At 37.9% G+C, this 53,931-nt stretch overlaps 2 protein-coding genes across 3 annotated transcripts; one reads left to right on the top strand and one right to left on the bottom strand.

Moving 5' to 3' along the window:
* Positions 1-10,729: 10,729 nt before the first annotated feature.
* Positions 10,730-28,182, bottom strand: LOC117304088 (U4/U6.U5 tri-snRNP-associated protein 2-like). Its single transcript, XM_033788589.1, has 12 exons — positions 28,100-28,182; positions 25,694-25,757; positions 25,046-25,140; positions 24,677-24,813; positions 21,896-22,048; positions 19,769-19,994; positions 18,004-18,195; positions 17,077-17,219; positions 16,408-16,550; positions 15,171-15,318; positions 13,190-13,276; positions 10,730-11,155 (listed from the first exon to the last, which is right to left on the bottom strand). The coding sequence occupies exons 1-12, from the start codon at positions 28,176-28,178 to the stop codon at positions 11,081-11,083; spliced, it is 1,542 nt and encodes a 513-aa protein (XP_033644480.1). The 5' UTR covers positions 28,179-28,182; the 3' UTR covers positions 10,730-11,080.
* A 132-nt stretch (positions 28,183-28,314) lies between these two features.
* Positions 28,315-40,331, top strand: LOC117304137 (zinc finger CCHC domain-containing protein 7-like). Of its 2 annotated transcripts, none has more exons than XM_033788638.1 (10): positions 28,315-28,358; positions 30,568-31,612; positions 32,522-32,611; positions 33,476-33,652; positions 34,547-34,582; positions 35,105-35,215; positions 36,755-37,160; positions 37,445-37,509; positions 38,516-39,026; positions 40,014-40,331. In XM_033788638.1, the coding sequence occupies exons 2-10, from the start codon at positions 30,617-30,619 to the stop codon at positions 40,220-40,222; spliced, it is 2,601 nt and encodes an 866-aa protein (XP_033644529.1). In that variant the 5' UTR covers positions 28,315-28,358; positions 30,568-30,616; the 3' UTR covers positions 40,223-40,331. The 2 variants fall into 2 exon arrangements, with proteins under 2 accessions (XP_033644529.1, XP_033644528.1); XM_033788637.1 differs by having other exon boundaries at positions 38,516-39,062.
* The last annotated feature ends 13,600 nt before the right edge of the window (positions 40,332-53,931 follow it).

Genomic DNA, 53,931 nt, shown 5'->3' with positions numbered 1-53,931 from the left:
ACGAACTGTGAATCTGGCAGCCCGATTTTGGACCTGTTCAAGTTTCTTAATGTCTGTGTCGAAGTGGGGATCCCAGATAGTAGAGCCATACTCGAGTAGTGGCCTGACTAGCGTTTTGTATGCTATGGATTTCACATTGCTATTACAGTAGTAGATGTTCCTCTTTAGGAGCCCTCATCCTGTTGGCCTTGGAACTTATTTGACTAATATGTGTTGACCATTTCAGGCCGTGGCTGAAATCAATTCCTAGGTATGGGTGATGTTTAACTTCTGCAAGGTTTGAGTTGCCAATAATTTATGTTAGCTAGACACAATTGGTTTTTTCTTATGTGTAACCCTTAGCAAGTGGCACTTGGAGGTGTTGAAACAGAGCTGCCAATCAGTTTCCCATCTGTTGAGGGTGTTGATGTCATTTTGGAGTGTAATCGAGTCCATAGGTGAGGTAATGTTGCTTGTTGTTGGTTAAAATTAAATAAACTTTAAAGGGTCTATGTACTTTTTGTTCGCTTTCTACTACCAATCTTCAAACGGAGTAAAGTTTAATGAATGTGAATTTGTGGACATTGTGTTTTGTGTTACAAACGGTACCCAAATCCTTTTAAAGGGTTGAATATAATGTAATCCTACTTCTAGAACTATTGTATGAGATTCGTTCCACTGTCGTCTCGACGTGGTACTTTTGGTACTTGGTGGTTATCCTCCTGGAACTTCCGCTGGGGAACTTGACACAGGAACTTGACAATTCCCTGTCTGGAATCCATACACCCAGAAAGACATAACCAAAATTGAAGCCACTCAACGACGTGCTGCCAGGTTCGTTCTGCAGCTGTACCACCGCACTGAAAGCGTGTCGGCTATGTTGAACACCTTGGAATGGGACACCTTAGAAAGGCGACGCCAGGCAGCCAGAGATTAAAAAATAAGAAAAAATGAAATCCAAATTCATTTCATTTGTTTTGCCAATGTTTACTGTGTTCGGAAAGATATTGTATAATACCATGGGTCAAAGTTACACATGTTTTAGTATCTTATCTGACAAGAAAAAAATAATTTTCCTTGTGAGTTCTCAAAAAAAACCCATTATTAATTGTGTTTCGAAACCCAAACATAATTTAAAATTTGTTCTTGCTGACCCCTCGAGAGCTCTTCTTCTGTGTTGTATAATAAGTTTAAGTTTTGTTATTGTTGTAACCCTTCCCGTAGGGAATGAGGTTTGTTCCGTTTAAGGAACAAAATTTGATACAATACAATACAATTATTATTATTATTAATGCATCCAATATTTGCAAAATATTGCGTGTAGTTATTTAAATGCCTCGTAGTTTTAATAACAACTGTACGAAATTAAATTGCAATGGAATAAGGTTGAATCTGTGTTTCATGTTTTCTCTTTCATTATTGTTGTGCAAAGCCTTTAACGTAAAATCAAACTTCAAAACTGTGCACCCTCAATATTGAAAAACATCACAAGGGGTAGTAAGTCCAGGATTTTTATCCATTACGGGCCCGAAATTAAACAAAATCACATTAACAACAAAACAAAAGAGGTCGTGATTCCAGTGTTTTCATCAAAAAAAGACCTAAGTGTAAAATTTAAGGAACAAACATTTTTCATCATCAGAAGTCAAGCATTTTAGTCGTTTTTTAAAATGATTTCAGTGATGAAAATGCTGGACTTACCCCTTGCCTTTCTTAAATTTTAGGCAAATTTTTGATGAGAATGCAGCTGGACGTCTTTGTTTTTCAGTTTATAAAAAGAAAGATAATTTGAATACACATAACTGTCCAGAAGAAAAAACTTCCCGAGGTCAAATAAATAAAACAAAAATTACGTCTTTAATGGTGTGGTTAATTGGGTTCATTTAATTAATTGTACTAAATCTCATAGCATGATAGGTGGCGCCGTAGCTACACTAACTACGTATGGGACTGGGAGCCACGAGACCCTGGTTCAACTCTACTGGGTGTATGTCCTTTTCTTTTTTGCTTGAGTGGACGCAGTGAATTATTATAAGTAGTATAAAAATCACCCCAGACACAACAACAGGCACCTAGGTACACTGGATAGTTCCAATGCGTGTTCTACCGAGAGCTGGTACACCCGGTTCGAATCCTGTACCCGTACATTATATAGACTTGATTTTACTGCTTGTCGCGGGAATGAATTTGGGGTAGGTCATACCCAAACTTGGTTGGATTATTTGGCCAGGTGGTAGAGTAAAAGACAGTCTCCAAGTTACAGGTTGCTGGAACAATAGGATGGGTCTCAAATATTCATTTTAATCTGGATTTTAAACATTTTCTCTCCGAATTACCTCAAAATTTAACCAAAGGAAGTTCGTCATGTGTAAAAGACAGTCTCCAAGTTACAGGTTGCTTGAACAATAGGATGGGTCTCAAATATTCATTTTAACCTTGATTTTAAACCGTCGTACTATCCGAAATGAGGCATTATCTCAAAAAGTACGCATCGCAGACGACTAAAACCAAGATTTTCCTGCTCATCGCCCCCAATTACACCTAGGTATGAATATTCAGGCGATTTGGAAGACAACAATTTCGGCCGATTTTTGAAAAAACGACAAGGGGGTAAGCTTGACGTTTTTTCAGCCTCGGAAACATTTTCTCCCCGAATTGCCTCAAAATTTAACCAAAGGAAGTTCGTCATGTGTAAAAGACAGTCTCCAAGTTACAGGTTGCTGGAACAATAGGATAGGTCTCAAATATTCATTTTAATCTGGATTTGAAACCGTCGTACTATCTGAAATGAGGCATTATCTCAAAAAGTAGCCATCGAAGACGACTAAAACCAAGATTTTCCTGCTCCTCGCCCCCAATTACACCTAGGTATGAAATTTCAGGCGTTTTTTTCAGCCTCGGTAACATTTTCTCTCCGAATTGCCTCAAAATGTAACCTAAGGAAGTTCGTCATGTGTAAAAGACAGTCTCCAAACTACAGGTTGCTTGAACAATAGGATGGGTCTCAAATATTCATTTTAACCTTGATTTTAAACCGTCGTACTATCCGAAATGAGGCATTATCTCAAAAAGTAGCCATCGTAGACTACTAAAGCCAAGATTTTCCTGCTCCTCGCCCTCTAATACACCTAGGTATGAAAATTCAGGCAATTTGGAAGACAAAAGTTTCGGCCAATTTTAAAAAACGACAAGGGGGGTAAGCTTGACGTTTTTTCAGCCTCGGAAAGATTTTCTCTCCGAATTGCCTCAAAATTTAACCAAAGGAAGTTCGTCATGTGTAAAAGACAGTCTCAAAGTTACAGGTTGCTGGAACAATAGGATGCGTCTCAATATTCATTTTAACCTTGATTTTAAACCGTCGTACTATCCGAAGTGAGGCATTATCTCAAAAAGTAGCCAACGTAGACGACAAAAAACCAAGATTTTCCTGCTCCTCGCCCCCAATTACACCTAGGTATGAAATTTCAGGCGATTTGGAAAGACAAAAATTTCGGCCGATTTTTGAAAAAACGACAAGGGTAGGTAAGATTGACGTTTTTTCACCATCAAAACTTGTTTTCCCCCGCTTTGCCTCACAATTTAACCAAAGGAAGTTCGTCATGTGTAAAAGACAGTCTCCAAGTTTAAGATTGCTGGACAACTGGGATGGGTCTCAAATTCATTTTAACCTCTCTTTTTGGAGGCACTGCTATATCAACAAGTAAGCGACATTGCGACAAGAACACGAAAAGTCGGGTACCCTATAGTTGGTCTTATAACCCATGCTTCGTACCCAGTAATTTACCGCGAACACATGTATTCAAAATGATCTCCAACCATGCAGTTGACTCTGGCTGTCTCCGTGGACGATATTTAGAGCCTTTTTGATGTAGTTTTAATCTTCAGGGAACTGTTCAGGCAAGACTAATGTGTACTCGTTTATTCTGATTCAATATAAAGTCGTTCAAACCCATGGTAAAAGCAATGTTTGTGATTTGTTTGTTTCTATTAGCTATAGGTCTACACTACGTTAGCTGGTATGCTGGTCTACTGTGCACAACACAATGGGTATGGTGTGTTATTGCTCAATATAATTCTCTGTTATAGTTAGTAGGCCTGTAGGTTGCTGTTTTCCCGTTGATTTTTCGGAGATTAAAACAAAACGGCCAGAAATTGGTGGTGAGGTCGTAAAATTGTTCCAATCTAATTATTCACTGCATACAATTGTTACAGCCTATCTATGGCAATGCTTTGATGTTGTACCCTGGATTTAAAACTTTGCTTGGTGGAAATACGATATGGACAGGTTTGCGGTAACACCATGCAATGACTATCATCTCTAAATATGGGGTGGTTCTGAAAATAACCGTTGGTTTCAATTGACGTTTCGGTCAGTATAATCTGATCGCCTTTGGAGAAAAACAAAATTCTTTTACGATGCACAAACACTTGACGTTTAAATTTGAATTTTAATGATTTTAATTATTTAAATAAATAAAAATAAACAAAAAATTGCTACTTAAAATAAATTTGAATGTGTATGTCAATTATTGTCTGAATTCTTTTTTTATTGATTTAAAGAGCAGTCATAATGTGAAATGTAGAAACTCAAACATTAAACAAATATTGAATTAAAACATAAAGAATACTCCGTCCCGTGTCTTATTTAGAGTTCAATTTCCTTAGATTATCAAATATTTATTACATATAATAATAAATGGTTTTGTTGGTCTCATTGTTACGCCCCCTGTTTGAATATGCCCCCCCCCCCCATTCGCCCGATTTGCCCGGCTTCTGGAGACTTTTTCAATCGCTGATATTTTCTCAGTTAGATAGACCCGTTTTAGTCCCGTGCATTTTATTTATCTCAAACACCGTCGAATTTGTGCATGCATCAACTCTGTTGTACCCAGTCCCAATCTTTACATTACCTGGGGTACTATGGCATCGGGAAATCCTTGTAAAACACGCGAGTGGAAGGCACTCGCTATATACGTTTTGATTTAAAGTTGTCCACTCTAGGGTTTATAATTAAACTCGAACCCATTGTTCATAAGAAGAGCGGTGGCCCAGTGGTAGAGCTCCGGATTCTGAGCGCAAAGGTACTGAGTTCGAGCCACGGCGTGTGTCTTTTTCTACGCGTAAGAACATTGGTTTAAGCGGAACCCTATGGCATAGGGAAATCCTTGCTTTATACCTAATAAATAACATGCGAGTGGAAGGCACCCGCTATTACGTTTTGATTTTAAGTTGAATTCATTCTAAGGTTTATATTTAAACTCGAACCTTTTGTTATGAAGAAGGACAGTGGCACAGTGGTAGGGCTCTCGACTCTGAAGCCAAAGGGGCTTGGTTCGAACCCCGGTGTGTGTTTTTTTTCTGCGTTGAAGAACATTGGTTTACGCGGTACCCTACGGCATAGGGAAATCCTTGCTTAACCCCTAATCAATAATTAATGCGAGTGGAAGGCATAAGTTACAATATGTTTTGATATAAAGTTGTTCACTCTAGGGTATAAAATTAAACTCGAACGTAAATGAAGTAAGAGTAGTAGTGGCCCAATGGAAGGGCTCCGGGCTCTACACCAAATGGTACAGGGTTCGAACCCCGGTCTGTATTCTTTTTCTACGCTTGAGAACATTGGTTTGCGCAGTTCCCTATGGTATAGGGAAATCCTTGCTTTACACTTGGTAAATAACATGCGAGTGGGAGGCAAATAATACGTTTTGATTTAAAATTGTTCATTCTAGGGTATAACATTAAACTCGAACGTAAATGAAGTAAGAGTAGCAGTGTCCTAATGGAAGGGCTCCGGGCTCTACACCCAATGGTACGGGGTTCGATTCCCGATCTGTGTTCTTTTAGTATGCTTGAGAACATTGGTTTGCGCGGTACCCTATGGCATAGGGAAATCCTTGCTTTACACTTAATAAATAATTTGCGAGTGGAAGACATAAGCTATAATACGTTTTGATTTAAAATTGTTCATTCTAGGGTATAACATTAAACTCGAACGCAAATGAAGAAAGAGAAGTAGTGGCCTAATGGAAGGGCTCCGGACTATACACCCGAGGGTACGGGGTTCGATTCCCGATCTGTGTTCTTTTAGTATGCTTGAGAACATTGGTTTGCGCGGTACCCTATGGCATAGGGATATCCTTGCTTTACACTTGTAAATAATTTGCGAGTGGAAGGCATAAGCTATAATACGTTTTGATTTAAAGTTGGTCATTCTAAGGTATAACATTAAACTCGAACGCAAATGAAGTAAGAGTAGTACTGGCCCAATGGAAGGGCTTCCGACTCTGCACCCAATGGTACGGGGTTCGATTCCCGGGTGTTCTTTTACTACGTTTTGATTTAAAGTTGTTCATTCTAAGGTATAACATTAAACTCGAACGCAAATGAAGTAAGAGGAGACGTGGCTCAATGGAAGGGCTCCGGACTCTACACCCAATGGTGCGGAGTTCGATTCCCGGGTGTTCTTTTACTACGTTTTAATTAAAAGTTTGTCATACGAAGGTTTAAAATAAAACTCGAACGCATATTAGTAAGAAGGAGCAGTGGCCCAGTGGAAGGGCTCTGGTCTCTTGACCGGAGGGTCCCGGGATCGAACCCAGCTTCAGAAAAGTTGGAGACGTTTTAAAAATGTTTTTTTAATTTTTTTTTTAAACTTATATAAAAAAGAGCATAGGTTCGTTTTAAGTTTTAAGTTTAAAGTTTCTTTCCTCAGCGAGTGCTAGCGGTGAGTGCCACTGCGCGGTGTGTGCCACTGTCTGGTGGGTCGAGGCTTCTCGGACGGCAACCGCGCTGCCACCACCGGGGTTCGAACCGGGGACCCTTTGCTTGGGAGGCCGATGCCTACCCACGACACCCACTTGGGTCCCCCCAGGATAGTTCGCATTTTAGACCTGATAAACCTTCGGTTCATACACAGAAAGCTATGGCATGGGATTTCAGTGCTTTATACTTAGTATATAATTGAATACTCATCATAGGATACTATGGTATGGGAATACCAATGCTTTATACTTAGTGTATAATTTGCGAGTTGAATACTTTTCATAGGATACTATGGTATGGGAATATCAATGCTTTATACTTGGTATATTATTATACTTTATACTTTATACTTGGTATATAATTTGCGAGGGGAACACTTTCCACATGATGCTATGGCATAGTAAAATCAGTGCACAAGTTGTGGGCTGGTTACATAGGCATGGGAAACTCATTGGTTCGGACTTAAAACATATCTGAGTTAAAATCTACACACTGTATAGTTTAAAATGGGAAAAGGGGTACGCATGGTACTATGGCATAGGGAAATCCTTGCTTTGGACTTGGTAAATAATTTGCGAGTGGAAGATATAGTACGCTTTTACTGACGGGTATTGGTAGTAGATAGGAGACTCTTGTGTTCGGACTTAAAAAGTATTCGACGAGTTGAAGGCACACGCTGTAGGCATAAAGATAGACAATTAGTTTAATTAATGGGGAAATGGTACGCATGGTACAATGGCATAGGGAAATCCTTGCTTTGGACTTGGTGAATAATTTGAGAGTGGAAGGCATACGCTTTACTGACGGGTAGACAGGGGACTCTTTGGTTGTGATTGAAAAATTGGTGAGTGGATGGAAGGCACACGCTGTAAGTATGGCGCCTTGGTTTACAAGGAAACAAAGGCATAATAGGGGACTTACAAACTAATTATTTGAGTCGAAGGCACACGATGCAGGTATAGAAAATTAGTTCGCAGGGGAAGTTGGTCTGGCATTTCGATGGGAATTGGGGATTGTCGGTCGCTGTGGAAAGGGTAGCGGGGTACACTGGGGTTGGGTGGCCGAGTCTTTAGTAGGCTAGCTGGGATCAACATGACGGCGGGAATATAACTTCTTTGAATTTCCACCAGTGTTCTTGGTGGGTACTCGCCGTGATGGTACAATTGGTTTTATTGAGTTTGATACAATAATTATTTGAGACATTGTTATATCGAAAATCAGGCAATAAAAACAATTACATCAAAAAGTTACTAAGGTAGACGACTAAACCCAAGTTTTCAGGTGATTTTGAAAAACACAATTTATTTCGGCAGATTTTTGAGAAAACGGCATGGGGTAAAACTTGACGTTTTTTTCACCCTCAAAAAAAATTTCTCTCATATTTTGCCTCAAAATTTAACCAAAGAAAGTTCTTTATGTGCAAAAGACGCTCTACGGATTACAGATTGCTGGAACAATTGGAAGGGCCTCAAATTAATATTAATTTTAATCTTGATTTGGGGGCATTGAAAACTAGACAATATCTCAAAAAGTTGCCTACGACTCAGACCAAGGTTTTTCTGTGCACCTCGTCCTTCATTACACATCTGGATAAAATTTCAGACGATTAAAAAAATAAAAATAAAAAACCTGCCAGTTTTATTCAGACCATGTTCAGACTTTAAAAATTTACATTATCATTTGGCAGTATAGGTGGCAAACCAGTTTTAGATTTACAACTTGCTATGAGAAAGGCAATCTGCAAAGGCTTAAACATGATGTATCAATTCTTTTGGATGGTAGGCCTACGACTCCGAATGTCAGAGCACCGGTCGTTTTGGTTGGTAAACAGTTTACGACAGCTCAGTGTTACATAACATTTAAACAAAAACTGACATAGAAACACGTAGGAGTGGCCGACACGAATTGAAGTAGATAATCTATAAGAACTACACAGAAAAGTCGATTGTTTCATCTGATCATGGAGGAATTCTTCATCCAGTATCTGATTGACGGCAAATTGGCAATGACAATGCAATGACCTATGCTCTAACGTTACAGCTACTTCCGGATTGCCGTTGTTTATGTTGAGCATGAAGGTGGAATAAAATTGCGACAAGAATTGCCCGTTTTATGACAAACTAGGTGGTTACACGCCTTCCACGAGGCCTTCATCCTATTCTACATTATTAACTTAAATAAGCTGCATGATAAAGCTTACCCAAAGAGACATTAAATCACATCAAATCATCCTAAGTATAACCATGGTGTTGACAACTTCACAAGCATGGCTGGTGGCCATTTTGAATATCGCGTCACGGCATCAAGCCGTCGAGTACCCAGACCTCTACTACTCTGTTGATGTTTATTTCGCGTAGCGTGGAAATCGGGTACCTGTCGGTTACTTTAGCTGGTTCCAATCACCGGTGCCTGTTCAAGATCAAAGGGGCAAACTGGCTCCCGCAAGATCTCGCGGAATGATTCGAAATGCGAGAATCGAAGGCTTGAATCATATTAAAAGTGATGAATAAACGCTTACACTGTAACTAATTGTGGTAATTGAACCTAGTAGCCTTACGTTTGTTTAACTTGAAATGATTTAGCGCAAAGTTGAAAGAACTAAAGGTAATATATGAGGTCTATTTTTTTTTCGTTTCTCAGCTTATTATTAATGTAGGAATAAATAACTTGTAGGTAGATTATTAAAAAGTTACCTTATTTCGTTGTTGAAAATATCTCACTCAAATTTGCGCCACCAAATAATCTAACTTTTAACTTCAACCACCCCCCCCCCCCAAAAAAAAAAGAAAAAAGAAATAATAATAATAATAATAATAACAAAATATGGCCATCTTATGCATGTTGTTGTGTTAGAAAATTGCAAGGATTTTACTAAAACGCAAGGCTTACCATTTGAATTTTTGTAACAAAAAATGCAAGGCTTTGAACATCCATTTTTTGTAGGGTAAACCGTTTTTGATTACTGAAAAAGTTTAAAGAGATGAGCCTTGTGCCTCAAAATAAATACATCAATAACAAAAAATATAAAAAAATACAAACAAAACAAGGGGTAGATGTCCTACAGTTTATCAAATTTTGGGCCATAAATTTAAGAAAACACAAAGAGTTGTTTTTATTCTCTAAAATAATGCGATAGGTACCTCTGACTCTGATGTGTTTTTAACTTGAGGAATAACTTTTATAAATAATATTTTCAACTTGAGAAATGGTTTTAGATATAGATTGGTCAACATCAAATCTCAATCTTAGAAAAAAAAATGAAAGGTACATGATGCCATCACTGAAGAAACCAGCTTCATTTTAATGCATACAAATCGAACTTCAAAAATGTGGTCAAATAATACAAATAAATAAAATCACAAGGCATAAGTCAAACATTTTTTATCAATGTTTTGTAATTTTGTTTATTGGAATAGTACAATATAACACATTTGGCTTGATCAGAAATGTATAAGGTTAAATCACAATAGTTAAAGGCAGTGGACACTATTGGTAATTACTCAAATAATTGTTAGCATAAAACCTTTCTTGGTGACGAGTAATGGGGAGAAGTTGATAGTATAAAACATTGTGAGAAACGACTCCCTCTGAAGTGCCATAGTTTTCGAGAAAGAAGTAATTTTCCACAAATTTGATTTCGAGACCTCAGATTTAGAACTTGAGGTCTCGAAATCAACCATCTGAACGCACACAACTTCGTGTGACAAGGGTTTTTTTTTTCTTCATTATTATCTCGCAACTTCGATGACCGTTTGAGTACTGTTTACCGAAAGTGTCCAATGGCTATAAAGGTCTATATGATGATAGTAGAAAACATCCCTTGAAATATTTCTGCCTGAATTTGATGAGAAATAAATATAGCTTATTTCCTATTATGAGTTTATCGCTCAGTGAGCGTTTTATTCATTTCTTTGTTTGAACCGATGTCATGCAAAATGTGTAATCAGTTATTCACTTTTTTCTTGTTTAATGGTTGATCGATCTCAAACTTCTACAGGTTTGTCAGTTTATGTACATGTATATGATGGTGTACATCAAGTGCTTACACTGCCAGCAACTGTTTGTAAGCGAAAAACCAATTCGTACTGTTCCTTTAATAATGATATAAATTGGAAAAGTACAGTGGCGAGTATTGCACCTCAAAATGCCATGGCTGGGTCCATCATAGTGTCATTCTGCATACAATTTTGCGCCTGCATGATCAGTTCCTTGAAGGGTGAACCTATAAATAACATTTACATTGTGTAGATGCAAGTATATTTTAACCCTGTATTTCGCTGTCTTCAGGTAATGTGTGTCATAACAATCGAGGGGGTAGATAGTTTCTGTAGGTCAGCTATCAATTTTCTGGTTGTCTTTGTGTCTTTGGTTTCTCATCTCCTTCTTCAGCTTTTCTATCTTTCCTCTCCCAAATCTAGAAAGAAAACAAAATAACACAAATGAAACACAAACACAGAGTAAAGGTCTGGGCCCAATTCCATAGAGCTGAAGCACAGAAATTTGCTAAGCATGAAATTTCTACCTTGGTAAAAACAGGATTACCAACCAAAATTGCACTTGTTGCATATTGCTTGTTACTGGTATTCAGCTGTTGTTTGCTTATCCTGAAAAGCATGTGAAAATTTGCCTGGTACTCGGTTTTTTATCGAGGCAGAAATTTCATGCTAAGCAAATTTTTGTGCTTAGCAGCTCTGTGAAATTGGGCCCTGGTCACACAGGCCTCGATAACGAGAACAAGAATGATAAAAAACGCACACCTTCGATATGTTGAATTGCTCCACGCAGAATACTCCCACTCTTGTTCAACCAATCGAGGACATGCATTTTTATCATTCTCGTTTTTCGTTCTCGTGGCCTGTGTGACCGGGCCTTAAGACAGTCACGTGTTAAAAACTCAAAGTTGAGTCGACCAAATTCTTTGCTATGTGGTTACTTTACACTCAAATGTTTGGCCTAAAGTTTGATGGGAATCATACCGGAATTACTTTATAGATCATCTGTGACAAATCTACATCCAGATTTTGAAATATCAGTTTCACTTAAACTTGACTAAGTTTTTACAAAAAGACGCACTTAAGCATAATTTTGCGAGTGCTTCTAACCATTACCGAAGCAGACCTTCGGATAAAAATTACACAATTGTTGTCTGGGTGGGTGGGGGGGGGTCAGTACCAGTGTGACCCTACCCTTTACTTAGATCTTTTTTTAATTTTGTTGATTTGTTATTTTTTTATTCCATACAGCAACAAAGATGATACAAAGCCAACAAGAAATTGAGGAACGGGTCCTTTGATGACCTTAAAAAAAATGGGTTTATCCATTTTAATTAGGTTTTCTTCCAGTTTATATTGTTTTATCTGATGTTTAGATTTCTGGTTGGTATTGTCTATTCCATGGTCTTTTTGTTGTCTCTTTTTGTATGTCTTCTGTCTTGGGTTTTCTTGTCCATTGCCCTTGCGGACTTTTTTGCTTGATTTTGTTGGACGCCTTCACTTTAGAGCCACTGGACAATATTGGTGATTGTCAAAGACAAGTATTCCCACTTGGTGTATCACAACATATGCACAAAATAACAAACCTGTGACAATTTGAAACCCCTTGGTCGTCAAAGTTGAGATATATTAATGAAAGAAAAAACACCCTTGTCACACGAAGTTGTCGAATAACTTCTTTCTCGAAAACTAAGCTACATGATTAGAGGGAGCCATCTCTCACAATGTTTTATACTATCAACAGCTCTTCATTGCTTGAATACCAGGTAAGTTTTTATGCTAATACTTATTTTGAATAATTACCAGTAGTCTCCACTGCCTTTAAAGGCAGTGGAGACTATTGGTAATTACTCAAAATAATTATCATCATAAAACCTTTCTTGGTTACGAGTAATGGGGAGAGGTTGATAGTATAAAACATTGTGAGAAACAGCTCCCTCTGAAGTGACGTAGTTTTCGAGAGAGAAGTAATTTTCCATGAATTTGATTTCGAGACCTCAAGTTTAGAACTTGAGGTCTCGAAATCAAGCATCAGAAAGCACACAACTACGTGTGACAAGGGTGTTTTTTCTTTCATTATTATCTCGCAACTTCTATGACCGATTGAGCTCAAATTTTCACACGTTTTATGCATATGTTGAGATACACCAAGTGAGAAGACTGGTCTTTGACATTTACCAATTTTCACATGTTTTATGCAAGTGAGAAGACTGGTCTTTGACATTTACCAATTTTCACATGTTTTATGCAAGTGAGAAGACTGGTCTTTGACATTTACCAATTTTCACATGTTTTATGCAAGTGAGAAGACTGGTCTTTGACATTTACCAATTTTCACATGTTTTATGCAAGTGAGAAGACTGGTCTTTGACATTTACCAATTTTCACATGTTTTATGCAAGTGAGAAGACTGGTCTTTGACATTTACCAATAGTGTCCACTGTCTTTAATCTTACCTGTATATAAGCTTCTGATAACGTGATCATCTGGGGTAGAATGTCAGCTACATGAAGATCTTGAATCTCGTGCCATTTACCAGTACTCTACAATTACAACAAGACACACCTGAATTAAGACCTCAATGTTTTTGGTATTTTTGGTAAAGTTTTTAAGAAAGATGCAATAAAAGTCACCTGTGAAAGTTTACTTAATAAAGAAACAATTAAACAAAATCTGATGCAAGAATTGAGGATTATAACCTCCTGCAGATCAAATACCGACGTAACTCAGAGTACTGCTCGACAACCACGCTCAAACCAAGACCAGTTCCATCATTTTTAAACCAATGGTTCCTTTGTACAACGAGGACATAGCTTCAGCTTAACGCAGGCGTCGACAACTCAAACGACGTTGGCACTCAACGAGCCTCCAGGTTGACCGTGATATCTTCAAAGGTCAGCGAGAACTGGTTAAAATTAAATTCAACAACCACAAGACCAACTACTACCCCGACAAAATACATGACTGTGGAGGCGACCAAAAATCCCTTTTCCAAGTCATCAACAATCTCATGCACAGGAAAACTACTCCTGTTTTCCCATCATTCCCAAATGCCACAGCAATGGTTGGCAGCTTCTCTGATTGTTTCAAAGAAAAACGTACACGTTGAACCCTATGCTGACCCCCATGTGGTAGATCCACCAAGTCCCCCTTACAGCATTTACCATCACCTCGGATCAAGAAATCACCAAGATAATCAAGAACTCCCCCAATGAAGACCTGTGCCCTCGATCCAATTCCATCTGCCACGGTACAGGAACATATCGACGTGTTGGTTGAGCCAATAGCGACAATAATCAACAGATTTCTTACCTCAGGTCACTTCCCAGATTGTTTGAAGAGGGCTTTGATTACTCCAGTTTTGAAGAAACAGTCTCTCGAAAAAAAAATTATTTTAATAATTATCGTCCAATTTCTAACTTATCATTTGTGTCGAAGGTTGCTAAAAAGGTAGTAGTCGCCAGATTAAATGCCCACCTCACGGAGTATGGCCTGCGTGACGACTTCCAATCCACTTACACTAGTTTCCTTATCGTAGAAACAGCTTTGTTGAAAGTCCACTATGACATCATGATTGCCATCAACAACAAACGGGAAGTTCTTCTGGTTTTACTCAACCTTTCAGCAGCCTTTGACACAATAGACCACAAAATTCTCCTGCATAGATTACATTTTCAATTTGGGGTTCAGGGAACTGCCATCAACAAAATCATACTCAGTATGTTCACATTTCGGGGAATCTATCCAAAAACTCTGATGTTATATACGGTGGGCCACAAGGATCTGTATTGGGGCCTCTACTTTTCACCTTATACATATCATCCCTTGGCCAAACAAGCTGAACAACTCATTCATGCATTCATCAAGACTTGACTTCTGCAACAGTCTACTTACAGGACTCCCTCAGCAATCACTAAAACGTCTTCAAAATGCTTCTGCCCACTTACTCACCAGGACAAAATCTTCCGAGCACATAGAACCTATTTTATATAATCTCCACTGGCTTCCTGTTAAACATAGAAAACAATTCCAAATTTTGCCTCTCACATTCAAGGCCCTCCATGGAAATGCACCTTGCTACATTACAGATCTTCTACAACAACGCATTATAAGACCAGGCCTGAGATCGTCATCAGCATCACACATACTCTATGTTCCCAAAACTCGTCTGGCAAGTAACGGCGACCGTGCCTTTTCCAGCTGCGCAACGCGTCTCTGGAATTCCTTGCCAGAAGAGCTGAGGGACACATCTGATCTATCAACATTCAAACACAACCTCAAGACTCGTCTGTTCAATTTGTCTGCTTGCTAGCATCCAGCGCTCATTTCCTTGATAGGTCAGAGCTTGAGTTCAGTGGCGGTGCTCTTAACCGATCGGCCATGACCCCTCCACTTAACTCGTTGGCCCCAGTTCATGTTTCTGTGGTGTATACATACTTTGTGTAATACATGAGCCCTGTATGTGCCTTTTCCTGGTCCTGGTTCCCCATCTTGTACGATGTTGGCGATCAGATCGTAGCTGGCTGAAGGATTTCTCTTCTGAACCTCAGGATCCTTGGATAGGTACTCGGTGAAATCCATGTTCCTAAATAAGAAAAGAAAAATGAATTCACTCTTCAGTGAAATCTGGCTGATGTACAATGCAGCATAAGAAAATGCAGTGAGCTTTGAACTAAATGGGGGGGGGCAGTTTATGATAGAGTCTTGGCATGTGTTTCGGCAACATCGACCACCGATCATTTCCAATGATGTAAAATAAACCATTTCTGAGAGCTTCACAAAATGGTAGTGTAACCAGAACCATTTCATGACAAAGGTACAACTTCTGAAAACTTATGTTCTCAAACCACAAAGACTTTCTTAAAAGGTACACAAAAAGAAACCTTAGTCTTTAAAGCCATTATACACTTTCGGAAGAGAAAAAATATAAGTTTACAGATTTACAAATAACCTACAGGGTTTACAGAAGGTAATGGTGAAAGACTTCTCTCAAAACATTATTTTATGAAATGCTTTACTTTTTGAGAAAACATTAAAACAATAATACATTCTTGTGGCTGTGACACTTGTGTCCTTGAGCAAGACACTTGACCATAAGCTTCTCTCCACCAAGGGGTAAATGGGTACCTACACGTATGAGGGCAGAGTTGGTTCTTGCGATTGACTAGCTTAGTGCGCTCCATATTTGGCGGCACAAGCTGTATACTCCCCAGGGAGCTGAGATGGTTTAAGGAATGATTTAAGGCCCAGTAGCCCGGGGTAATAATGTTGAAGTGCCATTAGCGCTCCTATTATTACCATGTAGATTTAACAGTCTCCTGACGATGACTAGAGCAAGCTAGTCGAAACGTTGAGACCAACTCAAGAACTGACTCCCCGGTAGTACAGTTAATTACGATCCTATAAGCTAAAGTAGTAGTCCCAGCCAATTTTCTATACCTTCCACCCGGGTAGTAGTTAAAAAAGCAGGACAGTTCTTTTCAGAACTGAGAAGTCTCCCAAACATCCGATAAATCTACTCTGCGGTAGTAGAATAAGGAAAGACAGTTCTCAATCAACCTGGCAAGTAAAGTAGATACACCCATGGTCTCACCGCAAACCAAATACATATTGATACCTCACATGCAATGCCTCAAATCATACACATGTAAATACCCTTCTAAGATTGACTCACTTAATAGGGAAGTTAACAATGGTCCGATTCTTCTCAATAAAGAAGAGGTTTTTGTTGAATCGTTTCATGCACAAAATGAGGTAAGGAGGTAGACGAGTCAGCTGAAATCTCTTGATGGTCGAGTCTTTGTAGGTCTTGTACTCCTGATACAAAAAAAACACCACAAAGCAAACAAACAGTTTATCATTAATTGAATAAAAGGCAAATCCAAACTGCTCCCGTTACAATACTTGATACTAAAAAAAAAACATTAAAAAAAACACATTTTTTTGTCATGAAATAAAAGGCTAATCTTAACTGTTCACTCAACATTACAATACTTGATATTAAATAGATTTGCATCTGCTCTGTAATGGCAAAGGTCGTAGGTGTGAATCCGACCAGAGTAATACGCCTGTGAAAGTACTTAATATACAGTGCTACCACACATCGGAAAAAGGGTAAAACCAAATATACATAAAATGTTTTAAAAAGTATAATAGCTATACTGGGTTCCTATATAGTGCTTTATCACACCCCTGGCATGCAAACAATTCTTGCACACTGTGTTTTGGACACCCTCGGGGGCTTCGCCTAGGGTGCAAGTTTTCCCCTCGGGTGTACAAAACACCATGGATCATGTGACAGCGTGCAACAATTGTATACTATACAGTCACCCAAAAGCCGTACCTTTTCAGAAACTCCATCAAACTTTGTCATGAGTGAAGATAATGGAATCTGTGGGATGATGTTCTGCTCAAGCTCATCCTTGAACAGTGGCGCTTGAGGAATGTCCAACGTTAGGTACAAAAAGGGGGTCTCTGTCACGGTCTCTGTAGAAAACAACACACAGTTCATGTACATGTATTAAAGGGAAGGTACACGTTTGGTAATTACTCAAAACAAATATTAATTAAAAAACTGACTTAGGAAACGAGCATTGGAGAGCTGTTGATAGTATAAAACATTGTGGGAAACGACTACCTCGGAAGTAATGTAGTTTTTGAGAAAGAGGTAATTTCTCCCTACTAAAACAATAAAAGACTTCTAGTTAGAAGTCTTTACTTCTTATCTGAAAGCACACACACTCTTCCAACATGGGTGTTTTTACTTTCATAATTTTCTCACAACTTCGATGACCAATGACCAATTGAGCCAAAATGTTCACAGGCTTGTTATTTTATAGTTATGATGGGATACACCAAGTGAGAAGACTGGTCTTTGACAATTACCAAACATGTACCTTCCCTTTAAAGGATTTGGGTACTTTTTGTTTCACAAAACACAATGTCCACAGATTTACATTCAACTTACACTGTTTGAAGATAATGATAGTAGAAACCTTAAAATATTAGTCGCTGAGGTGCTATAGCTTTTGAGAATTGAGTAAAACAATGTAATGAAAATACGTTTTTACATGCTAAAATAATTTTTTGTCTAATGATCACTGAGACGAAAATTATCTTCATGACATTGTTTTACTCATTTCTCAAAAACTCTTTGGAGTTTGCCAACCAACAGGGTCTGTACGCATGCATGAATGTAATTCACTATTTCTGGAACATGTTGAAAAGGGTCTATTGGCCCAGTATCAAAAGAGGACTTGATATTTCTAACCTTTATATTCTTCTGTTTTGAGCAGTTCTTCTTTGTCTTTCTCCGGTGTATCCATGGGGATGATTTTCTTTGTGAATACTTTCATTCTACCCTGGAATGTACCGTAGACGATGCTACTCTTGGCTTTCCTTGTTCCGCCGAGCGAAGCATGAAGGGCATTGAGGAACCAGGAGAGGATCTCAACTGGATCACCTGTCAAGGAAGAAAACAACAAGATTATAGAAAAGTTTTAAGAACACTCTTAATATTAAAGGCACAGGGGTGGAGTTCACAAAGAGTTAGGACTAGTCATATCACGAGTTAGGACTAACTACTCGTCCTAACTTAGGACTAGTCATGCAATTTGTGTATCTCCTAAGTAAGGACTAGTCCCAACTCTTTGTGAAATCGACCCCTGGACAAATTTTAAAAAAAATTATGCAAGGCACCTGAAGGCCACTTCAAAATGTGGACTACAATTATTTTTTATTCCACCTTACTTCTAGGGCTGAAAGAGGGTTACCCCCTTTACTGTCCATATGGATGTAGGCTTGGGTATCATCAATCCGAAGCCTGGCTGGTAGAGCAGAAAGCACTACTACCTCCCCAACTTTACGTAGCAAGTGTCACGACCGGGATTCGAACCCACACTCTGCTGATTGAACACCAGAGCTTGAATCCGGTGCTCTTAACCGCTCAGCCATGACACTATTGGTTATTACTCAAACTAAGTGTTAGCATAAAAATTTACTGGTAACAAGTCCTAACTGGAGATAGTTATAATATTGTTGTAGTCTTAATGTGTTTGCCAAGGAAAAAGACTCAAGTTTTGAGTTTTGGAAGAAAGTGGCTGAGGTTGTTTCCACAAAGCAATAAAATCCATCGTAAGACAAATTGTCAGTATTACCATAGTGTTTGAATTGTGACATATTTCTTATTAGCAGTTATAATAAATAATAAACAATAAAAGGTATTTATAATGGGCATTTCCAAAACTTGATCAAAGCGCATTTAACGAAGAAAAGGATAAATTAAAACTTGCAGGAAACAAATCATTAATCTACTATTTAGGATAAACTAAAACTTGCAGGAAACAAATCATTAATCTACTATTTAGGAAAGAAAAGGATAAATTAAAACTTGCAGGAAACAAATCATTAATCTACTATTTAGGAAAGAAAAGGATAAATTAAAACTTGCACGAAACAAATCATTAATCTACTATTTAGGAAAGAAAAGGATAAACTAAAACTTGCAGGAAACAAATCATTAATCTACTATTTAGGAAAGAGATACGTTTTAAGCTTTTTCTATAAAGTAACAACACAAGAAGATTTACGGACATTAATTGGGAGAGTGTTCCAAATTTCGGCAGCAGAGTGTGAGACGGCGTGTTTGCCATATGTTAATCAAGATTCATGAGTGTTAAGCTGAGTTTTATCAGAAGAAAACCGGAGTCCTGGACGGTGAGCTTGGCGAAGAAGAAACATATTAGACAGATAAGGTGGAGCAATGCCATTCAAACATATAAAAGAGTTTTGAATTGCATGCGCTTCTCCATGGGGAGCCAGTGTAGTTTAGTGAGTAAAGGAGATCAATGAGCTCTCCAACAATGAGAACAAGTTTTGCAGCTCTGTATTGAATACTTGTGAGGCGTTTGAGATTTGATTTGGTGATTCCAGACAACAGGGAGTTACAATAGTCCAGATCAAGTTCAGATCAATCTGGGTTCTTTTTGAAATTGGCCCCTGGTTGTAGCTTTAGAGGTATCACATCAGTTCCTTACCCTGTTTGGTGATCTGGAATCTCTTTTTACTGCACAAGACGATGGCCTGCAGCATCTCGTGTGGACTAACGTGGGCCTTGAAGTTCCGTGGATTCCACATCTTACGCATGAGCTCCCCGAAACGCTGCGACAGCAGGCACATGATGTCACCAGGTGGGAGCTTGATGTTAATGTAGTTCTTCTCTTCAAGAAAGTAGTTCCGGAGGGGGACAATGTGTGCGAGGGCCTATTGGTAAACAATTAAAAAACAATATGTCAGTAATTTTTCTTTGAATCCTTGTAAATTGTTTGCACACTAAAATGTTGAGATTTTAAGTTTGGTGTCATGGTATTGGATTTATAAAGCACACATTGATAATAATAATAGTGGCTTCTTATGTTCGCTCAAATTCGTCACTCAAATTGGTCACTGGGCCATTTGTTTCATTCCTTAAACCATCTAAGCTCCCTAAAAGTATACAGCCTGTGCTGGTAAGTATATAGCGCACTCAGTTAAATCAATCACAAGAACCATCTCTGCCCTCACAGGTACCCATTTACCCCTACGTGAAGAGAAGCAATTACATTTGAGTGTCCTGCTCAAGGACACAAGTGTCATGACAGGGAATCAAAACCCACACCCTGATGATATTACCTGATAAAGCAGACCCAAGTTTGTCCGGCGTATCTTATCTAACCTAACCTTCAAAGGTAAACAAAATCACTGCGTCTTCTCTTTCGAAGTGCCTTACCTGATATGGATTGAGTTTATTGTGATGATCACTGCATCAAGCCTCACATACTGTAAACTAATACCTTTCATTTTGTCCAGGGTAATTCTACTTGTCATGCACTTTTAGAGAGGCTGTATGTTCTCAATGTAAAAGCATTACTAAGAAATCGCCCTCTACCTAGCGTTTGCTGTCTCTTGCGAAAAGGCAAGATAACAAAGACTTTCAGTCCATTCATAAGGTATGTTTGGAAAATGTGGTACGCTTGGAAAATGTGGGTGTCTGCGCGCTCAAACTTTCAAAAGAAAATATTGAAAACATAAAATTAAAAAAAAATTATATAGTCAATGTTTTACTCATCATCGTGATAAAAAATGTCTATCCCTGATGTTTTATGGGGAGTGTTCTAAGGACACTGGACACTATTGATAGTTGTCAAAGACCAGTCTTCTCACTTGGTGTATCTTAACATTATGCATGAAATAACAAGCCTGTGAAAATATGACCTCCATAAGTCGTCGAAGTTGCGAAAGAATATTGGAAGAAAAAATTCCTTGTTGCACAAGCTGTGTGCTTTGAGATGCTTGATTTCGAGGTCTCAAATACAAATTCTGAGGTCTCAAAATCAAATTCAAATTTTTTAGTGATTACTTCAGAGGGAGCCGTTTCCCACAACTTTTTATGCTACCACAATGTATTATACTACCTGTACCAACTGCTCTCCATTGCTCGATACCAAGTAAGTTATTATGCTAACATTTATTTTGAGTAATTACCAAAAGTGTCTTGTGCCTCTGAACAAGTAAAGCAGTTTTCAAGAGAGAAGTTTTTTTCCAAGAACTTGATTTTTAGGAAATCAAGTATCTGAAAGCACACAGCTTCAAGTGACAAGGGTGTTTTTTTTCTTCCATTATTACATGTATTTCGCAACTTCAACGACGAACTGAGCTCAAATTTTCAGAGGTTTGTTGTTTTGTGCATATGTTGAGATATACTGAGTGAGAAGACTGGTCCTAGACAGTTTTAAGCTGGGGCGATATCGATTTATTTTAATCACGATATATCGCTGACAATATATCGCGATATGCAATATATAATCGCGATTCATTAAATTTGACATCATCAGTCTTCAAACTCCCAGTGAAAGTTGTAGAACAGACTGTTATAGCATAAGAGAGGTGTTCTCATGACCTATTATTCTGGTTTTACTCCAAACCTATGTATAGGGTGCAAGATGTCTCAGTTTGGAAATACAACGCGATATTGCGATACTCAATCGACATCGCGATATATTACGATATATCGATATTTTGATTAAAACCAAATCGATCTAATATCAAAATCGTTTCCAAATTAGCATCGCTGTATTCGATAATATCGTGGTACCGCCCAAGCTTACCATTAATCGCATACTTACATGGAGCAAAACATTGCAGTAGTCATTTGCTTTGATGTTGTTGAGACCTACAATGCCCGGAAGATACGTTGTCTTGTCATAAGCTCTAGACAACTTGGTGTTACTGTCAAGATTCTCAATGTCATCCTTCGTAAAGGTGGGTCTCAGGACATACTAAACAGAGGAGTAAAATGAAGTTGACGGTACATGTACATCAGCATTACTATTCTTTTAAAGGGTCTAGATGTAACTTTTGTAGGACAAAAATTACAATGTCCACAGATTTAGACTAAACTTACACAGTTTGAAGATAATGATAATAGAAAGCTTCCCTGAAAATATTACGTGTTGAGCTGCTGTAGTTTTGGGAAGTGAGTAAAACAATGTCATGAAAATCATTTCCGTCTCATGAGACGAAAATGATTTTAATCATTTACAATTAAACAAATTTTCATGATTTTTTTTTTACTCATTTCTCAAAAACTACAGCACCTCAATAAGTAGTATTTGAAGGGAAGCTTTCCACTATCATTACCTTCAAACCCTGTAAGTTTAATGTAAATCTATGGCATTTTTTAATTTAACTTACATGTACACCGCTTGAAGATAATGATCGTAGAAAGCTTACTTGAAAATATTAAGTAGGATTTGAAACTTTGCATGGTGGAAATACGATACAGAAAGGTTTGCGGTAACACCATGTAATGACTATCTCTAATGAGTTGGGGTGGTTCTGCAGCATGCAGCATCAGAGTCCAGCTTTCTCCAGAAGACGATCAGAGCATACTGAACGAAACGGCGAGTTGAAACCAACGGTTCTTTTCAGAACCACCCCAACTCATTAGAGATTGTCTTTACATGGTGTTACCGCAAACCTTTCTATATTGAAAATATTACTTGCTGAGGTGCTGTACTTTTTTGTTAGACATGAGTAAAACCATGCACAAGAATCTGTTTACATGCTAAAGTAATTGTTGTGACTTGTTTTACTCATAACTCAAAAGCTACAGCACCTCAACAAGTAATATTTTAAGTGATGCTTTCTGCCATCACTATATTTAAACTGCCAGAGTTTAAAGGAACACGTTGCCTTGGATCGGACGAGTTGGTCACTAAAAAGCGTTTGAAACCGTTTGTTATGAAATATATATGGTTAGAAAGATGTTTTAAAAGTAGAATATAATGATCCACACAAGTATCACTCGAAATTGCACAGTTTTCTTTTTACGTCACGAACTATCACGGTCGGCCATTTATGGGAGTCAAAATTTTGATTCCCATAAATGGCCGACCGTGTTATTGGATGAGGTAAAAAGAAAACCACGCAACTTCGAGGCATATTTGTGTAGATCATTGTATTCTACTTTTACATCATCTTTCTAACCATATGCATTTTATAACTGGTCACAAAACGCTTTTCAAAGACCAACTTGACCGATCCAAGGCAACGTGTTCCTTTAATTTTTATCTGTTGACATTGTATTTTGTGTCCTACAAAAGGTACCCAGACCCTTAAAAGGAGTTTATTAAAGGGAGTGGACACTATTGGTAATTACTCAAAATAATTATTAGCATAAAACCTTACTTGGTAACAAGTAATGGGGAGAGGTTGGCAATATAAAACATTGTGAGAAACAGGTCCCTCTGAAGTGGAGTAGTTTTCGAGAAAGACGTAATTTTTCACCAATTTGATTTTGAGACCTCAAGTTTAGAATTTGAGGTCTCGAAATCAAGCACACAACTTCGTGTGATAAGGGTGTTTTTTCTTTCATAGTTATCTCGCAACTCCGACGACTAATCGAGCTCAAATTTTCACAGGTTTGTTATTTTATGCATATGTTGAGACACACCAAGTGAGAAGACTGGTCTTTGAAAATTACCAATAGTATACAATGGCTTTAAAGGGAGTATATACTTTTAATAATTACTACAAAATGAATGATCCCAACATAATGTTTTTGTCAATACAAAAAACAAGGTGTCCAGGTGATCTATGAAAGTTAAATCAAGTAAATATTATAAGACTAAGCTAAAAAACAAACATTAAAAGGAGCTTGTATATGGTATAATTAAAACTTCCAGTTTGGACAGGGAGAAAGGTCAAACAAGGTTGGTACAAATTTAACCAAAGTAACTCTTGACAAAACTGACTGAACTTTCACCTCTATCAGTACAGTATAATCATTCATTCTGACTGGTTTTCTAGAAGTAAATCTGAAAATTTAATGGTGACAATTTTATGTATTTTTAAAGCTAATTTATTTGTTTGACTCTTATTTCAACTGGGTGGCCCATTCAGTGATAACCACTGGTGTCCCATGTGTCTCAACTTATAGGCCTACAAAGCTAGAATAAAAATGTAACAGCAAAAAGTACCAAGAACTTCTCACAATGTTGCTTTTGTTTAAATGTCTCGTAAAAAATATGACAACGTAATTAGGAAATATTAATCCAGTGGTTATTTAAAAGTGTGAAAAGATTGATGGTGACAGCAGGCAGGACTTGTTAAGAATTGAAAGAATGGCATTCCATTGTTAGAATTTAGTTCAAGTTTTCAATGAGATGTGTACAGTGGTTTAATCATCTTTTCGACCCAATTTCATTAAGCCTGTAAGCATAAAACTTGCTAATAGCACAAAAACCTCTTGCTTTACAGAAACTGGTTACCAGCATTATATATTATAAAGTTTACCTTTGCAACAGGTACCCCGCTAATTTGTTTGCTTAAGCAAAGAAACTTGCTGAGCAGTATTTTCTGCTTAGCAGCTTTGTGAAATTGCGCCCTGGTCTTGTTTAACTCACCGTAATATCTTCAAGTGATGAGTCAATAATTTCATAGTTATCTGGCAGGCAGTAGAACTTGAGGGTATGTAGGTTAAGGAAGACATGATGGTTGATCTGAACACTGTGGGTGTAGGCATGGGACTTCCTCCCTCGTCCTAACAAAAGGGGTGAGAAGACAGGAAAATGGTTGGAAAAACAAAACAAAATTATTATGGACAGTTAACAAAAGCTTTTACATCTCTCGAGTTAGGACGAGTAACCTGTCCTAACTTATGATGGGTTCAATGCGTCCTACGTCTTCAAATAGGAAACTAAACTCGTCCCAAGTCCTAAGATTAATCCTAAGTAAGGTTGGGAAGAGTTTGTGAAATAGACAGCAGGTCTTACCTTGAAAGTACTTGGCACATACAAGGCAAGCATACACATTCAGATGGGACAGGGAGACTGAGCACAATTTCTCAAAATCAAAATCTAAGACTCGCCTAAAAGACAAGAAATGAAAACAAACCACAAGGTAATAATACGCTATACAAACTAATCTGTGAAAAAAGCGAAAACCAAATACAGTTATTTCAATCATCAGTTTGATAGTACACAAATAACAAATCCTGATAAACATTTAATGAAAAGGAAAGGTACGAAGTATCCAAGACACGAAGTGTCCAAAGTCACTTTGTAACAACAAAGTAATAATACACTATATTAACTAATTTGGGAAAAAGTGAAAACCAAGTACAGTTATTTCAATCATCAGTTTCATAGTACACAAATACAAAATCCTGAAAAACATTTGATGAAAAGGAAAGGTACGAAGTGTCCAAAGTCACTTCGTACCTTGCAAATGTACGAAGTATCCAGGGTAGGAAGTGGCAAAGGTACGAAGTGTCCAAGGCACGAAGTGTCCAAAGTCACTTCGTACCTTGCAAAGGTACGAAGTGTCCAGGGTTCGAAGTGGCAAAGTTACGAAGTGTCCTGACTGACACCATCATACCACATGAAATACTGTACGTTGTAAGAGTACATTGTGTGTATTACCTATTGATTGTATCGAGGTAAGGGCAGCTTCTGCTCTTATCAACTTTGGGATCCTTCACTGGAGCTGTGTGATAAAAACATCAATATCAATTACCACACTATTTTAAAATTGATTTTAAAATGTTTTACTCACCCGACGTTACTAAATTGTTTTGACCTAAATGTTTTTGGTTCTGCATACCATTCTTACACAATTGCAGTGTTTGCTTACCATGCTGCTAACCTCTAGTCCGACTCAGAGGTAAATCTTTTAAACACTGATTTTTCAAACCTGTCAAACAAAATTTATCAGAAACAAAATTGCGATTCTGGTTGGAACTCTTGTTGGAGTATAACAAAAATAAGCACGGCTTTTCTGCATCATAAGTACTTACTGTATGACATGTCAGTGCAGGAATAGGATACTTTTGTTCACAATTACAAGCACTAGATTGGTATAGTTGCGATAATCGTAGTTGCGATAATCATGTACATGTACATGTACATGCCTGCATGCTCGGTGCGGTGCGGGGGATCGGTGCTTACACACACAGGCGGTGAGTTTGCAAGCTGGAATGGCCGATACAAGTACGCATACGACAGCCATGGCTCGTCCAGATGCGTGTTTGGTTGGGTCACGCTGATTGGTTGTTGCCAAGCAAGTGCGACGTTCAAAATCACTAGTTGGCCCCGCTATGGATTATGGATAATTCGGTCAGCCTTTTGGTAAGTTTTTGTCGTTTTTTCTGCCAAATATTTTCATGATGTTGTTTTAAGGGTTCCAGATGACGTTGTCATACAATAAAGATCAACTCCATGTGTTTAGAATGTCTGTCATGATTTTGGAAAGTGGAAAAAAAGGACGAATCTGATCACGAGTCTGGCAAAAACTGGTCAAAACTGCTAGTTACACCGATAATATCAGTCTTGTGTCGTAACCCTCCGGTCTCCGACCGTCGGGAGGATGGAGGGTTACGATTATCGCAACTAAGATTGGTAATGCCAACTAACCACTACATGTAGCTGAAAACAGAGCAGATGAGGCCGTTTGTTGAACCGGGAGTTGAACTAAATTTTGTGCTGTATTTGTGACTGACGAAAAGTTTCCGTATGGCACCACCACTTTTTCAATCGATATAAAATAATATTATAGTAGGCTAGACCCAGTAACTGGGGCGCTATACTCCTTTTTTTTAAATTTTGACATTATCGGTCGTACAACAGAGAATGTCAACATTTGAAAAAAGAGGTACAGCGCCCCAGTTACTGGGTCTAATACTAATAGTAGGCCTATCTCTACATTTTACCTCTCAATCTCATGTATGCATAAAGAGATATCCCTTTTGCTTTTTTTGTAATAAAAATGAGTGAAAAAGTGGCTGCGCACTACCATGATACAGAAAGTTATCTGTGACCGACTGATCAGGGGTTGAAATTGCCACTGCACTAGTCCGGTAGCCCGGGACTACCAGATTTACAGTCGGGCTACTCATTTTTGACGAGCGTGTGCATATTATTTTTTTTTCCAGGACAAACGTGGAGAATTTTCGCACACGTTCGTCCGTCATAGAATATAAAAAAAAACACTCGATCCATGCTTTGTGTACAAAACATATGGACACACGTCTACGGAAAGCACAGATCGAGTGTTTTTTTATTCTAGGACAAACGTGTGTAGATATTCTCCACATTTGTCCTGGGAAAAAAATAATATGCACACGCTCGTCACGTGTCGTGACTTCGGGGACAATCAGCATTTGTAGTGTAGTGGTAACACGGAGTATTTGGGGACTGATCTACGGTAAGAATTTATAACTTTTAACATTTTTTTAGATTGCGGAGTGGGTTGTCTGGTCGCCCCCTCGACATTGAGATATCAAAGGACACACAGAGCATAATTTTGGCACGATTAAAATAAAAATAAAGAGAGATTTCTGATTCCAAAATTCATTGAACAGAGATTGAACCATGGGTCATTAAACGCGTGAGAGATATAAACCTATGAGTGACTATGAGGTTACGGGAGATGATAGCCGGACGAAAGCGAAATAGTTCTAAGTAGTAGTAGTACTTAGTAGTACTTTAGTAGGAGTACATGTACCTGCTGACCACCTTTAAAATACACTTAATTTCGACCCCTGATGATGCACAAAGAAAAGTAAGCAGTGTTTCCGCTTCAGTCCTACATTACAACAGCAGCTAGTGAAAGTTAGAGTGAATAATCTTTACAGAAAGGAAAGTTGTCACACAAAACAAGTAAACATATTTTTTCACGAATTAACTGCACTGCAGATCCAATGGTGGATCTTGAGAGACTCGAGCAATTCTTTTATGAATTAAGCTATTTTCCCAACGAGTATATAGTAACATTAGATTATCCCATCCAAGGCAAGTATTAATAAAGCGTAGAACTACTTCACAATTTACCAATTTCATCGTCACTATCGGAGAAATCGTCTGGAACATCAACGAGTTTCCGTTTCACTCCCGTTTTGGTGTCCGCCATGATGGTTTTGCTGTTCGGTTTTGCCGAATGGTGGCGCCCTTGCCAGAAAGAGTCAGTAGTCTGGTCGCTAAAAGTTTTAAATGGTTACCAGACTCCACATGGTGATATTGCGCAATATAACTCTCAGCATGTGCAGGTGAAAACAAAACGAGTTGCTGTCGACAAAAGATGACAAAAGTGGTGGGATGGTAATTTGTTTAAAATTAAATGGTTCATTCTCTATCATAGAACCTACGGAATATTAAACTAGTTTACTTATAAAATTTGTAAAAAAAAAGAAAAAAAAAGATAAAAATAATGTTAAATAAATTAACTATTTAAAATTAAATTCTTCTCGACCTAGGCTAGCCCTAGTTTGCGGTCCTACTACTTGCCGTCAACTCGCCGACTTGCCGTCAACTCATTTTCGCGCCGTCAACTCATTAAATTTACATGAAAAATCTATAAAAAGGGGGCACGGAAGTGTTAAGTCTGGGCTAAACTACATATTTCTCATGGTTTTCGGTACAAATTCATTCACAAAAACGACTTTGTGTTGATAAAAAAAAAGTACCAATCATTGACATCTTGGGCCAAGACTAATCATTGTGAAAAAGCAAGATGGCGGTCGACAGTTTTTCGGCTTCCAGAATTTTTTTTCACGAGAAAAAAACTCAATTTTTATTCCGAAATATGACCTAAAACTTACGCGAATGCTGTTTGAGCTGATACTTTACAGTTCTATGCTTCTTTTGTGGATTTTAAATGTATATTGGAGGAGTTGACGGCGAGTTGACGGTGCAAGTGAGTTGACGGCGAGTTGACGGCAAGTAGTAGGACCCCTAGTTTGTTCTTCATCGTCGTGACGGTTCTTCCTTCCATCATGGTTGGATGGTTCTTCCCATCAATTGATCAACATTCAATTTTCAACTACTTGAACTTGCTAACTACTTTTGTTTTGTTCAAGCCATTATACACTTTCGGTACAGAAACAAAAAAAGTTCACAGATTTACAAATAATTTACACTTTACAGGGTTTACAGAGAAGGTAATATTTTATAATCATAATAATGGTGAAAGACTTAATCTTGAAATATTATTCCATGAAATGCTTTACTTTTTGAGAAAACAATAAAACAATATCAATTCTTGTTAGCGAGAATTACGAATTTATTTTAAACACATGTCATGACACTGCGAAATGTGCGGAAACAAGGGTGGGTTTTCCCGTTATTTTCTCCCCACTCCGATGACCATTTGGGCCTAAATTTTCACAGGTTTGTTATTTTATATATAAGTTGTGGTACACGAAGTGTGAGCCTTGGACAACACTATCTACCAAAAGTGTCCAATGGCTTTAAGTTGCACTTCCACTAGCCCTACTCCTATAACTATTTCGGTTTCGTCCGGCTATCGTCTCCCATGTAGCTAGCAGTACACTAGCCCCACTTGTGTGGCCAACAAGGCTAGCTGAATCCTTAAGCTAGTCTTGGCCACACAACTGGGGCTATACTTCCACTTGCTGGCACGTTCTGGATCTGATTGTTACTGTAATGTAATCGCCTGGCTGGCGGGGCTTTAACGAACAGTTTATACATTTAACAAGCCAACCTAATATGAAGCTCCAGCATGGTTTTGTATCTGTTGGTCATGTCATGTTGGTTGGGTGCGATCTCCGTCAATCTGCACGATCAACCGATAGCACTGCACTATCGACTGAACACGCTGTGTGATTGATTGAAAGATCTAGGGGGCCTATTATTTGCACAGCGATTGGTCGATTGCTCAACAATTGGTCGATCGCGCAACAAACATTTGTCGATTGTGCAGGAATATAGAGAGGCTGGAAAGAGGCTATGAATACAGTACGCACAATGACAATAATAAGCATTTCAGGCACAACCTACAAAACCCACCTACAAGTTGTGCCTAGCTGCTTCTATACAAGCTGGAAACTAAAATGGCTCCCCTGTTTAGCCTTCTTTCAATATGAATAATTACCAATTTTGGGGTCTCCGTAATGATGTACATTGTTCAAATATTTGTTCATGATAGTTCCAAACATCTCTGATGACTTCAGCAGCTCAAAAGCCCGATTTAAACTTCCTGTGAATGTGAATGCGATATGAATTTTGATGTCAGACATTCACGATGACTGGTTAAAAAAAGTTGAATTGTGCTCAACTCCTGCGAAACTTTCGCTGCGCTGTGCTGCCCTGTGGCGTCAGAATTTGTATCGCATTCTATCACATTCGCAGGAAGTATGAACCAGCTTTACTTTAGGTTCATTTGTACTGCTCAATCAAAATTTTCCCCACACACTGTGCATTCACACTATATAACGCAACTTTCTTGTCAAGTTATGCAAAAACCTCTGTGTATTCTTTACTTTATTCTTTACTTGATTTAGATGCCTGATTGCCTAACTCTGAGGGATGAGATAATCTTCAATTTATGAAATGGATCCATTCAGGAGAACTTTCCTCCGTGATGATGAAGATGCAGTGGACTATTGTGAGAGTGAAGAAGAAGGGAGTGACGAGGACGACATTAATGAGATAGAGGAAGCACTCCTACAGAGTATCCACTATGCTGAAGACTACCAGGAAGACTCATCCCCAGGGGAGGAAGATGAGACCAAGTCACCCCGGCAACTAATGTCAAACGAATCCTTTCCACACATCAAATTCACGAGTGTCAAGAGAGATAAAGTTGAATTAGAGAATACTTTCCAGATCCAAGTTCCTATCAAAGGTGATGTTGAAAATTTGGACAAAATAGGAGTGCAAAGTGAAGGGTTGGATGTCACTGTTAGGTTGGAGGTAAATAAGTCTTCAGAGAAGGACAGGAGCGCAAAAACTGAATTGAAAATTACGAAGAAACTTTCCACGGCTCCTACTCGAGTAACTGAGGAGAACTATGTGAGTGCAATTAGTATTGACTCGGATTCAGATCAAGATTCCAAATATAAATCTATTCCTAAATCCAGTTTGAAATCTAAGATCTCATGTGATGCAGAAAACAGTGTTGTCGAAATTAGTTCGGATAATGAAGAAGGTAGATTGCCGAGACTATCCTCAACTCAGATTAAAGAAGAAGTTGAAGTTATATCAATATCAAGCAGTGATAGTGATGTTGAATCTGTTTCGAGCGAAGAATTAGACGATGTACAAAAGGAAGCAATTGCTAATGATGAGCCGCAGCCATCATCAATAAGACGAAAGTGGAGCAAGCCAGCAGCGGTTTCAGGTGATGGTAGGGCCTTGACTACCTTGAGTCAGGACGTGCCGGCCAAGAAAGTGAAACTAAAACGTAGCGATGTCGCAGAGCTGAGACAGATTTTGGATGTCATCAAGGAGTTGAACAGCGATGACGACCTGTCTAGTGAAGGTGCCATGGTGATTGAATCTGTCAGTGAAGATGAGGCATTAGATGTTCACTTTATTAATTTAGGGGTAAGTTCCAATTCATGAAATGCTTAAAGGCACTGGATACTATTGGTAATTACTCAAAATATTTTTTAGCATAAAACCTTTTGGTAATGAGGAATGGGCCTTTCTTAATGTTCATGCATGACGTCATAATTCCTACCCAAAATGAGGCTTTGGGCGCACGTCCGCCATCACTTGCAGTGGCTGCGCCCATGGCCTCGCTTTGGGTTAGCGTTGTGACGAACGTCATGCATACATATTAAGAGAGGCGTATGTTGATAGTATAAAATATGGTGAGAAACGGCTCGAGCCCTTCTTAAGTAACGTAGTTTTCGAGAAAGAAGTTATTTTCCACGAATTTGATTTCGAAACCTCAGAATTAGATTTTGAGGTCTCCAAATCAAGCATCTGAAAGCCCGCAACTTGTGCGACAAAAGTTTTTCCTTCCATTATTCTCCCGAAACTTTGACGACCAATTGAGTTCAAATATTTACCAGTATAGATACGCGTACACCAAGTTAGAATACTGGTCTTTGACAATTACCAATAGTGTCTAGGACCTTTAACCTAATGCTTTAAAGGCATTGGACACTATTGGTAATTACTCAAAATAATTTTTAGCATAAAACCTTACTTGGTGACGAGTAATGGGGAGAGGTTGAACGTATAAAACATTGTGAGAAACAATAACATCTCCCTCTGAAGTGACATAGTTTTCGAAAAAGAAGTAATTTTCCCACAAGTTTGATATTGAGACCTCAGATTTAGAATAAATCAAAGGCTTTGACCTACATTAATTGATAAATGTAGCTTTAGCAGTGCCTATGGCCGTTACCAAGTTTGTTCAAATTGATTTCAAACTACACCAACGACTGTGTAAAGCTTTTAATGAGCAGATTAAGTAGAAGTCTTTCTTCTCTTTTGATCCAACAGATAGGTCGATACTACCAGAATGAGGGAAACCCTTTTTGCTACAAATGTAAGCAGTCTGGACACAAAACACATGACTGTACCAACCGGAACGTAAGTTAGCGGTCTGAACACAGAACTCAAGACTCAGTGAATGATGGTCAAGGCCAACCTCAAACCAGAGCCTTGCTTGTGAATTGGGATTTCAGTCCCTGTTGACTGCTCCCCAGTCAGGGTTTTCCACCGACTTTTCAAAGCGAGATTTATTCATCACAAGGGACCAATTTCATGGCTCTGCTTACTGCCGAATTCTGCTTACAATCACCATTCTCCACTTACATGCAAGCGCTAGCCTTGTAAGCGTAGAATGCTTACGTAGTAACGTGGAGTACGCACACACAGAAGGCAAAATTCCCTGCTAACCAGTGAAGTACGCTTGCCGTATATACAGATTTCCCTGCTTCGGTAAGCGTTGATTCCTTGCTTACTGTATTCAGCAGAGCCATGAAATTGGGCCCTGCTCTTCTTAGGCTGCGTTCCATTAGCTTCCCTGTGCAGACCCTGCAGTGCTCTCTGGCAAAGTTGGGTCAATGTGCCACACAAATTAAGAATAAAAAAGTGACGACTTATTTCACAAAAATCATTGAAACAAAACAGAATGCACATTTAGGGAATTTAAAACCAAGGTACACACTAAGGAGAAAAAATTCCAAATGTTGTAGCTCCTTTCAACTCGGCCTCAGCATCTGTTATCAAACTTCAAAAATTCTGGGTCTATATTGCCCCACAGTTTTGAAGAAAACTAAACAAAACAATAATACTACTAAAAATACTAGCAAAAAGTATGCCTTTTGCATTTATGCTTCCAAGTTTCACTAAAAACCTCTCTAAGATAGAAAGATTTCTGTTTTGTGGTGGAAGGTGAAGTTGAATAATTAACATGATTAATGTTTATGGTGCTATTATTTCCTTTCTCAGAAAACAAGGTTCATGACATGCATCCTGTGTGGTACCAAGGGTCATAATGATCGTCAGTGCTCTGAAAGACAATGTTTTGCCTGTCAGGAGGTTGGGCACCAGATAAAAGATTGCACCAATAAGAAGTATCGATATATTACGTGTAATCGGTGCTCAATGACAGGCCACAAAGCGAAGGTTAGAGGGATTTATGACTGGGCGGGGTATTGGTCGAAAATCTTTGTGGTGGAACGACCTTGAGCAAGTACACCATGATTAACAAAAGGTTGACTTTTTTACTCGAACCCAGGCTGGTCGACCATTGGTTGGGTACTGAGGTCGACCATTTCGAACCAGCCTCATGACCATGGTTTCTTCACTGGTCCCAATAGCCTGTTCCATTCTAACGTGTAAAGCTCAGAGGGGAACCAGTCACACTACAGCGAAAGGCTGTGATGTGACTAGACTTTTAAACGAGTCCTTTGGGTGAGTGTGTCACTGCACATGAATGTTGCTGGTCAGTGGTCAATAAGGGGTCAACTAAATGTGGGCACTTGCTCCTTGTAGAGTTGCCAGTCACCTGTTTTGCCTTGCCACTCACTGGATTGGTTATGTAAACAATTTTGTAAATTTTATCTATCCTTTATTTTCTCAGTCATAGTTACATTTTGTGTATTGTAACTATTGCATTGCCCTTTGGGTGGGACGTAAAACCATTGGTCCCGTGTAAAGTGTAACGCACTCAAAAGAACCCAGTGCACTTACCGAAAAGAGAAAGGGTTTGCCCCAGTGTTCTGGCTGTGGCTCCTTTGTAACCCTTTGTATTACATGGTGTTAAGGATTAGGTCTCATGATTCAAAAACTTTCACCAACTCACCTTGCAGTAAAAATACTTTGCGCTTTGTATCCTTTGAAAAAGGCAAGTTGTAAATACGGTTATTGTTTTTATTGTTCATTAACTCAGGGTTTTTGTTGATCCTTGAAAAATATTTTAAATCTTCAATTGAACTATCCAAACTTATGACCTTAAAAGGCTTCAAATCGTATTACATTCTTTTAGAATTTTTTTTAATTTTTTTTATTTGGTTTCAGTATTGCCCTGATCGCTGGAGACAGTATCACATGACGGTAAGTGGAGTCTGATTTGCCGTTTATTTTCTTGATTCGGGCATCTGACAGAAAACACAATTCCATGCAACAAGAGTGTTTTTCTTTCATTATTTTCAATGGCAAACTTGGCCCAAATTATTTCATGCATACATGGGATACACCAAATGAGGATACTGGTCTTTATACCATGCCTTTAATGCACCCAATTCATGTAACATAGTAACAAGAATCTAGGCTTCAGTGCGTCATTGTGCAAGCGATTTCGTACGCTATTTTTTTGCCATACAGTTGACGTCATGAACAATGACCAATAAAAACACACGAAATGGTCTATGTTCAAAGCCATTTTTCCATATACGCATGTCACAAGGCTGATCATTTTGCCATACATGAGATGAAAAATTCTGCCATTAGGCGTATCGCGCGTTACCAATACGCCACATCCACAGATGACACAGAGGGCAGCCAAGCTCAGCGTTCTCCGGGTTCTATTTCTATGAGGTTTGATCAACATAACATGTTTTTTTTTCTTTCTCACAGACAGAGCCAGGGAATATCATTCAGTACAACGGCACCATAGAAGACCAAAGTGTATCGGTGAATGGAAAAGTGTACTGCTACAACTGCAGCTTAGAGGGGCACTTTGGCCATGTAAGTATTCACCAGATGTTTTATATTTGGGCCCAATTTCATAGAGCTGCAAAGCACAAAAATTTGCTTAGCATGAAAATTCTTCCTTGATAAAAACAGGATTACCAACCAAATTTCCATTTGATGCATATTGGTTGTTACTGGCATACAGCTGTTGTTTGCTTATCCTGAAAACCGCTAGGAAAGTTGGTTGGAAATCATGTTTTTATGAAGGCAGACATTACATGCTAAAGCAAAATACATTGTAAACACATGTATAGATTAATGATTTTGAAGTTTCTGTTATGTATTTTGTTAGTTTTAGTATTTTTATAATGAATCCAACCGTATGTGGTTGCAAATAAAATGAACCTTACCTTACCTTACCTTCAATTTTTGTGCTTAGCAGCTCTATGAAATTAGGCCTTGATGTTTTATATCTGGGCCACATTTTATAGCACTTTTTAGCAGCTGATTTTGTGCGTACTGTGCAACTTCCATCTCATAGGGCTACTAACCGTAAGCACACTAAAAGGCATGCTAACCTTCCGGTGCTTCCGCATGAAAATAAATTACGTCACAATGTATTCCATGGTAAACGCGCAATATGGCTGACCAATTTTTTTGCCAACCTGTGAAATACGCTTGCACCAAATTTTTCTGCTACAGTAAGCACAAAATTGTCTCACCATTAAGCAGCGCTATGAAATTTGGCCCTGATGTTAAACAAAAAACATAGTTATTTATCTGATGTGGTTTGCCTGGAAGCTAGAACTGGATCAAGTATTTTGCGGAGGTTTGTTCTGTTTTATGCAGCGGGTAAATATAGCACCTATTTATTTAGGCTTGTGGCTGATCCACTCTAAGTAAGTAGTAGGCATCCGTCCGTCAATACTGACGATGGACTGCGCCCGAGGGGTTGTCCTCTCTCTTGCAGCTGCGGCTGTGGCTGAGAAGTCCGATTCTTGCATGGCAGTCTCTGCCACAGTTGTTGCAGACCTACGGGAAGGGGGCTAACACAGGGGTGGGGGCTGCTACTTGCAATGTATTCCTCTGCCTCTTCTCCTGCAGCAAGGAAATGCGCCTCTCTTCAGCGTGGTGGACCCCTGTGGCAACTGTCTGCCTCCAGGCGCTGCGTTCTTGAGCAGCTTCCACCCACTTTTTGGGCAATTGTGTTCAAATAACGTACTTGCATTTGAACATGCGCATACTGAGCATCCTACAAGCATCGTACAAGCATGTGCGCAGACTAGTCACTTTTGGGAGCCAATCATTGTTGTTTGTACAACCCTAGCATGGGTTTAGTGACAAGGTATCGATATGACATGCTACATGTACCAGAGTAGGGGCTTATGCTGGTAATGCACTCCATTTCACCTTATGGCTAGGCACCTGTCTGGTCAAGGACCACCTGCTAAGCATATCCAAAACCATTATGCAACCCATGTATACATCTACATTTATATAGGACTAAAAAAAAAAAAAAAAACAGTTCTAAAAACCAAAGGTATACTTTGCCTTCAATCTTCAGGGTTTTACATCAATTTTTTCCCCTCATAGGAATGTATGGAAGAGCCCATGGACAGATATGCTCCGTTGATACTTCCGTACGTGGTCAAGTATGATTACATTCCTAAGAGGTTCTGGAATGTACAGATGGAACGCGGTCCACACCTAGCAGACTGCATGTCAACGGGCAGCCCACAAAACGAAGAAGACTCCATGTCAACGGTCGACCCACAAAATGAAGACTCCATGTCGACGGTCAACCCACAATATAAAGACTACATGTCGACGGTCAACCCACAATATGGAGACTCCATGTCGACAGTCAACCCACAATATGAAGACTCCATGTCGACAGTGAACCCACACCTTGACGACGAAGCAGACTTTAGACATGTTAGACTTCACCAAAGTGGAAGCAGGCAAGGCAAGAAAGCAAGACACAAACGAAAACAAACAGGTAAGTTACAACAAAATAAGTTTTGTAAGGACAATGGAAGACTCTGGAACACTAGATGGCAGCAGACTTAATAGGTAAACTTCCATTGTTTATTTAGTTCTGAGATGTGCTGATAACCGAGAACAAAGAATTTACCTGGTATGTCTGCTTTGACAAGCGTCCCAACAGACCCCCACTGGTACAGATTCTAAGTTTCTGAGTATTTCATGGTTTATTACTGGTTATATTTAAAATTACGCTAACAACATCAATACAAAATTCTCCCCGTCTCTTGAAAAAAATAGATGGAGAGCTACAAAGCATTAAACCAAAGAAGAAGAAGAAGAGGCTTAAGACAAACGAAGAAAAGGTACAGTATAACAAATTATTTGATAAAATATATACCAACAAAATCAGTTTGATCCCCCACTCATGTCTCAAAACTCAGGACATCTAATTTGATAAGTTCAGATTAAGTTAAGTTAAGTTCATGATTGAATCATGTTCACAGGGTTTGAAATTAGTGGTTGCCCGGTCACAAAATGCGAGTGGAAACAGCGGTGAGCGAGTCAAAACACTTTGATTACTAGTCTGCCGGGTGAGTCAAAAATGTTTTCCTTTTTACCATAATTGAGGAGAATGTTGGTAAAATTCGAACGAGGGTTTATTTTTTAGTCTGTAAAATGGTTTGTTAGGCCTATTGTCTTGATATTTTTGTATGTGGCTGCGTTTGTGATCGCCATCATTCGTTTAAGTCATACAACATTAAACAGGGATGCCAGTGGCTCTTTCCTTCAGAGCCTGAATTATTTTTTTAAGGAAATAGGGGACCACCCCCCCCCCTCCCTCAGACCAAAAAAACAAACAAAAACATAACAGCACTTTTTCAATAAAACAAAGGAAAAAATTCTGATCTCAACGTTTGCACAAAATAATGAAACCTGTGAAAATTTGAACTCATTGGTCATAAAAGTTTTGAGATAACAATGGAAGAAAAAACACCCTTGTCACACAAAATTGTGTGCTTTCAGATGCTTGATTTCGAGACCTCAAACTCTCAAAAATCAAATTGACATATTTTAGTGGCAAATTACTTCTTTACCGAAAACTACATTACTTCAGAGGGAGCCGTTTCTCACAATGTTAAATACTATCAACAGCTCATTATCAAGACATTTTATGCAAACAATTATTTTGAGTAGTTACCAATAGCTTCCACTGCCTTTAAGTATGGACTACTGAAATAGCTATCAGACAAGTGAAATAATAAGCGAATTGGTCCTAGCCACTGGAAAGTTATAGTCTAACCATGATCAGGATTAAAGATTTTGTTCAACTTGAAAATCTAACCTCATGTCTTCTTCAAAACCATGCAGGAACAGGACAAAAAACTCACAAAGCTCATGAAGCAAGAGAGAAGGCGAATTAAGAAGCAACAGCATCAAGAGTCCTTGGAAAACGAACCAACATTTGAAGAGTATGAAAAAGCAAACTCTTACATCATAAAAGGGGGACATGTGTTAAGGAAGAGAGACAAATTAGCAAGGCAACAGTATGTGGTTGAGGAGCAACCCGTAATCGTGCCTGCAAAGAAAAAGAAGAAGATGGAGAAAAAAAACGAAAACAAAAAGAGAAAAAAACTGAAGAGAAAACAAGAGAATGCAAATTTTCAGGAACTAAAGCGCCAGTATGAGGAGCAGAAGCAGCAAGACATACAGCAGCAAGTGACATTTCGTCCATCCCAAGAACTGTTTGAAATGGAACTCTTTGGTCGGGAAGATCAGAACTTTGACAGTCAGAAAGATTTAGGACAATCCGAGGGAACGCAGTCGGTTAAGGGCAAGAAATTCAGAATGCGTAAACGGCGCCGGCAAGTTCAAGCAGCAGGTGTGTATGAACAGTTCAAGAGAAACCTGCCCAAAGGTAAAATGCTTTGGGTCCGGTATGAAACTATTTTCCACCTTTCATCCTAATGTCTTTTTGTTATTTAAAAAAGTGAGGAAATATTCTATTACTTGGCAGTGGAAGTTTGGGTTTATTTCCTGAGACAGTTGGGTGACAGCAGCTGGGGCTGTAAACCAGGCACTTTGAACAATATCACATGGTAATACATAAAACAGTGACTGCTATACATGTATGTTCCGGCACTCAATTGTTCTGACACCCATATGTTCCGGCAACCCTATGTTCTGGCACCCCTATCTTCTGACAACCCTATGTTTTGACACCCGTATGTTCCGGCAACCCTACTCGCAAGTTTTCAAGCTCGCATGCTTTTGAGCTTTGTGCCCAAAGTTTTTTTTCTCAACACATCCCTGGTCTTGGGAATCGGATCCAATTCTAATGAGCAAGTCATTTGGAGATGGGTTTGAATCTCACTTTTGTGTCTTGGGGAAGGGCACTTGATTTTTATTGCTTCTCATTACGTGAGAGTTTGCATAAAAACCACCCATTTGGGGCGTAGGGTCCCGCCTGGAAGAGACGAGCTCTGGCCCTTGCCATGGTGCGGTTCGTGACGGCGCACCCATGTAGGCTACAGACATGAGAAGAAAAAAAATACTGAAAAAAAATAATAATAATCAGAAAACTACTCCTCGGACTTCTTTTTTTTAAGTATTGCTACCGGTACCCAGGTAAGGTCAGAGTATTTTTTGGTTATCAAGAGTATGTGGGTCTATTTGGCTGCGGGTGCTGCATACTCTACAGGAGTTGAAATGGTTCTATGGAATGCTTGGGGCATGGTGAACAGGGAAAGTACAGAGTATTAAACGGTTTAAAACTTGGCCTGATTATTGCCTTTTATTATTCCCATTTGTACAAACAAGACCCTGTTAATATCAGCTTTTCTTGTTTCTATTACTATACAAAAAACAGAGGCCGCTGAGCAGGCAGCGACATCCAAAAAACTGACCAACAGGCAGAAAAGAAAAGAGAAGAAGCAACAGAAAATAGCTAATGATCAACTCTACCACAAGAAACTCCAGCAAGCTTATCAGGAACATGCACAATGGAAGAGGCAGCAGAAGGCGGTGGGGCAGAGGTTTATGTCTGATAAGGGATTTAGAGTAGAGCCAAAATATTGAACAAGATGAGTGCCCCTGAGCTACCTGGCAACCGGTAGTCTAGTTGGTAAGGCACTGCTCTAGAATTACAAGGGTTGTGGGTTCGAATCCTACCCGAGTAACATACCTGTGATGTTTTTTCACAGGACTCCGAGTATACAGTGCTAACACACATCGGTGTATGGGTAAAAACCAAAATGAAGACATCTAGACATGTAGTTAGAGTTGCACAACCAAAGCCTGGTACTATGGGGAAAAACATAAACATGTTTTGGGTGAGCACTGTGTGTGTAGCATTGTCTGAATATTCATATTTGGACTGCTGCGACATGCAGATTTTGTGTGTCATAAGTCTGAAGAATAAAAGGCTGACCCAGTTTTTTTTTTTTTTTTTTCATATTTAATTTTTTGCCACTAATCCTTGACGGATTATTTCAATCAAGCTATCAAATAAAAGTTACAGACCTAGCAATTATAATTTAAATTTACGTTTTACCATAAAATTCAGCCTAAAGTCAGACAATGCATCATTAATAATCAGTTGTCCTCAATCATTATGTCGCATTACAGCGTGCATATCCGTCATTCAGTGACGCTCCTGGTGCTGTATTATACAGGTTTTCCTGCAAGGTATGTGGGACTCAATTAATTATGAGACCTAATCCTTAGCACCATGTAGGGCATGTGAAGACAAAAACATGAGAACACAGGAACGAAAATCACAAAGTAAAAATAAAGACAAAATGTGTTCTCTTTAGATCAGAATTTCTCATTTTCCCAACTCAAACCCCATCCCTCCTCTGTTTTTCTACGCTCTCAGGTACCCATTGTATTGATCTACTGAGGGAATACAGTATGTAATATTCTGAATGGATCTGTATGGCACAATGTTACCAGGGTTTCTCATCTGGGCCCAATTTCATAGAGCTGCTAAGCACAAAAAATTTGCTTTGCATGAAATTTCTTCCATGATAAAAACAGGATTACCAACCAAATTTCAACGTGACTTCAGGATGAGCAAACAACAGCTGAATACCAGCAACAAGGAATATGCAACAAATTGAAATTTGGTTGGTAATCCTGTTTTTACAAAGGTAGAAATTCCATGCTTAGCAAATTTTTGTGCTTAGCAGCTCTATGAAATTGGGCCCTGGAGGTTTCTACATGTATATAAGAACTTGCCACGAACCATTTGACATAGCAACTGTCTATATAGTCAGAGGAATTCAAATGTACGCGTTAATTTGTGACTAAGCAAGTCATTGTACCAGTTCAAATCTCGAAAATGGCTTAATTCATAAGGCTGGTTGGCAAACAATGTCTTACTTAGTAAAAAATTGTTTTGAATCCCTCAAAAGGCAATTTGCACTGCTCCTGATCAGTGCCCTGCCATTTAACTTGCTCAGCAAACTATTTTCAATAAGCAGTATTTTTAACTGAACAGCTTTATGAAATTGGGACATAACGAAAATTTGCTGAGCTCAGACATGTATTGCTTAATAGAAACCGGTTGCCTTATTGCTAGTCAAAATGGCATGTGAATTCACTTTTATGTAACTTGTACCCTGCAATTCGGTCAAGTGATATTAATTTAATGGAAGACCAAATATTTAATTACATGTAGTAGTCGCCTGCTTAGATCATATAATTATTGCTCCTAGTGTCACTGAAAGACAAATAGTGGGTTTTGATTTTATACAAAAGAAAACAAACGTCCTGTTTATGTTTAAAGGGAGACATTGCCTTGGATCGGTCGAGTTGGTCAATGAAAAAGTGCTTGAAACTTTGTTATGAAATGTATATGGTTATTAGAAAGATGTTTTAAAAGTAGATTTTATGGAGTCAAAAACTTGACTCACAATTTGGCGTCTCATGCAGTTAGTTCATGATGTATAAGGAAAACCATGCATTTTTTAAGGCATTTGTGTGGATCTTTATATTCAACTTTTAAAACATCTTTCTAACCATGCATTTTAAAACCAACATTTTCAAACGGTTACATAGACCAACTTGACGAATCCAAGCAAACGTGTCCTTTTAATAATAATAATAATAATATTAAAAATTTATATTGCGCCCCTTACATACAAAATGATCAGAGGCGCAGAACACATGTTAAAAAGCACAGAGTGGAAGAAAAAGACAAAGAAAAAAGACTGTCACCAGGCCAGTGCCCAAACAAAAGTATGGGGATACGTCTGTCCCGCCAACAGAGAACTAATTAGTTACTTATTACATGTAAGTACATGTATTCACGCTTACTACTCACATTTACGATTTATGTATTTGCATTGCAGTGTGAATTATGTTTTCCTCAGCTGAACAGATACTGGCAGCAGTGGATTATTCTTCAACTGTTAAAGGCTCTATTTACAAAGTCAATGTTTGTTCATAAAGGCTTTGAGTGTACAAATAGTAGACATATATTTTATTATCAAGTTATTCCCATGCTAAAAAAACAGTAGCATGGGGGAAAAGACAAGCAGGAAAAATAAGCGAAAGATGCATGTCTGGTTTTTAAAGGCAGTAGACATTATTGGTAATTGTCAAAATCCAGTCTTCTCACTTGGTGTATCTCAACATGTACATAAAATAACAAACCTGTGAAAATTTGAGCTCGATTGGAAGTTAGAGTTGCGAGATACTATGAAAGAAAAGTTGTGTACTTTCAGATGCTTGATTTCGAAACCTCAAGTTCTAAACTTGAGGTCTTGAAAACTACGTCGCTTCAGATGGAGCCGTTTCTCACAATGTTTTATACTATCAACCTCTCACAATTACTCGGTACCAAGTAAGGTTTTATGCTGTTAATTATTTTGAGTAATTACCAATAGTGTCCACTGCCTTTAGAAGACACAATTTGTATAAGTTCTTTTTTTTTTTGTGGAACAAAGAAAGTTTTATTAGTTAAAACAGGATTTGAACCTGTACCCTCCAGATTATGTCGGTACCATTGGGTTGATTACTTTAACTTTTATGAAAAGGTTTTCAGTTTGCGGGGGCAGGTTTTATAATAATATCGCTGGGTATTAATATAGAAAGGTCATCTGACTGATATAGCGGTTGTTGTAGAAATGCCCCTATGACCACCTGCAAGTCTCATAAATTGTGTAGGTTGTTTTATGATTAAATGATCGATGCTGGTTGCTGTATATTATGGTTTTGTTTTGCCACTTCAAAGTACAGTAGCAAGGATATTAAAGTACAACTCCCACATGGTCATGGTGTATTTTGAGAACCTTGAGTCTGTTAAAGGCAGTGGACACTATTGGCAATTACTCAAAATAGTTGTTTGCGTAAGAACTTACTTGATAATGAGCAATATAGAGCTGTTGATAGTATAAAACATTTTGAGCAACGGCTCCCTCTGAAGTAATGTAGTTTTTGAAATAGAAGGAATTTTCCACAAATTTGATTTTAAGGCCTCAGAATTAGACTTTGAGGTCTCGAAATCAAGCATCTGAAAGCACACAAATTTGTGTTAAGGGTGTTTTTTTTCTTCCATTATTATCTCACAACTTCGATGACCAATTGGGTTCAAATTTAGTTAAATTTGTTCTTTTGTGCTTATATTGAGATACACCAAGTGAGAAGACTGGTCTTTGAAAATTACCATTGTGTCCACTGCCTTTAAAATATCGTACGCGACAACGCGACAACGTGTGCCAGGAAAAGACAGGTTGTTTGAGTAAACACTTTGAAACGCCTGGATGCACATTTCAAGGAATCTCCATTCAGGTGCGTCACTGATGAATGAATGCAGCAATCAGTCATGCATGTCATATTTTTCTAAACAGGAATTCGGCACAAAGAGATTCGTCGGGTTCAATCAAATATAAAGTTCATCTTATGAGTCAATTACCCTTCCGATAGTATTATTTGTGTCACAACATGATCTGTTTAGTAGTCGTCAGTCTTATATTTTTCACAGTTCTATTTATGGCCATTGGAAATAAGGTTCTAGGTCTGATTACATTGTTTGGAAAATAAACAATCTACATGTACTTGGTCTATTGTTTTTTTTTGTTTTGCTGTATGAATATTCAAGTACCATTGTTAAATTTGTTTACTGATTCCTACTATCAATCAACAAAAGAAAATTGGTTAGGCCATATAGATTTGGCTTATCTTTCAGGGCCCAATTTCAAAAAGCCTTAAAGGAACACGTTGCCTCGGATCGGACGAGTTGGTATATACAATGCGTTTGTAACCGTTTTTTATAAAATGCATGTGGTTGGAAAGATGTTTAAAAAGTAACATACAATGATCCACACAAATTTGCCTCGAAATTGCGTGGTTTTCCTTTTATTTTGCGAACTAACACGGTCGGCTATTATGGGAGTCAAATTTGACCGATCCAAGGCAATGGTGTTCCTTTAATTTGCTAATCACAAATTCTTATAAAGTGTATTTTACAATTAACCATCTCAATGCACTTTACATTAGTGCACACACTTATCATTGGGCCAAAATAACATCCCTTTAATCTTTCTCAGCTCCCTTGGGAGTATACAGCCCTGAGCTGCCGTAGCGCTCTGAGAGGCTTTTTCATTCACATATCAACCTCTACCCTTGCAGATACCCATTTATACACCTGGGTGAAGAGAAACAATTAAGGTAAAGTATCTTGCTCAAGGACTTAGTACCATGTCCGGGATTCAAACCCACACTCATGAGGAAGCAGATAACCAGCCCAAATTACATTAAGTTTGAATTGTTGTGGCTAGCCACATGTAAGATATTGAAGCATCACTGAGGAACTATCGGGCATTCCTTTAAGACCCTGTACACTTTTAGTAATTGTCAAATACCAGTCTTCTCAATTGGTGTATCTCAACATGGGCAGAAAATAACAAACCTGTGAACATTTGGGATCAATTGGTCTTTAAAGTTGCGAGAAAAGAAATGAAAAAAAAAAACGCCCTTGTTGCACAACTTGTGTAATTCTTTCAGATGCTTGATTTCGAGACCTCAAAATCTAATTCTGAGGTCTCGAAGTCGAATTCAAATATTTCTATGAGATATTACTTCTTTCTCAAAAACCATGAGCCGTTTCTCACAAAGTTTTATACTATCAACAGCTCTCCATTAATCGTTAACAAGTAACTTTTTATGCTTACAATCATTTTGAGTATTACCGATAATGTCCACTACACTGCCTTTAAGACATTGATACATTTGGTTCTTCTTTCTGCCGATGGCACTTGAACACTACAGTTGTGCCACCACATCTGAAAAGATTTGATTTTGTAAGCATCTGCTTGTTTAACTGTCTTTCAATAATTAAATTCCCATATCTGTCAAAATGTAAAAGTTAAGTTTTGTATTATTTCTTTTTTTTCATCTAGGCAAAATTATATCAGTTGTGCTGTTTTCTACATCATTATTGTCCCACTTATAGAAGTAGCAAATAACAAAACATGTTTGTTTCAATGGAACATAAGATCTTCAAGGTTATGGAAACATGAAATTAATATAATAATTCTTGTATTCAGGGTTAATGTTTTCTAGGTTAAGCTTAAAGGGAAAGTGTGTGAGTAATTGTGATGTTCAATGCCGAAAACAGGCACCTCCTGCTTAAACAGGCATTAAAAGATGAGAACACAATCTTCCAAATCACACCTAAATTGGGCATATAATGCAAAGTATTTCTCAACACTTAAGAAGTTTCCATCACATCACATTTATATCAAGACTGAACACATCTTGGGGTAAATGGACACTAGCACGGGCAGAGTGGTTCTTGTGACTGGTTAGCTTAGTACGCTGAGATGGTTTAAGCATGGAGTTACTGTCAAAGTGTCTGTAATTGTGATTTTTTTTTTTCGTTTTTTTTTTACAAAAGGGCATTTAGGAATGGGTAAAAGAGTAGTCACTCGTTCTTACACGTCCGTTTTAAACCTTGGTGGGTTGTTGCTGTGCATAAGCACTTGCCTTCAGCTCGGGCCTTTATCACACGGCAATTCGACCCTGCTGGCTTAAACGGCCGTGTAAGAACTTGTCGCTACCCTTTTATTCCCTTATTTAAGTGACCTGGGGTCGATTTCACAAAGAGTTAGGACTAGTCCTAATCCTAAGAGATATCATAAACGTACAGCTAGTCCTAAGTTAGGACGAGTAACTGGTCCTAAGTCTTTGTGAAACCCACCCCGATAATAATGTGGAAGTGCTTTAAAACACCCTTCGGATGTATAAAGCTTTATATAAAAACCGCCTATTTATTATATAATGGATAGGGTAGATGGCCTTAGCTTTCGATCCAATCCGGACCTTCTTCAGAGGCATAAAACAAGTACAAACAAATACATATCCATTTATAGAAAAAGAGAGGGGGAAAGGGATTAAGGAAAGGATCCAGAAAGAAGCGGGAAAATAACAGCCAATCAAAGTTTCTATTTCAGAAACAAAATTGGTGGCTATGAACCAATAGGAGTGAAGTGGCGAGGACAAAGGATGTTTAGAATGAAAGGATTGGGTTACTGGACCGTGGTAAATGTATTGTTCGACAACAATGCAGGGAGACATGAAAGGGTAGGATTAGAGAGCAAGTTGCATCATGATGCAACTAACAAAGGTCAATTAATAAGAATAGCAAGATCAAAGGTATGATGATTTAAAAAAAAAAAAGGTATGAGGGACCTGTGGGAAAAAAGGGGAGGGGGGTTACTTACATTAGATAGTTACAGTGATGAATTTATAAAAACAACTTTAAACAAGATTAATTTATACTTTATGTACAGAATATATACAACATATAAGTTCTTAGGCAGAAGTGAAGTGGAGGGTAATGAGAAGTTATTTAACACCAGTGTTTATGTTAAGTCCAAAGGGTTTGACTGTCTTGAGTTGGTGAATCCACACACAGAGGAAAGATTACACAACTTGTGTAAAATATTACCTGTTTTAGATGTAGTGGGCGAACACCATAACTATTAGGTAAAACTTTACCCAACAGGCGTTGGGCAATATCTTGCTTAATAGCTGTGTAAAAGTTTACATAAATATTGGGTAGTTTTCTTTACTGAATTGTTGGGTAAACCCACTCATGTAAAATATTACTTAATTGTGACGTAAGACTTTACCGCTTTACAATGTAAATAGTTGTGTAAAACTTTACATCAATATTGGGTATTTTTTTTTACTGAATTGCTGGGTATAAATCCACTCATGTAAAATAATTACCTAATTTTGAAGTATAGATTTTACCGATTTTTAATGTAAACTGTGTGCCTTTAAAACTGGTAATAATATACACAATGCTTGTGTTGAATACTAGCAAAGTGTTATTTCATGGAGTTTAGGGCTGTAATAAATGGACACATCATAAATACTGAGACTTGGCGACTACAACATGAATTTCAAGACACCAACTTTTTAATAAAAATTTAATGGTAATAACATTAACAATCCAAAACATCACATGTGCAAAATGGGGTTTTCTGTATGTTTCATAATCAGTCAACAATTTCAGTGAATTTAAAAAATTACAAAAAATCTACCTAATTGGCAAGGTCAGAATAAATACTTCCAGGCTAACACAGTTTAAACTGTAAGGTTGTTCCATAAATCAAAACTATCACAACTATCACATCTCTTATGATTTTGATACTTTATTATTTTGTGCAAGAACTTCTTTAACTACAATGCTTCTGGAATGGTCAAATTACATTAATTGGCAAGGTCAGAATAAATACTTCCAGGCTAACACAGCTTAAAGAAGAACTCCAAGGTCAAATTCAATTTTAGGTTTGAACAATTTGTATGGGGAATTATTGGTTTATCCTAATTGTCGCTAAGCAATCAAAACGGCGTTGAATTTGACATTCGTCATTAGCTTCGATGAAATAATTTAGCTCATACTAATTAGTAAGCACAAAGGAAACTGTATTTATTCATCATTAATGATGATATTGTCGAAAACTAACGCCTTCGCATTTAATTAGTTTGAGCATTGAGTCAGATTAAAGCCTTGAAAAGCTATTGTGTCCATTTTATCCTTACAAAAAAATATTCGAGAGCCGATTATTGTTCCCAATGGGAGCTTGTACTTTTATACAAACATTACCGAAAGGGTAAAAAATTGTGCATACATATTAAGCTATCTTTTAAAAATTGAACTACGATTCCAGTTATTTACTGCAAGAATCTTGAAAAATTGGTTTTCAGAAACTGGGGCGGTGCAGGGACTAGAGGGTTAACTACAATGCTTCTGGAATGGTCAAATTACATTAATTGGCAAGGTCAGAATAAATACTTCCAGGCTAACACAGCTTAAAGAAGAACTCCAAGGTAAAAATTCAATTTTGGGTTTGAACAATTTGTATGGGGAATTTTTGGTTTATCCTCATTGTCGCTAAGCAATCAAAACGGCGTTGAATTTGACATTTTTGACAAATTTGACAAAACTGGAAGGGTGTTGAATACAAATTTGAATTTGACCTTTGAGTTCCTATTTAAACTGTAAGGTTGGTCCATAAATCCAAACTATCACAACTATCACATCTCTTATGATTTTGATACGTATTTGCAAACATTTTGCAAGAACTTCTTTAACTACAATGCTTATGGAATGGTCAACATTAATCAGATGCATCATGAGATGAACAGTAAGCCCTGAACTCTCGAATAGTGCTGCTCTTCACACCGCCTTTGAGTTCAAACACAACCAATTCAATGAACTCCCAAACGCCAGAACACTTCTCCTGGTAGCTCAAGTCGAAGACAAAATGTGTTTTGAAACACACATCCAGTGCTTTCACAAGGGATGACTGTTCAAATGCATTTGCTCAAAAATTACGAACACTTGCTGTGGAGCCAGTGCAGACCCACCTAGTATCAGCATGGTTGCGATCTGGTGTCCCTGTTGATGTCTTTCAAATGCTGGTCCAAACTTGTGTTTTCCTGCATAAAGGGGAATAATATTAAACACAATAGGTTAAATTTCAATGGGGGTGCAGTACAAATTGTATGACACGTGTATATTGTCTGTAATGAACTTAAAGTATTGTAATATTACAATTAAACCAATTTTGCTGTAAAATAATGATTTAATATGATTGTCTTAAGGATGGGGTACACACAATGTCAGATTAAATCATTATTTTATATCAATAGTGGTTTAATTATCATATTACAACACTTATAGATCAATAGAGACAACGTTCCAGTACTGCAATGTATGTGCAATACAATTTGTACATGATGTACATGCACATAAATTTAAAAAAGTACAAATACAAATTGAAATAAAATAAAATAAATAAACAAATACATAGGGGCTTAAAAAATAAACAAATCAACAAAAGGTTCAATGATGGAGACTTGCAGTTCTGGAATAAGGTGATAGGATCCCAGGAGGAGAGATAATTTTGGTGCTATATATGCAATCCCACATAACAGTAGGCTACCTGAAAACTTTGATTTTTTTTTATCTTTATCTGATTTTTCTTTTTGTTCTTTTTCTTTTGTCCTTTTTTTTTTGTGTGGGGGGGGGGGGGGGGTGAGATTTCTTGAATAATTCCTTTAACAGGTTAAAATAAACAAAGGGTAGATGTGTTTGTGCGATTCCCCTCTCCCAGAATTTGCATTTTAAGTCAGTTGTATCATTTGTCAGTATCTTGTTAAGACAAAATGTTGAAAAGTTATTTGATTGTTCTTCTGAACAAATGAGAGATTAAAGTTAGCCCAATCATTGGCCTGATGCACCGTGGCTGTATGCAGTGGTGGTGCTTTAACACAGTGGCGATGTACATGTGTACAATGGTCTTCAACGATGCATGCTGTACGTGTACTATGTGCACAATACGGGGACCATTGATCAGACCTACGTATGTATTTGTGATATTCAAGTCACTGTTCAAAAGTGTTGTCAGTCAAAATATGACGTTCAACTGTCCCTTTATCTGTGCTAACTCGTGCTAACGAGTCGTGTATAGTCTATCACTACAGATAATAACATCAATACAGAAATCTGTTATAGTACTTACCTTCAAACGTCTCAACTAAATGAGGGAAGTTCCACTCAAGAAGTTTTTTCCTTCATGAGATCCATTTCGTTACGTTGTGTGTGGTTACACTGTGGTACTGCAGAGCGCGACCCCAGCAGACAAGTCACACGCTGCGTATTTTGCACAATACTTGAGTAAAATATCGTGGTTTACTAAACACCATGTAAACTTTTACAACCAGTTCAGTAAAATTTGCATAATATGTGTTTAAAGTTGCTAAGTTATGTAAACTATTAGTTTTACTAACTATTTGAGTAGTTTTTTATTTACACAAACATTTTGTTTAAATTTTTCATTAATTTTTACTTATGTTAAGTATTTTTTTACTTAACACATTTAACATAAATTTTTTACCATTCTTTTTCTGAGTGCAGTGTGATTCTCTATTCTTGCAGTGTTATTTATTCGTATAATCATGGTTTCATGACAGATTATCCAGGAAGGTAATTATGTTTGACGTCAGTCAAATCCAACATCTTAAGTTGAATAACATGCCAATAGCAGTGTGTATGTACATGTAGCCTCTACATGACTAGTCCCCAATAATGTCTGTGACTCTGTGCCCATCCATTTGAAATCTGTGTTTTCTGAAAAGGTGTGCGAAAACTGCAGACAGAAACAACAGTTTACCTTGGACAGAAGTGCAACCCCCTAGAAAATAAAATGATGAACCCCTTTGTACCCCCCCCCCCATAAAAAAAAAATAATAATAATAATCAAAAACAACTGCCCTCAATCAGTGGAATTTTCTTTTTTTTTTAATAAAATCGAAACCTCAATGTTTTACCGTCCCTTAAAAAGAGCAGTCGTAAAACAAACACAATTTTCTACTTTGGCAAAATGTAAAACTTTGAACAGTGGGAGAAAATCTGCAAACCGGAAGGCGATCCTTGCGGTAAATTACATCTTGATGTGTTATTGTCGCATTATCAGCAGTTGGTAAATATCCTAACTCTTGTACTCCGAACCTCACTTATTTGAACAGGACTCTTGTGGTAGCTTCTGTGGTTATGATCTCAGGGCGCTATTTATTACAGAATTAAAGCATCACTATTGGTAATTACTCAAAATAACTGTTAACTTATTATGGTAACAAGCATTGGAGAGCTGTTGATAGTTGAAAACATTGTTAGAACTTGCTCGCTCTGAAGTAACATAGTTTTTAAGAAAGAAGTCATTTCTCACTCAAATATTAACAGACTTCATGCTTGAAGCCTTTTTATGGCTTCTGTGAAAGCACTTGTAACAATTTGTGCAACAAGGGTGTTCTAATTTCTTCCACTGTCCCTGCTACTTCAATGACACTTTGACTCCATTTATTTCTTTTTCATAATGTTGGGATACACCAAGTGAGGTGGTCTTGTTTGGGGCCAAAAATCTGACATAGCATCTTTAAGAATATTCTTTTGTGTTTTAGCAGTAGGAGGTCTCTGCACAGTACAGTGGGGGGAAAACAATCCTTGGGCATAACTTAGATGGGATTTCCTTGGGCATTACTTACATAAGATGTGGACCCATGACCGTTGCCATGGCAAATTCAATTTCCATTTTTCTATATACACCAACCTGTGAAACTTTCAGTGATTTTGATGTCTCCATTTTGTGAAACGAAAAAAACAAACAAAAAACACCTGTTTGTAAATTTCAATGATAAACAAGTTCAATTATAGCTTATTAATGGGTTGTATAGATATTCAAAATAAGCACTATTGATGTGTGTGGCATTCAACTGCTGTTTTATTGACTTTGACAGATTCAGATATAATATTTTCCATAGAGAATTTGTATTGTGTTCTAAAAGTTGTGAAATCAACAACTTTCAATTTTGGAACAAAACCCCAAAACTCTTTTAAATAATTACCACTGGTAAATATTTTGTTTTGATATAGGAGGATTTCGCCTTGTTAAACAGGGATTATGTTTATAGGCACTGGACACTACTGGTAATTACTCAAAATACTTGTTAGCGTAAAACCTTACTTGGTAACGAGCAATAAAGAGCTGTTGATACTAGTAAAAAATTGTGAGAAATGAAGTATTAAACATGGTTTTCAAGAAAAAAGTAGATTTTTACTCAAATATTGAATTTGATTTTGAGAACTCAGAATTAGATTTTGAGGTCTGGAAATCAAGCACCTGAAAAGCACAACTGCGTGGGACAAGGGTGTTTTTCTATTATTATCTCGCAACTTCGACGACCAATTCAGTTCAATTTTCTTAGGTTTGTATTATTCTGTGTAATTATGTTGAGATACACCAAGTGATAAGACTGGTCTTTGGCAATTACCGAAGGTATGTATTTAATGTTCAACCCATACCACATCAGAAAATCCACTGTTTGCACATTGCATTATGGTCACAACAGGTGCCTATAATACTGTTCGTTTCCATGAAATTCGCCATTGTTCATTACCAGTTTCTGTTTCTTATTGGGGGAGAAAAATAAAACAGTTTTAAATTAATTAGGCATGACATGAATGTATCGGTATGCACACAAATAACCATTTCACTGCTGGTATGTCTTTTGTTTGCACAATCATACTATGCGCTTTTGGCACGTTTCAGGTGTTTTTTCTGTACTTGTGACTTTGGTACTATATTTATGACTGGTACTGATAGAAACCATGAGTTGGGGACATGTTAGTTTCTAATGTTTGCTACTCAAAAAAAACACTGGACACCTTTGATAATTGTCAAAGACCAGTCTTCTCACTTGGTGTATTTCAACATATGCATAATATAACAAACCTGTGAAAATTTGAGCTCAGTTGGTCGTCGAAGTTGTGAGATAATAATGAGAGAAAAAACACCCTTGTCACAGTACGAAGTTGTGTGCTTTCATCAGATGCTTGTTTTTGAGACCTTAAATTCTAAATCTGGGGTCTCAAAAACAAATTTGTGGAAAGTTACTTCTTTCTCAAAAACTATGTCACTTCAGAGGGAACAGTTTCTCACAAGGTTTATAATATCAACCTCTTTCCATTACTAGTTTCCAAGTGAGGTTTTATGCTAAAAATTATATTTAGTAGATTTCAATAGTGTCCACTGCCTTTAAATGACATTAATTTATCCAATTTAACTATGACAACTATCAAGATTCAGAAGTATTTAGTAGTCATTATATCAATATCGCTTTCTCGAACAACTAACCTTTTACAGGAAAATAACAAGACAAGTATAACTTATCAAATTTGTATTTGAGTAATACAACAACATAAAGACAGTTTGTTTTGCATCAAGCCTTGATGGGCACTACTGGCATCAACCCTTTGTTTAAACCACTCTTCTCTAGTCTCTAATGTGGTGCAGTGTTTTGAATCAATAGAAAGGACATACAAGAATCAGAGTACAAGCGTTATTGTTTGTTTGATTGTGACACAATGCTTATTATTATTTCCGAATGGTTTTGTGCGTTTTTGAACTTTGCCATTGTTCTCTGTACTCTCTTGGCACTGAAGTAGTGCAAATACCTTTGTTATATGTGGCAGTTTTTGCCAAAAAGGGTGAAAGCCATATGCAGGGGGTTAAAGGCAGTAGGCACTATTGGTAATTACTTCAAATAGCTGTTAGCATAAAAACTTACTTGGTATTAAGTAACTATGGAGAGCTCAGTGTTGATAGTATAAAACATTGTGAGAAACGGCTCTGTCGAAATATGCATTTCATAACAAACGGTTTCAAATGCTTTTCATAGACCAACTCGTCCAATCCAAGGCAACGTGT

Source organism: Asterias rubens, chromosome 20 (assembly GCF_902459465.1).
Source record: "Asterias rubens chromosome 20, eAstRub1.3, whole genome shotgun sequence".
In the NCBI taxonomy this organism is placed as follows: domain Eukaryota; kingdom Metazoa; phylum Echinodermata; class Asteroidea; order Forcipulatida; family Asteriidae; genus Asterias; species Asterias rubens.
This window is presented reverse-complemented; position numbering and strand designations above follow the sequence as displayed.

Coding starts and splice junctions, on each gene's coding strand:
- LOC117304088 (XM_033788589.1), bottom strand. CDS start 28,178: ATGGCGGACACCAAAACGGGAGTGAAACGGAAACTCGTTGATGTTCCA. Junction 18,196..19,768: donor ATTCCAGATCACCAAACAGG/GTAAGGAACTGA, acceptor CTTCCTTGACAG/GTGATCCAGTTGAGATCCTC. Junction 16,551..17,076: donor TTGATGGAGTTTCTGAAAAG/GTACGGCTTTTG, acceptor TTTTTGTATCAG/GAGTACAAGACCTACAAAGA.
- LOC117304137 (XM_033788637.1), top strand. CDS start 30,617: ATGGATCCATTCAGGAGAACTTTCCTCCGTGATGATGAAGATGCAGTG. Junction 32,612..33,475: donor ATGACTGTACCAACCGGAAC/GTAAGTTAGCGG, acceptor TTCCTTTCTCAG/AAAACAAGGTTCATGACATG. Junction 37,510..38,515: donor TTAAGACAAACGAAGAAAAG/GTACAGTATAAC, acceptor AAAACCATGCAG/GAACAGGACAAAAAACTCAC.